Here is a 64950-nt window from a genome sequence, read left to right as displayed (position 1 = left end):
AAATCCACCCAACTAGGTTAACAAAATTCAGTCCATGTCCCTCAGTCCTTTCGAGTCCTGCATCAAAAGAATTCGAAAGCTTTACTATCACGAATCTTTACTTGTTAATCAAACGCCACCAAGGTACGCTTGCGAAATTTCACCCAATGTTCCACATTCCTTCCGAGTCATTCCTCAGAGGTTGCTTCAAGAAGCTACGACAGTTTGCTATTGACCTCGCTTGCGAACCTAACCGCTGTTTTGCAGTAAAGGTAACCTGTCAAATATCTACAGGTAAGTGACTGAGCAAAGCTACCAATTATCGGTTCATTTGTCAAAAGAGAGAAGTCTAATGATACGACATACACACAGGTCGGCCTGAGGCACATTCCTCTAGCCAGCTACTCTGCGTTGGGGAAGTGGAAGAGGGAAAGAAAGAGGGAAGAGACAGGTGCATGATGGGTGACGATGACGAGAGAAGGATGTTAAACATAAAATATCTAAGCCCCTTTCTTAAAGAAAAGTGCTTGAACGCGAAGCTTTCTCCCATGCAAACTGAATCAAAGCCCAAAGCCAACGACCACTGTGATGGAAACAAACTCGCTGTTTCCGTTGGGCCCAGGATCCTCTACTATTGACACGGCAGACGGGAGCTTGTTACACGAAACACAGACTTCATCCAGACATGCTAAGACGATACAACGATTTACATGTACGCAGGCTAGACTTCGGAAGTTGTCTTTCTACAGAAAAATGTGCCTAGCACCCATGCGTCACCCGTGTACGTTGTCGTTGCGGTGCCCGTGACGGTGGTTGTTGTGGCTACGTCGCTGCGCTGTCGGGCTCCAGCTCGACTGGTGTGGTGTTGCTACGGCCACGTCCTACGCCGTCACCACCACGCCGCGCACCTTGTCGCGACCCGGAAGCAGGAGAAAAACAGCAGGCCGTTAGAACACCAGGCCACTGCTGTAGCTGGCCCGTAACGCCTCGGCCGCTATAACATCGGGCTCGGTCAGCACACAGGCAGCTCGGGCACCCCAGTTCCCAACAAGAAGCACTGCACCAGGCCGCTAGAACAGCAGGCCGCTGGTGCGCAGGAGAGCCTAGCCACGAGCGGGATCTCCGACCAGGTCCGCACGGTAGCAGGACACCCGGTCGCCGGTACCCGAGCCTTGAAACGCCGTTCTGCGAGCTGACGTTCGAGGCTGCCGCTCCCTCTCCCGCTCTGCGCGCTCTCACGCCACTTCCTTGCTTGCTTGCTTGCTTGTCTTCGAGAGTGGCTCGTACCTACTATGGGGGATTGACGAAGAATCGGGTGATTGAAGGAAAACAATTATCGCAGTCTAATAAGGATCACGTTTGAAAAATTTTGAATGACTAAGCGAATCTATTATAAAATTTAAGAATTTAGCAAGGAAATCGTCCTGATTCAATTATAAACCTCACAACAGCTATACCAACATCCCTATGATAATGTCCGAGAGAAGAGGCACCAAAAGATAGAATATTGGGTATCGTAATATTCAATCCAGCACTGTGAATTTTTTCTTCTAAAGCGTGCTTTCTTAATGGCCGCTTCCTTGTCAGTGGGATGTCGTCTTCCTTCGCAATTAACATCACCACTTTTCTTCTTGTCACCGCCACACGCCACTATCCACATCATCATTACCACCCAACGAACCCAAGAAATGCTGAGCGACCCTATGCGTAGAATAAGTGATTTCATTGCTTGTTTAGGATTCTATTTGTTAACGTTGAAGTTGAGTGACGATACATTCCATAAAGTTGCATAGCCTTTATTTCAGATCGTGTAGACGTTCATTACACGCACACACACTTTCACGGACTGCATGCCGTTGCCGATACACGGGATCGGCCTTACGGGCACGATCGCGCTCGCGCTTACGTTCGCGTAGGCAGCCTGTTCTTCTGCCGTGCGCGGCACCCGCGGCCTGCCCATGGTGACGGCCGGGAATGCACTGCGTGACGCGCGTAATGCAATGCAGATATATACAGTTCGTCTGGGTAGCGTGGAGTTTCAGTTGCCATTCTTCTTATTGGTACAACTGCGAATGTAAACTGAAGTGTTCTACGATTGTGTGTGAAGATGCGCAGATCATTCCATTGTGTGCGCAGATGCGCATATAATTCCATTGTATAGGTTCGTTTCCCTGCAAAGCGTTTTCGGCACTCACGGACGAACCAGTGAGACATAGAAAGGTTAGATTAAATAGCACGTAATTTGTGATACTCAAAGCCTATAGTCCAGGCCCGTGCTTTTTAAAAAGTCCAGTAACGCCTGGATGGCCTCAAAACTCGATTGAGCGTCTGACCAAGGGCTTAAAATAACGTCCTCCGACAACGGTGGGCTGTCGAGGCGCGTAAGGTCCGTGCTCAACTTTGAACACTCTTTCCACGTACTAAGGGCCGTCGCAAAGCACGTGACCTATAGTCTCATTCACATTGTACAGCTCACAGTCTGCCGGCTTTGTGCGTCGCATGAGGTGCACGTACCCGCGCGTTAGCGCTACCCCCAGCCTTAGTCTATGCAGTAGACTGGCACAGCTGCGTTGAATTTTTGGTGGTAGCCTAAATTTCATGTCCAATCTCTGGAGTAGGCTGTGGTGATTACCCGGATTGTCCCAGTGCTTTTCTGTCGCTTTTCGGATGACACTTGAGAGAGGGCAGTTGGCGTCCGCTCTTGAAAAAGGAATTGCAAGCAGTGACTCTGGTTCTTCGAGCGCTTTCTTCGCTTCGGTATCGGTCAGTTCGTTGCCTTGTATACCACAGTAACTGGGAATCCAATGAAATGTAATTTGGTGGCCGTTTTCTTCCGCTAGAGTGGATAGCTCGGCAGTTTTTTTATAGCCAACACTCTGTAAGAGCTTGAGCTTTCTTTCAATACAACTCGAAGTAGTTGCAGAGCCAATTTTGCGTCACTGAATACTGCCCATACATTAGGAGGCTTTCGCCAAATATAGTGAACTGCCTCTCTGATCAAGGCGGTGGTCTGAACGCACTAAGACTAAATGTAGAGCCACTTGAGTATGTTGTTGATAATGGCAATGGCAACATTGCTAAACTCACTTTTGTACGCAAACCAATCAAACGTAGCGCAGTGTCGGACCACCACCCTGCGTTGACACATTTAATGCGATTAGCATTGTTAGTCAACTTCAGCCGTTTGGAGCATATCTATATATCTATCTAGCTATCCATCTATCTATCAAACGTGTCTATTACGCAGAGCCCATGGTCCAAGTTATCTTCCAGCTTGGGCCATTGGTTATGTGATAAATATTAAGGAAGTTATGTTTGAAAAACTAAGCAAAGTGAAAAAAACTTGCTTTTTGCTCAGCGTCCGTACGTGTCTAACGCCCTTTCCTTGTGCACACGCCCTTATGTATTCGCTGGTACCGCTTTTTCAAGTTAATCATGCACTAAATGGGCCAAGAGCTTGTGCTTATGCCCATTTGTACCACATTTATTTGCATTAGCCATAAATTAAAAACATATTGCATAAATTTATTTTGTCCTAGTTGTTTGCACACATCTCTATGTGAGAAATGAGTGTGCAAATTTTCATTTCAAAATATCAATTCAGAAAAACGTTTCAAAGGTTTCGTGACATCAGGAGGGGCAAAATAATCTTTTGGGAAAAGCATTAACAAGTGTTTCGAACCATGTGAAAGATGTCAAAAACAACACACACGGACCGTAGAGGTCTTGTGTCCGTTTTTACAGATTTTAAAAGAATAACAAATGCACAAATAAGTACAAAAATGCACGTTAACGTTACAGACAACATAAAACAAAAATGAATTTCAATATTAAAGAAATCGTACTGCTTATTGGAACGAATTCGTGCGGTTTCGGTTTCGAGGGTATGGGTTGGAAAACTCGCTGTAATCCCAAACTAACGATGGTAAGAAGATAATTTATTTTACATGTTTCTGAGTGATGGGGCATACATAAAATTAAAAAAAAACAAGAAATCAATCTTCTGCAAGGAAACTGACTTTGAAATGTGGCCTTTCACGAGTCTGCCTTTAGGCACGTCTCCTGCTCTTGAAAATTGCAACCAGTTCTACTGCAGCTTTTGTTTGTTTGTTTTTCGTTGATTCTTCTTATAGCTGCTTTACGCAGGATACCTTGGACATTTCAAAGCAGTCTAGGAAACTTTTTGCAGTGAATCATCCGCAATGCAAACTGCTTCCCATCTCTTCAACGCCATCGCAATGCAAATGCCTAACTGTAATCATCATTTTCATTAAAATCGGTGAGGTCTTGCCACTCTTGAGATTCGTCTTTCGACGCTGCTCCCAACCCCAATATTTTCCGTCCCTTTGTTGACAGGAGAGGCCGCTGCCAAACACACTGCTCCACTTCCATTCGAACGTCTCATTTATCCGTGTCTCGCATAGGCATGATCACCTCTAGGAGTCCAAAGTTTTAATAACCTGGGAGCAATGTTGATCAGAGCTCTCCAGTGCCACGAAGGCGACAGGATTCAGCTTTAGCCCATCTCACGATGACCGTCGCAGTTAATTTATTTATTATTATTGCAATGTAGCGACGCACCGCATTGCCGAGGATGAGGAGGAACAAACTTTTATTGAAATTAGCAGTTTAGTTGGCTGGGTCTAGCTAGGCCTCCCACGTGGGGACGTCGACGTCTTGCCGAAACACACCTTTATTTATAATCTGTAGTGGTCCTTTTTGAGAGTTCGATTGCTTCTGCTATATGCGAAATACACCTGTCCGCGTAATCTGCCCACTTTGCTATGCCACTCACTTGCCATGGTCGGCTGTGGCCATAACGACATGATGACGACGCGGTCATGAGGATCGAATGACGAAGAAAAAAAATGAACACAATGGAACGACGAATGTCGTATGACGACAACGGCATGGCGACCTACTATATGACGAGAATGGGATGACGACGCTGGAATGACGGCAACGGAACGACCCCGGCGACTTCACGTCGATGGTACGGTGACGAAAGTATGACGTCGGTTGTAGGAAGATGATGCAATGACAGCAATGGCATCACAATGGCAGCTTAGTTGCGATCGAAAGACGACGGCATGGTTACAACGGAATAACAAGAAAAGATGACGTCGACGGAAAGGCAAGCGCAGTATGACGGCGACGGCAATACAATTTGATGGCGTTTCTGGAAGGATGGTGATGCTACAACTGCCTGATGACGACGGTATGAACACGATGCGATAATGACGACTTCATGACGACGATGGCGTGAAGACGACACCATGAAGATAATCGGATGAACAAGCTGGAATGAAAAACGACTAAATGACCACGATGGTGCCACAACCACATTATGACAACAAATGCATGGCGTCGTCTGTATGACGGCGATGCGATTGCGATGATGGCATGAAAACGACAACAGAATCACGATTGAACGAAGACAGCGTGTTTACAATGGAATGAAAAGCAAGCAAGTCACTTCGATGGAACGGCGAAGGCGGTCAGACGACGACGGCATGGCGATAATTGCATTACGTGTCTGAAATGATGGCCTTGCTTTAATGATGACGATGGAAAAACCCCGACGGTATCATCACGACCACAAGATCATACCTAGTTGTACAAGTTAGTGGACAATTTAGGTCACTTGGTCGGCGTAAGCTGATAGATAGATAGATAGATAGATAGATAGATAGATAGATAGATAGATAAGATAGATAGATAGATAGATAGATAGATAGATAGATAGATAGATAGATAGATAGATAGATAGATTAGATAGATAGATAGATAGATAGATAGATAGATAGATAGATAGATAGATAGATAGATAGATAGATAGATAGATAGATTAGATAGATAGATGGCTTGAAGTAGGCAAGAATGTTAATCGCTTTAAAAAGCTGGGCCAATAGTGAGCGCGTGTTATCACTGGCAGGATATATACCGCCCACTTCGTGGGTATACGCCATTGTGGAAATCATCGTCCTCAACGCTGGCGGGCCGTGGTTCGGACGCCGCTTCCGGACGAGCTTCATCTTTTTTTAAGAGTAGGATTGGATCTACTCGGCAAGAACCCGACCACCAACCATCCGACCAAGCCAGGCGACTCCATGGGATGTGTTTCACAGAATAACAGAAAAACGTGTGGTATTCCGTTTGAAAAATTGGCGCGTGAATGCAAGCTGAATAGTAATATCGCAAGAGACCACTACCAAGATAAATATACCTGGTAGCGCACTCTTCGTACAATAAAGTTTATTCTCTCTCTCTCTCTCTCTCTCTCTGGTAGCGAAGCTTCCATAGAAGCCCATAAGTTCAAAACATGGCGGTTCATCGGCGGTTAATTCGGCTTAGCGCCATCTGTGTGAGGAGGGAACACTTCCGGCGGAAGAAAAAATAATGTGACGTCATATCCGTTGAAAACAGAAGTGATGTCATTTTGTTCTCTAAGGCGCGAAATTTATTTTCGGAGGCCTGCCATTAGAGCTGTATATTCAATCGCCCCGCCATTTGACTTGATGCACGCTTCGAGCTTTCACCGCGGAAATCGACGCAGGAAAAGGTCAGCCATACGGGTTTCGAAATCGCATCCCTGCACAGAACATACTCTCTTTGGAGGCCGACGAACGCTTTGGGCGTAGAGTGCTCCTCCTTCTTTGGACGCCAAGCCCGTCGGCCAGCGCTGTCGTACGAAAACAACTCAGGTAAACTGTTATCTGACGGTCGCAACTCACTACTTTTGACTGAAGAGGTTAAGAAACAATGAAACTACCCGCGTCATTAAATTCAGACAAACCGCGACAAGCAAAACAATACACATGTGAGGGGGGGGGGGGGGGGGGGCGTATTGTAACAGGTGAACTTTTGCGAGCGCGCCTTTCTACACACTTCAAGAGCTGCATTGCATTGCAAGCGATAGCTGCGTCAACGCCCGCCACTATGGGTGGGCGCTCTGACGGTGGGCGTTAAAAAAGCTATTTATGGATAATGATCAGGAAAATTGAGTTGTCTCTTCTTTTCTCGCCATGCGTAAATAAAATTCATTAGGAATTTTATTTTCGTTGAATGAATCTATGTTCCGCTTTCATTAAAATACGCTTTTTTCTTTCCCAATGTTTTTACCCTCCAAACATAGTCGCGCTTTAATCGCTGCTCCCTTAACCACCCTTGCCGATGTCGGCGAGAATTCTTTCTGAACCGGTTTTCGCCCGAAGCTTCGCGACATATTTGGATCGACCTTGCAACTACTTCAAAGAAGTGAATGATAGATGGATAACAAATCCTAAACTTTTTGGAAGTACCTCAAGGGATGTGGTTCGAAAGATCTAGCAATAAGGAAATCGTATGTAATGATCAAGTTGTTACACATGACGAAGTTAAAGGGACCCTAAAGGCAAATATATTTGTGAACGTGTACTGTTAAAATACTATTCCGGAAACCCCGCAGCACATGTTTTGTGCTAGAGACAATGCTTAGTTTAAGGAATAATTGCGGCTAAAGGGCCTCTATTCCTCTAGCGCGATTGAAATCACCCACCACGAGCGAGGAGGTGTGACACTGTATACACCATTACCACTCTTTACAGTCGTCGGTGAGTAAAACGTCGCCCGATGGCCAGCGCTACGATTTTTCGTACAAAATGGGGCCGCACTGCCAGAAACTGAGAGAAGACACGGTTGACAGCATGGCAAGACATCGCCTGGACGCGGCATTTTCAGTTGCTTGCAGAAATCTTGGGAGTCCCCTGGACGTTTGCGTGGCGGCCCGCCCGTTACCACATGACTGCGTAACAACATGAGAGGAACCAGTTCGCCCACTTCGATCTAAATTTGCTCATGGTACTTGCTCTCCTCCTTGACATCATGAAATGAATGCTAAAATGAGCCTTCGTTTCTTACGCGTCGAGGTGGCGTTGTGGCTTTGGTGTTGCGCTACGAAGGCCGAGGTTGTGGGATTGAATCCCGGCCGCGACGGCCGCATTTCGTTGGGGGCGAAGCGAGAACACAGATGTACCATGCGTTGGGTGCCCGGTAAAAACCCCAGCTGGTCAAAATTAACCCGGAGCCCCCCCACTACGGCCTGCCTGATAATCATATTGATACATGTATATTGTGTGTTTCTTCTGGACGATGCGCGCGGGCGCCCAGACGAAGAAGACGAACTGCGCTTTGCTCTCGAGCTGTCGGCTGAACTGGCCAGCGCTGCAGCTATGCTTTGTAAATATATTTTGTAAATAGTCTCCAGTACTTAATCCTTCGTTCGCGTAACAATATAGTGGTATTGGCGCGTGAAACCGCAGAATTTAATTTTAATTTTTAGCCTTCGTTTGGTCTCATCTGACACCGAGTTCAAGGTATTCGAGATCACTCGCGCGCGCACAGTCCCGGAGGACATGGAGTCACGAAAGTGCTTCGATTTCTGGCCATCACATGGCGCCACAGCATTTACCGCTGGCAGCATGGACTACATAGTTACTGACGATGATGACCTAATAAAACTACATCTAGTACCATCTGCTCAAACCGTCGTCCTCACCAGTACGCAAACCAATCAAACGTAGCGCAGTGTCGGACCACCACCCTGCGTTGACACATTTAATGCGATTAGCATTGTTAGTCAACTTCAGCCGTTTGGAGCATATCTATATATCTATCTAGCTATCCATCTATCTATCAAACGTGTCTATTACGCAGAGCCCATGGTCCAAGTTATCTTCCAGCTTGGGCCATTGGTTATGTGATAAATATTAAGGAAGTTATGTTTGAAAAACTAAGCAAAGTGAAAAAAACTTGCTTTTTTGCTCAGCGTCCGTACGTGTCTAACGCCCCTTCCTTGTGCACACGCCCTTATGTATTCGCTGGTACCGCTTTTTCAAGTTAATCATGCACTAAATGGGCCAAGAGCTTGTGCTTATGCCCATTTGTACCACATTTATTTGCATTAGCCATAAATTAAAAACATATTGCATAAATTTATTTTGTCCTAGTTGTTTGCACACATCTCTATGTGAGAAATGAGTGTGCAAATTTTCATTTCAAAATATCAATTCAGAAAAACGTTTCAAAGGTTTCGTGACATCAGGAGGGGCAAATAATCTTTTGGGAAAAGCATTAACAAGTGTTTCGAACCATGTGAAAGATGTCAAAAACAACACACACGGACCGTAGAGGTCTTGTGTCCGTTTTTACAGATTTTAAAAGAATAACAAATGCACAAATAAGTACAAAAATGCACGTTAACGTTACAGACAACATAAAACAAAAATGAATTTCAATATTAAAGAAATCGTACTGCTTATTGGAACGAATTCGTGCGGTTTCGGTTTCGAGGGTATGGGTTGGAAAACTCGCTGTAATCCCAAACTAACGATAATAAGAAGACAATTTATTTTACATGTTTCTGAGTGATGGGGCATACATAAAATTAAAAAAAACAAGAAATCAATCTTCTGCAAGGAAACTGACTTTGAAATGTGGCCATTCACGAGTCTCCCTTTAGGCACGTCTCCTGCTCTTGAAAATTGCAACCAGTTCTACTGCAGCTTTTGTTTGTTTGTTTTTCGTTGATTCTTCTTATAGCTGCTTTACGCAGGATACCTTGGACATTTCAAAGCAGTCTAGGAAACTTTTTGCAGTGAATCATCCGCAATGCAAACTGCTTCCCATCTCTTCAACGCCATCGCAATGCAAATGCCTAACTGTAATCATCATTTTCATTAAAATCGGTGAGGTCTTGCCACTCTTGAGATTCGTCTTTCGACGCTGCTCCCAACCCCAATATTTTCCGTCCCTTTGTTGACAGGAGAGGCCGCTGCCAAACACAATGCTCCACTTCCATTCGAACGTCTCATTAATCCGTGTCTCGCATAGGCATGCTCACATCTAGGAGTCCAAAGTTTTAATAACCTGGGAGCAATGTTGATCAGAGCTCTCCAGTGCCCCGAAGGCGACAGGATTCAACTTTAGCCCATCTCACAATGACCGTCGCAGTTAACTAATTTATTATTATTGCAATGTAGCGACGCACCGCATTGCCGAGGATGAGGAGGAACAAACTTTTATTGAAATTAGCAGTTTAGTTGGCTGGGTCTAGCTAGGCCTCCCACGTGGGGACGTCGACGTCTTGCCGAAACACACCTTTATTTATAATCTGTAGTAGTCCTTTTTGAGAGTTCGATTGCTTCTGCTATATGCGAAATACACCTGTCCGCGTAATCTGCCCACTTTGCTATGCCACTCACTTGCCATGGTCGGCTGTGGCCATAACGACATGATGACGACGCGGTCATGAGGATCGAATGACGAAGAAAAAAAATGAACACAATGGAACGACGAATGTCGTATGACGACAACGGCATGGCGACCTACTATATGACGAGAATGGGATGACGACGCTGGAATGACGGCAACGGAACGACCCCGGCGACTTCACGTCGATGGTACGGTGACGAAAGTATGACGTCGGTTGTAGGAAGATGATGCAATGACAGCAATGGCATCACAATGGCAGCTTAGTTGCGATCGAAAGACGACGGCATGGTTACAACGGAATAACAAGAAAAGATGACGTCGACGGAAAGGCAAGCGCAGTATGACGGCGACGGCAATACAATTTGATGGCGTTTCTGGAAGGATGGTGATGCTACAACTGCCTGATGACGACGGTATGAACACGATGCGATAATGACGACTTCATGACGACGATGGCGTGAAGACGACACCATGAAGATAATCGGATGAACAAGCTGGAATGAAAAACGACTAAATGACCACGATGGTGCCACAACCACATTATGACAACAAATGCATGGCGTCGTCTGTATGACGGCGATGCGATTGCGATGATGGCATGAAAACGACAACAGAATCACGATTGAACGAAGACAGCGTGTTTACAATGGAATGAAAAGCAAGCAAGTCACTTCGATGGAACGGCGAAGGCGGTCAGACGACGACGGCATGGCGATAATTGCATTACGTGTCTGAAATGATGGCCTTGCTTTAATGATGACGATGGAAAAACCCCGACGGTATCATCACGACCACAAGATCATACCTAGTTGTACAAGTTAGTGGACAATTTAGGTCACTTGGTCGGCGTAAGCTGATAGATAGATAGATAGATAGATAGATAGATAGATAGATAGATAGATAGATAGATAGATAGATAGATAGATAGATAGATAGATAGATAGATAGATAGATAGATAGATAGATAGATAGATAGATAGATAGATAGATAGATAGATAGATAGATAGATAGATAGATAGATAGATAGATAGATAGATAGATGGCTTGAAGTAGGCAAAGAATGTTAATCGCTTTAAAAAGCTGGGCCAATAGTGAGCGCGTGTTATCACTGGCAGGATATATACCGCCCACTTCGTGGGTATACGCCATTGTGGAAATCATCGTCCTCAACGCTGGCGGGCCGTGGTTCGGACGCCGCTTCCGGACGAGCTTCATCTTTTTTTAAGAGTAGGATTGGATCTACTCGGCAAGAACCCGACCACCAACCATCCGACCAAGCCAGGCGACTCCATGGGATGTGTTTCACAGAATAACAGAAAAACGTGTGGTATTCCGTTTGAAAAATTGGCGCGTGAATGCAAGCTGAATAGTAATATCGCAAGAGACCACTACCAAGATAAATATACCTGGTAGCGCACTCTTCGTACAATAAAGTTTATTCTCTCTCTCTCTCTCTCTCTCTCTGGTAGCGAAGCTTCCATAGAAGCCCATAAGTTCAAAACATGGCGGTTCATCGGCGGTTAATTCGGCTTAGCGCCATCTGTGTGAGGAGGGAACACTTCCGGCGGAAGAAAAAATAATGTGACGTCATATCCGTTGAAAACAGAAGTGATGTCATTTTGTTCTCTAAGGCGCGAAATTTATTTTCGGAGGCCTGCCATTAGAGCTGTATATTCAATCGCCCCGCCATTTGACTTGATGCACGCTTCGAGCTTTCACCGCGGAAATCGACGCAGGAAAAGGTCAGCCATACGGGTTTCGAAATCGCATCCCTGCACAGAACATACTCTCTTTGGAGGCCGACGAACGCTTTGGGCGTAGAGTGCTCCTCTTTCTTTGGACGCCAAGCCCGTCGGCCAACGCTGTCGTACGAAAACAACTCAGGTAAACTGTTATCTGACGGTCGCAACTCACTACTTTTGACTGAAGAGGTTAAGAAACAATGAAACTACCCGCGTCATTAAATTCAGACAAACCGCGACAAGCAAAACAATACACATGTGAGGGGGGCGTATTGTAACAGGTGAACTTTTGCGAGCGCGCCTTTCTACACACTTCAAGAGCTGCATTGCATTGCAAGCGATAGCTGCGTCAACGCCCGCCACTATGGGTGGGCGCTCTGACGGTGGGCGTTAAAAAAGCTATTTATGGATAATGATCAGGAAAATTGAGTTGTCTCTTCTTTTCTCGCCATGCGTAAATAAAATTCATTAGGAATTTTATTTTCGTTGAATGAATCTATGTTCCGCTTTCATTAAAATACGCTTTTTTCTTTCCCAATGTTTTTACCCTCCAAACATAGTCGCGCTTTAATCGGTGCTCCCTTAACCACCCTTGCCAATGTCGGCGATAATTCTTTCTGAACCGGTTTTCGCCCGAAGCTTCGCGACATATTTGGATCGACCTTGCAACTACTTCAAAGAAGTGAATGATAGATGGATAACAAATCCTAAACTTTTTGGAAGTACCTCAAGGGATGTGGTTCGAAAGATCTAGCAATAAGGAAATCGTATGTAATGATCAAGTTGTTACACATGACGAAGTTAAAGGGACCCTAAAGGCAAATATATTTGTGAACGTGTACTGTTAAAATACTATTCCGGAAACCCCGCAGCACATGTTTTGTGCTAGAGACAATGCTTAGTTTAAGGAATAATTGCGGCTAAAGGGCCTCTATTCCTCTAGCGCGATTGAAATCACCCACCACGAGCGAGGAGGTGTGACACTGTATACACCATTACCACTCTTTACAGTCGTCGGTGAGTAAAACGTCGCCCGATGGCCAGCGCTACGATTTTTCGTACAAAATGGGGCCGCACTGCCAGAAACTGAGAGAAGACACGGTTGACAGCATGGCAAGACATCGCCTGGACGCGGCATTTTCAGTTGCTTGCAGAAATCTTGGGAGTCCCCTGGACGTTTGCGTGGCGGCCCGCCCGTTACCACATGACTGCGTAACAACATGAGAGGAACCAGTTCGCCCACTTCGATCTAAATTTGCTCATGGTACTTGCTCTCCTCCTTGACATCATGAAATGAATGCTAAAATGAGCCTTCGTTTCTTACGCGTCGAGGTGGCGTTGTGGCTTTGGTGTTGCGCTACGAAGGCCGAGGTTGTGGGATTGAATCCCGGCCGCGACGGCCGCATTTCGTTGGGGGCGAAGCGAGAACACAGATGTACCATGCGTTGGGTGCCCGGTAAAAACCCCAGCTGGTCAAAATTAACCCGGAGCCCCCCCACTACGGCCTGCCTGATAATCATATTGATACATGTATATTGTGTGTTTCTTCTGGACGATGCGCGCGGGCGCCCAGACGAAGAAGACGAACTGCGCTTTGCTCTCGAGCTGTCGGCTGAACTGGCCAGCGCTGCAGCTATGCTTTGTAAATATATTTTGTAAATAGTCTCCAGTACTTAATCCTTCGTTCGCGTAACAATATAGTGGTATTGGCGCGTGAAACCGCAGAATTTAATTTTAATTTTTAGCCTTCGTTTGGTCTCATCTGACACCGAGTTCAAGGTATTCGAGATCACTCGCGCGCGCACAGTCCCGGAGGACATGGAGTCACGAAAGTGCTTCGATTTCTGGCCATCACATGGCGCCACAGCATTTACCGCTGGCAGCATGGACTACATAGTTACTGACGATGATGACCTAATAAAACTACATCTAGTACCATCTGCTCAAACCGTCGTCCTCACGGCTCGTTTGATGATTATTTACGAACGCGCTATTGTGTTTATTGAGACAGCAATGAACATTTGTCACAAAATTTTCTCTCGGTGTCGTGTCAAGCGGCTGTGCCGCATAGTGCGTCTGTCGAGTAGCTATCGCTTGAATATCGCGTGTTTGTTGTCGACTCTTTAGTGAGAGCTTTGCGAGGCAGCAAAACAAGCAGAGAAATACGCGATACAGAGGCTACCGAAATATGAGAGCGCTGGCAGCGCGGGGTCACGCGATAACGGAACCGTTTGACCATCTGCCGCGTTGTCGACAAGCGCAACTTCTTTTTGATCACGATCGATAATAGCTGGACAAGTAACATTTTCTCCCTTCTTATAATGCAGTGCAATGGGCTTTTTACACTAGAATATATTAGAATATTTGTTCTAATATATTCTACTATAGAATGGTGTGGGATCCATCGGAAACCCCTATTTATCATATAGAAAGTATTGAAAGCAGGGTGACTAGGTTTGCCGTGGATCGGTTTAGAACAACGGAGAGCGTAATAATGATAAAGCAAGATTTGTGTTGGGAACCAGTCTTTACGACGAAGCAAACTAAGGTTATAAGCTGCTTTGTTCCAGATATTCAACAATAAAGTTGGATTTACGAAAGAAACACACATAAAAAAACATTTTACTCTCTCAAACGAAATCATCATGTCCTAAAAGATGCAGAAATACCGGCCCAACTCGGGCCTCTCTATTTACTTTTTTTTTCGTTGAGCATCGTGGAATGGAACAGGCTGCTTCAAGTGCAAAAGTGTTGTGAACATGTAGACTTGCTTACCTAGACGTAACCCTCCTGTTGCAACACCTACAGGAAAATGTCAGAGAATTCTGAAATAAAGAATAAGTAAACAAATATCTCATGCCGTATTGACCTGGTTTTGAGCTTCACAATAGAGGAACGCATTGATCGCACCTTTAATACTCTCATACATCGACTCACTACGACTGGAGGCTGCCAGCTAGCTTACTTCCTACACAGGATCAAGAGATGCCGTCCGCTGTTTTCACTGACGGTAACGCCCTGGATGCGTCTGTCGAGAATCTGCTAATTGAGTGTTCGCAATACGAGCATAATTGAGTGTTCGCATACTTCGGTAGCAAAACTCGAAAAAGAATGGCACGTTAAGGCGGGCCCCCACGTCTCGCGTTCTCGACAGTGGTTTCAAAAGTGGTTTTGAAGAATCAACATTGTTCAATGGCTGGCTTAGTTACGGCGACAAAATGACAAGTAGACGGCGTAACTGTTGGCTGCTGCTACACGCAATGAGCGGTGTCACGCTGTTTGCTAGAGCGCTACACACCGGCTCAGGGTGGCGACAAGAAATACGACTAAAGCGGGGGAAAAAAAGAACATTTTGCGGTTACTACAGTCACGCCATCGCCTTGTCACATTGCCGAGGTTAATGGGTCAGCCATTGAGTAGCGCTGATTTTTCTAAACCCCTTGTAACAGCGCTGCTGTCACGCGCGCGAAATGCGAGGGGGCATCTTCACTTCCCGTTCTTCGGGTTATGATGTACAATTTTGAAACGCGGAATAAAATACCTGGCAAAAGTGCTGCGAGTTGGAAAGCGCTTAATATGTTGTTTTCGAATACGACGCATAATTTGATATCCGAGCTTAGCCAATTATGCAATTATAAATTTCACCAAGAAATTTCAATAATTAGCTAATCAAGGATGACAGAAGCATTCATAAGCTGCGCAATGTGACTGCTAACGAAACACCATTGGTCTCATCGTCCTATATCGTAGCCCTTCTTGTTAAACAGCTTGGACCGCGTTATCGGGGACACATTTTATATAGCTGCTTCTGTGCAATAACAAATTCAAATGGTTGACGCCACCGTGCCATTCTGTATTATTTCGCCCTTGTTTTGTTTTCGCGCTGAATTTTCGAGCCTAGCTTGTGCGCTGCACAACGGTTGTAATCTACCTGCGTGGCTTACTTTGAACCCACATTGGCGTCTGTGTAGGCCACTCAAATCAGAAAGCAGCATTTTCTGCTGACAATGAACACCTGACTTCACGCTGATTAGCAGGAGACCGTGACCCCTGAGCCATTGCACTCGACGAAGGAGTACATAAATTGTGTACGTGGCGTATCATTGGGAAGATAAGACTTTAAAACGAGAGGATAACGATAAGGACAGGCTCTATTGTCCAGCCATATTCTTTGCACAGAAACAATCTGCTCCGAGCTATGCTCTAACATACTCCAAGCATGGCCGCTAAGTTGTCGCTACTTAGTTACGAAGCGATCAGCTGGACCACGATTGCGATTATCGTCACTTACGCACTCTTCAGGCTGGTCAGGTAGGTGTTCTCCAAAAAGCTTCCTTTTTGCGAAAGCAAATCGATTGTCAACGGGACAGGAAAGGCACGAAGGATGTTGTTATGACAATGCCACGCAGTTAACCTTTGTTCACAATCCGAAAATTGCACTCGATTTAACATAAACAGACATATTGTGGTGGGGAGCCATGTCGGCGATCTCCGACTTTGTTTACACCAATTGGTTGGGAAGCAAGAGGCTAACTTCAACTCCATTACTTGCTGTCAAGAACGGAGGCATGTCGCCCCCGTATATAGCTGATCAGTGCAATCACATTTATGCGCCTGCTACAGTTTTGTAAGCATGCAAATTAAACTTATAGCAAGCTTCACTACGTTTGATGCTAAAATAGTTCACTATGAATAAAGGTATGCAGCAGTGTAGTTGGTAAGTGAGACTTGTAAACGTTTCTTAGTTTTTCACGCACTGCAGTAAGCCGGCTACTTTTAAACTGCAAGGAGCGTACAAAGCTAAAGGTACTGAGGCAAGAAAAGGCAAATGTCGTTTTTGTCTCATGTCATATATCTCATAATTTTTTCAACTCTCTGTCAACTAAACCAACTAGCAGCACGTCGAACCCTTTGCATGGCACGTGTAGCACATAAATTAGTCACCCGTACCTTTCTAGATTCCTGAAAGAATTCAACTTTCAAGCTTTCTTATAAAACGTACTATGCAGCTGGTGGATACCCAGTCCAAAAATCTGTCATAGCGCTCTTGTTGGACCAATAGGATTCTTTGATGTCAACCATGAGTCTCAAAAGGCAGCGTTCTAATACAAATAGTATTACTGACAGTCAGTCAAGAGCTTCTAAGAGAAGCAGTGAAATGCAAACATGACTCACGTCATTCATTTACGACGTCTAACGGGCAACCTTAAGATACAATAAAGATCATTTATCAAGCATATCTTGCACCTAACGATGTAGCTCACTAGTTCATGTACCTAAATGTATACAAGGAATGCTGAGGTCGAACTCTGCGCGAACAAACAGATCGACGAAAGTACGTGCCTTTCAGCGGCATCATGTAGTTTCTTGTGCAGATAATGCGCCTTTGACCTAAATATTAGTTCCCAGCAACCTGGTGTTTCTTTTTAAAATATCAAAACAATCATTGAAGAAACCTTTGCCTATGCTTTCCTTTACGTGGCAACTCTTCTCGCGTGCTTGAAGTCCTCTCCCTCGCTTTTCCTAGCGGATTTAAATTAGCATATATGTACATTACACTACATTACATATACACTACATTAGCATATACATTTCAAATAGGATTGACATTAGCACAGGTGAATAGCCCTTGCACCTCCATATTCATGCACAATTGCTGTCAAATGTATAAATCAATGCACGTACGCATAGCAAATTAAGAACCCCCCCCCCCCCCCCCCATAAGTAAGACCACACTCAAATGTCAACACAATCCAGGTCAAAAAATTCCTGCGCTCGTGTACCACAGCAATATATCACAGATATGTCACTGAGATGACGTGGAATTGACGGTACCAGATCTTGCGGCACAGTTTCTACCCTAGAGCTGTGGCGATATTAAAATCCTACAGAGGTCACCGGAATACATAGGCCACAAATCACGCAGCTCCTCGGTTGCTTTCTGCTTGGCCATTTCAACTTCTATTTAATTTTCTAAAACACACAGGTCCCAACGAGATGCTTTATTTCTTTGTGTTTTGTGTTCTGTGTCGGTCTTATGTCGTGTGCGTATCATTTCATTTTTAACCACATTCACTTCGAGGCAACCGCTTCAGCCTTCATTCAAGAGCCTCTCACTCTTTCTGTTTTTGACCACTCAACAATACGCACTCGCTGAGCCACTAAGATTTCCTGCTGGGGCAATAGCTGCGTTCCTGAAAATGACATAACAGCATACGAGCCCATCACCTAATGTTGCGAGAGCACGACCTTTTCTCCTGCAGGTCCCGCCAAAAAACATTCAGCTACTTCAATGAGATAGGAATTCCGGGTCCGGAGCCAAGCCTTTTATGGGGAAATCTTGCCGAATACCACAAGAAGGTACGAAAAAGCGTTTTTTGCTAAAACTATCCGCCAAATTTTTATCTACCAACTCTCTGAAATGTCACAGAATCCTTTAAGAGAGAGCGAATTTTTACAGCGCAACGGGCCAGCCTTGCCGAAAGTCATTGAAATCGTGCGCTGGTCTGAATGCAGTAAAACTGAAGGCTCAAATATTATTTATGGCAGAAACCAACGAATATCATTATCGAAGTCAGCGATAGCTTTGTTGAGTAACCTGCAGCATATCCCCATGCCATCCGGGAATCAAGCAACCTTATGAGCACATCAGCAGACAAAGTGTCAATCTCACTACCAACCATAATGCCGAATGATATCACGACATAATATATGTTGTTGAAATCACTGCACCGCAGTTGGAACTCCGTAGCTACCACCCCTATCCCTAGTATCTTGGCTGTCACTCCGTTGTCATGGCTATCCATCTAGCAGCCATGCTCAACCAGGAGCTGTCTTTTGCGGATGTATCTCTTCAGTGTAATAGGGCTACATGGCCCTTGTGTCAGCTTGGCACACCAATTCTGGTGGATTGGCCAACAGTAAACACATATACCATTATCAAATACGCAGCGCCGAAGTTCTCCCTTCGGGAAACATACCCAATATTCCGTGACCCAAGTTGTATTCTAGGCCAGACAGAAGCCAGCAGCACGTTGTGCTTTTGGGCATACACTCAATGGAGCACGTCGTCTGCACGGCAAGACATCAGCCAGCTAGTGATCAACTTGGGTCACTAGTTATGTTACCCAATTTGGGTCACTGAAATTGTTTATTGTACGAGATCATCCAACGATACAAAGTGGCCGACGTTGCTAAAGAAAGCTGTCGCTTTAACCCCGACGACTGTATATCTTACAATATTTAAATTATGAGGATTTAGGTGTCAGAACCACGATATGAGTCTGAGGCATGCCGTAGCGGATGAATTTAGGCTATCTGGCGTTCTGTAACGTCCACCCAATGCGCGGCACAATGGTGTGTTTTTGCATTTCATCACCATCTGAAAGTAGCCACCATGCCATGATTTGATCCCGTGACCTCGTGCCTAGCAGCGCAGCATCAGCCACTAAACCACCACGGCGGGTCCTCCTGGAAAATAAAGGCTTGCAATGAACCTCCCTCCCCCCTTCTCACCCCATTCCCATCTCCATTTGCTTTGATAAGCCCGAAAGCAGCTTGCTCATGCACACATGTTTGTTCGTTCACTCAATGCCGAAGAAGTATGAGACTTACTGCGTATAATGCTACGCCAGCCCTTGCGTCACCGCTTAGTTTTATGGGCTCGTGTGCTCGTGTGCTCGTGTACACCCCACTGCAAACGTTTTTAGAACACGGAAACCATGAAATAATATTTAAATTTCGTTTAGACGTTTCCGCTAAGCGCAGAATTCAAACGCCATGTCTCGTGGTCGCACCGGGAACAGTACGCCGCGTTAGCTGCAGCGAAATTATTTACGTGCCCATGATCTTCTTCTGCAGCGACCAGTACAACCCAAAGCTGGTTATGAATTTCCTACGGTAATGTTTACTACCCCTACGCGAGGCATTCAGTCGTCTCACTGCATTCATGAAGCTACGGTGACGTGGGATTCAATGACGCTCTGTACGAAAACAACTTAATGATTCATTTTGATCAACACTAAATCGTATATATTTTCATTGTAGCAGTTACCACTACGCTATTTTTTAACTCCAAATAATAGGCATTAGCGAAGGGCACTCAAAAATCAGATTGAACGCTGCTTATAAGCAATTTATTGAACAACCTTTGAAATATATGAGAAAAAAAGCACAAAACTAATGCACAAAGATTTCAGAAAGTGCCTATATGTCGGAACTCCACCTTAGTGCACAGGCTCACCTGGCAAACGTAATAGCAGATACTGTACCATGCAGAATGAATGTCTGTAGGGATGAAAAATTCCAGGCTCTCCCGTAATCGAGAGTAGATGTAAGCATGAAATGGATACCGACAAAGCAGACTGCTTGGAGATGATACTAGCCATAATCTTAAAATGGGGGTCGTGTACTTTCGCAAGGGCACACCCCACCGCACCACACCGCAGCACGCCATATTTTGCACTGTTCCATAAGGACGCTGCCCAGCTAGAAGAAGCAAATCGGCTGGAGGTGGCACGACAGGCAGCGAAATACGCCAGGGAGACGGAGCACACTGCCCATCTAGAAGATGAAGGAGATGCCACGCAGCATGGCGCCATCTCTCGAGGCGAAGCAAAACCTGCGCCGAGGAACTCCCGGACCGCTGGTGTTCAAAAGAGCACAGGCAACCCTGTCTCAGTGCCAAAAGATGACAATCAAGTGCATGGGGCCCTGTATCTGCCTTTTTTGAACATCGCTATTGAAAATGACAAATAAAACTTCAGCGTACTAGAAGTTACAGCTTGAGGGACATTGTGAACAAACATTAGGAAGAACTCAGAAGCAATATTTTTTAAACTTGTTTGGGCAGTAACTAACGTCTGTAATACTATCCTGTACAAAGGGTTGGGGGTCAGATACCGCGTTTTCGTAACTTCTGACTGGTTGCCCAGATGATCTCGTTTTGTTATCGCTATGATGCCCGAAAAACGGCTCTGGTTTTTGGCTCAAGGTCACTTGAAGGTCTCCGACGACGGGAGCTAAAAGCATTTCATGCTTAACAGCGGCAGGGTGAAGTGAAGAATAGTTTACAATTACCAGATAATGCATCGTGGCTAAAGGAAATCTATCTTTGTGGTATAACGGACTTTCTGCCCTTCCGCTCCCAGCTACGGCAGTCACGTTCGAATAGGAGTCGAATAAAATACACTGTTATTTATAATTAGTTGCCCGCGAAAGAATCCCATGGGGCTCTAAATTATTCCTTGAGCCCACCCACTTCTTCCTCCCCCCCCCAAAAAAAAATAAAAGTATGGCCCATCTCAAAGCGCATGAGTTGCTTCCCATTGCTTGATTTAAATTTGACTTTCCATGGAACGCCTGAAACGAAGCTGTATGTGCATCTGTTCAGACTTCAAGCACATTTTTTCTAACCTTCTTCTCCCACATACTGCAGAGCTTCGTGCACGCCCTTACAGACTGGTGCGCCAAATATGGGGACGTATTCGGGTAAGTGCGCCACGGTTTCTCGCAACTTCAACGCGCATTTGTCATTTCCTATTTTAGCGCAAAAGCTTTGGCTCGGGGTGAACTACAAGTTCACTATTCAAACATATGTGGAACACAAAGCTGCTCTCATTTAAAGATCGCAGAAAAGATTTCGGTGAAATTTGTTGCATCTCAGGCAACAAACAAAATTTTACATATCGCAGGAAGCAGAAGCTCGATCTAGGGCATCATATATGGCAGATAACTTGTAACCTACAAAAGCTGAGAGGGAACGTTGACAACTTTCTGCCTGCACCAAAAGCACACATCGCAATTCTGTAAATTGCATCTGTTAGAGCCTCTGACTTAGCCTTTTTGATGCATTCGCCTATAGCTTTCGGCGTTCTCTGTGGGAGCATTGAGAAAGTCCTGTTCACAAATTATGGTAAATTGGAGAGCACTGCCTAAAATGTAAATTATTTCCCCGACTAAGGCGGTTAAATATTCTCGGCTTACAGAAATCTAATGTAGGTCATGTACTGCTGAGTTAAGGGTTGTACACTTCACTGGCCTCAGTTAACCTTTTTTCGGCTGTTTTTTCAGGAAGAAAGTGGGCAGGTAAAATAAGATATGCCCTCCCTCCAATCAGTACATTTAATTTTCTTTCTTTAATATGCAAAAAATCTACGCTGTTGATGCCAAGCAAAACGATCTCTCCTTGTCCATGTCATGTAATTAAAAGGACCTTCTAGAGTTGCTAAAATATACTCAACTGTATTGTTTCATGACATAGGAAACTATATTGTAATACAGATGCCCCTGGCTAAACTTCCAAATATTTCGTAAGATTTGGTGATAGTTGGCTCTTATGTAAGTGTACTTTCGCGCTCAATATAAGTTGCCACACGAGTATCCATTTTTTGTGCGTGTGTAGGTGCTGCCATACTGCCATACAATTCCCGTATGGCGGCATGACAGCGCCTGCACAAAACGAAATTGCTGAACGCCACTCCGAAAGGTATCACTCTGTTTACAAGAAAAATTGCACTTGACATTTTTATTATTGAGAGAACTGACGTGTGTATGCCCGTGTTACAACTTATATCAAGCGCGATAGATACTCGTTTTTGACACACATTAGGCATGTCTTTCGCACAAAATGTGCGTTCCTCTGTGGGCATAGCAGAGAGTCTGTACTTGACTTTCTTGTGTTTTAATTTTTTTATTAGTGTACCAATCTTCCCTGTACATAGCATCCTAACATACCTGTTTTGATTCGTGGTTTTATTTGCCCTACCTGCCCGAAGTGCAGCACTAAAGGTAGGTCGAGTAATGAAACAGGTGGTCTCTTTTTGCCTCTCTTCATGAGCATCTTTTTTTTAAATGCTCAAATAAAATAATACCAATAAATGAAGGAGCGAAAGCTAGTTAACGGTATTCCAATGCACGCTGTTTCCTTGCTGCAGGTTTTTCTGTTGTTGTTTCAAGCTCACGGCAAAATGCAAACTGGATCAGGCGCAAAACGTGTAATACCCACCGCAATAAGTTGGAATGAAATCATATGACGCCATTTGCCGAGTGCTAACGTGCGATATTAAAGAAAGCAGAATGACCATGACCTGACCATCATTAATAATTTCGTAAATGAAAAGCAAAAAGAAAACTTTTTACATTGGAGGTACGCGGAGAAAGGGTCGAGATATTTTAGGTATTCTATTTAAAGAACAACGAACCTGATATTCATCAGGGCGTTTCTGAAATGATCGTTTCATTCTTTGGCTATACGTTGATCAGTTCACATTAACACAAAGCTATCTGCGCAAAGCCATACTTAATGACAGCTTACAAAACAGCAAAGGTTAGCGTTTTCTGACCTTCTTTGTCATAACAAAAGAGTGGGTGTTCATGCCCTATGCATGATTGCCGCTAAGTTTATTGCCTTTGTTTTGTTCCTCCAATGTTATTCTGTGTTTTCTTTTTCAGGTTTTACAATGGTGATTTGCCAATGTTGGTTGTCAAGGACTTGGACTTTGTAACCTACATTTTCGTAGAAAACTTCCAGAACTTCACCGATAGAGGTGTAAGTCTCCCCATTGTGGTATAAGGAACAAATTTGTAAACAAGACTCTGCAGCTTGCTTCGCGGTGTCATAACTGATGTCGTCAGCGTCAGCCGAGGAGACCGGATACTTCTACCTACAGCGACCACACGAATTAGAATAAATTTCCAAGTTGCCAGCGAAAACTTGAACGAAGAAATTTACGTTTATGGTTGCACGCCGTGGGTCATTCATTGTTTCCTGACGCACAAGATTCCCCAGCCTGCCCAAGAGAAAGTTCAAGTCTCAAAGTCATTGCATTCAGCTCTCTTTCTTTTTTTTTTGACGAGTTATCTTTCAATTTGGTGATATTTTTGCCGCGTTTCATTACTTTCATTTCATCATAGCGGTCTCTAACAATTGGTGCTATAGAATAACTTACTTTTAACCTGAATGTCCCATTGCACTACACTAAACTTATCTATTCGCAAGTTGCCATCGAAGAAAGAAAGTGAATGCTAGAAAAATCAGTTTGGCAGGTGACACACTCTTCACTATACAGGTTAGCATAACCGATGTAGGCTTGTACATTTTAGGATGGTGAAGAACTTCCTAAAAGAAATGTACGCCTGTTTTATTATTGCTCGTGCTCAGAACAATACACGCCACAAATATGGAAAACGGTGAGCCTAGCCAGGAAGCACGCCTGTGTAAGATGCCTGCGTGCAAACTATGGTCCTCTCACGTAAAATCTGACGGGTCTGCCCACAGCCTGTACCTCCATTTTATTGCCGCGAAGCAATTATACAGAAACTACAGACACGCTCGCGCCGTCTGCGCAGGTGTCATTGGCATCGCCGTCGCCGTCGTCCTGTTGTCGCTATATCATCGGCGCATTCACGGCCGACGTGTGGGGGGTTAGAAAGCCTCCCGAAATGCGCAGTGCGTTTAGCTGCAAAAGCAGCAAATTAGGGTCGTCGCACCGTCCCACTATGGTCAATCCACTCGTCAACAAGGAACACGTCCTGCTGGGCATGAGCGTTGTGCCACGGGCGCTGCTGTGCACAAGCACATTAGCATTCTTTCTGAGTTTGCTCAGTGCAATCAACGAATAGTCAGACGGCAAATAAACCTAATAACGCTGACGAATGCCGATGGTTTTCCGTCTGTCTCATCTCATGCACCGTGGATCCGCTACGCCTGCAACGGCGCAGGCAGCACTACACATCATGCGAATGTTGATAGACGCCTGGTCACTGCCACTACGTTATTTCTGCTTCGCAGGAGCAGTTACCTCGCGTGCTTCGTCAAGCCAGCATGGCGCACCCGCGTGTTGTTAGACCACCATCTGAGAAGCTTGCGCAATGCTGAACGTTGCTACCTGTTTCAATGCCTCGCACTTTCGGTGAAACTGCCACGCTTTTTTGTAAATCATCATCGTCATCGTCATAAGCCTATATTTATGTCCACTGCAGGACGAAGGCCTCTCCCTGTGATCTCCAATTACCCCTGCCTTGCGCTAGTTGATTCCAACTTGCGCCTGCGAATTTCCTAACTTCATCACCCCACCTATTTTTCTGCCGTCCTCGACTGCGCTTTCCTTCTCTTGGTATCCATTCTGTAACTCTAATGGTCCACCAGTTATCCATCCTACGCATTACATGGCCTGCCCAGCTCCACTTTTACCGCCTAATGTCAACTAGGATATCGGCTATACCCGTTTGTTCTCTGATCCACGCCGCTCTCGTCCTGTCTCTTAACGTTAGGCCTAGCATTTTTCATTCCGTCGCTTTCTGTGGTCCTTAACTTGTTCTCGAGCTTCCTTGTTAACCTCCAAGTTTCTGCCCCATATGTTAGCACCGGTAGAATGCAATGATTGTGCATTTTTCTTTTCAACGACATTGGCAATCTCCCAGTCAGGATTTGGTAATGCCTGCCGTATGCACTCCAGCCCAATTTTATTCTTCTATAAATTTCATTCTCATGATCGGGTGCCCCTGTGAGTATTTGACCTAGATAAACGTACTGCTTTACATACTCTGGAGGCTGACTGGCGATCCTGAATTCTTGTCGCCTTGCCAGGCTATTGAACATTATATTTGTCTTCTGCATATTAGTTCTTCAACCCCACTCTTACACTTTCTCGGTTAAGCTCCTCCATAATTTGCTGTAATTCGTCCCCCTTGTTCCTGAATAGGACAATGTCATCTGCAAACCGAAGGTTGTTGCGATTTTCGACGTTGATCCTCACTCCTAAGCCTTCCCAGTTTAAGAGATTGAATACTTCAAAGCATGCAGTGAATAACATTGGAGAGATTCTGTCTCCTTGCCTGACCGCTTTCCTGATAGGTATCTTTGTACTTTGCTTGTGGAGTACCAAGTTTGCTGTGCAATCCTTGTAGATATTTGCCAAGGTATATTCATGCATGCCTTCTGTACTCCTTGATTTCGCAGTGCCTCTATAATTGCTGGTATCTCTACTGAATCAAATGCTTTTTCATAATCTATGAAAGCCATATAGAGATGTTGATTGTACTCTGCAAATTTCTCTATTACCTGATTGATGACATGGGTATGATTCATCGTAGAATATCCCTTCCTGAAGCCAGCCTGTTCTCTTGGTTGGCTGAAGAGAAGTGTTGCCCTGATTATATTAGAAATTGCCTTGGTGAATATTTTATGCAATACTCAGAGCAAGCTAATGGGTCTATAATTCTTCAATTATTTAACGTTTCCCTTCTTATGGATGAGTATAATGTTGGCGTTCTTCAAGCTTTCTGGTACACTTGAAGTCGTGAGGCATTGCGTATAAAGAAAGGGCCGCAAGCTTTTCAAGTATGATTATCTCCTCCATCCTTGAATAAATCGACTGTTATTCCATCTTCTCCAGCAGCTTTTACCCTGGTCATATCTTGCAAGGCCCTTCTAACTTCATCGCTAGTTATAGAAGGAGCCTCTGTATCGTGTTCATGACTACCTCGATTGAAGGTAGCTTTGCTGCTCTGGGACTGTACAGGTCAGTAGAGAATTCTTCCGATGCTTTTACAATGTCATCTAAATTGCTGATGATATTACCCTACTTATCTTTCAGTGCATACATTTTTCCTTGTCGTATCCCTTGTTTTCTTCTCACTGATTTCATGCTGCGTCCATATTTTACTGCTTCCTAAGTCTTTTCCACGTTATAATTTCGGATATCCCTTACTTTATTCTTGTTGATCAGTTTCGACAGTTCAGCGAATTTTATCTGATCTCTCGAGTTTGACACTTTCATGTTTTGCTGTTTCTTTATTAGGTCCTTTGTTCCTTGGGAGAGCTTACCAACTGGTTGCCTTGGTGCCCTACCTCCCACTTCAATTGCTGCTTCTGAGATCAACCTAGTTAAGGTTTTATTCATTATCTCTATGTTGTCTTTATCATTCTGTTCTAAAGCTGCATATTTGTTTGCGAGCACCCACCTGAATTGGTCTGCTTTTACCCTTACTGCGTCTAGGTTGGCCTGTTTCTTCATGACTAACTTTATTCTTCTCTCTTCAAATTGAGAGAAATCCTAGACCTCAGTAACCTATGGTCACTGCACTTTACCCTACCTAACACTTCTACATCCTGCACTATGCTGGGATCAGCGGAGAGTATGAAATCTATTTCATTCATTGTTTTTCCATTAGGGCTTTTCCTGAAGAAGGTATTCATTATTTGGGCCTATTCTTTTCCGCGAATTCTACCAACATCTCTTCTCTAGTGTTCCTAGAAACGATGCCGTAGTTGCCAATTGCTGGCTCGCCAGCCTGTTTTTTCCCCTCTTTTGCATTGAAGTCGCCCATGACTACAGTATACTGAGTTTGCACCTTTCTCATTGCTAATTCAGCATCTCCATAGAACTGTTCTATTTCTTCATCATTGTGACTGGAGGTTGGGGCGTAGGCTTGTACTACCTTCATTCTATACCTCCTATTAAGCTTTATTACGACTGCTACTCTCTAAATAATGCTGTAGAAGTCATCAATGTTGCCCGCTATGTCCTTATGGACTAGGAATCCTACCCTGATTTCTCTTTTATCTGGAAGACCTCTGTAAAAGAGGACGTGGCCGTTATTCAGTACTGTATAAGCCTCACCAGTTCTTCTAAGCTCACTAAGGCCAGTAATATCCCAGGCAATACCTAATAATTCTTCAAATAGCCCTGCTAAACTACCCTCGATCGATAGGGTGCAATTGTTGAACGTTGCGAGGTTCTGTTTCCGGTGGTGGCCTGTCCGGCCCCAGAGATTCTTAGCACCCTCTGCCGCGTCGCAGGTTTGACCGCCGCCTTGGTCAGGTGCTCCGCAGCCGCTGGGGATTGAGGGCCAAGGGTAAATTGTAGGAGTCATGAGGGAGGTAGTGGCCGAATACTGCACCAGGGAGGCCAATTCCCTGTTCTGGTGAGGGAGTGACTTTGTTGAAGCTTAGTGGGCCTTCCTAATTTGCTTGCACCTCGACTAGTATAGCCCCACTAGCTCTCGGCGATATTCTTCTTGCCAGTTAAGGCGCCACTCCATGACTGAAAATGTAGTGGACTGGGAAAACAATCGAACAGAACACTACACGTCTTTGCATACAACACCAAAATCATCCAAATTAACTGCAGAATGACCCTAAATCATTGAGAATTGAAATGTCATATGTTCGTACTCTACATTCAGTTATTAACGCATGCAATAGTTCCACTGAGAGCCTCGTTGACTTCACGGATGCATTTTCACACTCGCTCTCATTTTGCGGTCAGACCTCTTGCGTTCGACTCACGCATTAAAGAAACAAAAACAAAAAATACGCAAATTACGCGTTCAAGACTACAAGAAGATTCGCGCTTATTTATAAGTACTTCCACGCACTAAATTAAACTCAAATGCTGCCGTCTTCTAGATACACGTGTGAGATACCCACAGCCTTACATATATAATACGCCGATACTACGCCCTTGCATAATACGCCGAAGAGAAAAGTATTCTGTAGAGTATACCATTACTAAAAGCGATCCGCGCAGTCCGTTTCTAAGGCGCGGTACTCTCTACGTACGTGCGGGAACAACCATACGGCGATTTCTAAAATCAGCTGAAGTAGACTGCAGAATAACCAGTATCTACCCTGATAAAGCTTTATTTTCAGAACTCGCGAAATCTGAAAAGAAAGTCTTAGTTTAACGGAGACTCACGCGAACTTTCTACATATCTCTGCGAAAAAAAAAACACTGACGCTATCCTTTCTCGAGCATTCAGCTGTCACGTTTTCCTGAAAGCAAACATCAAATTAACTCGAGCATTTATCTGCCTCTACCACGATCAGAAGAGACCAACACTGCCCTCTGCCTAACAGAACGTTCCTAAAACTCAAAGGTGTTTCAAGTATCCTCAAAGAAATCAATTATAATGAATGCAACTTACCAAACGTGCCTTAAAAAAATAACTGCTGTCAAACAAAACACGACTTGTCACGTACTCGCCCAGAAGCGTCGCTCATTACTTGGCGCAACTTGCGCGTGACCTTCCACACTATATGCCGTTGATCAGCACAGAAGCAACAGCGGCCGCCGGCCATACGGCTCCCGTTAATCGGCGTGTCGCTGTCTTGAAACTATGCCGTACCGTGAGAGCACCACGTTTTTGGCACCCATTAATCGGCGTGTTGCTATCTCGAAACTATATAGCTTGTATTCGTATTTCTAGTAAGAATAGTCCACCGTACAAAAACAGTGGTCGTCATTCAGCGCAGATACAAGAGCCGAGTAGGCGTACCTAGACACCATAACATTACGCATAGCCCTCAGCTACCCTTTCCGTATATGTATGTTTGCTTACACCACACACACACACACACACACACACACACACACACACACACACACACACACGCGCGCGCGCGCGCGCACGCGCACGCACACGCACACGCACACACACACACACGCACGCACGCGCACGCGCACGCACACGCACACACACACGCACACACACACACACGGGCACAAACATGGCAAACCCTAATTTCAATGCGATTTTTGTGGAGCAGTCTAAAGTTCATGTTCACATCTCTTTCAGGCGAGCGCGTAGACGAGCATGAACTACTTTCCGAAACATTATAGATGACGAATTGAACGCGTTTTGTTTTCTTGTGTCAGAACACAAGTGTGAAGCGCTGCCGAAGAAATGTGTTGAAATTCTTTTTTTTCCCCTGTTTTTAGATTGTCATGCGAGCGGAACAAGAGCATGCCTCCCTAGGCAAAAGCGTCACACATTCCAAAGGAGCCAATTGGAGAAGGATGAGGGGCTGCATCTCACAAGCGTTCACTTCTAACAAGCTGAAGCACGTGAGTAAATTTAAATCTATGGTCAATGCTGCAGTGCATATACGTTGGCAGCAGTGTTTCCACTAGCAAGATAATAAACATAAGGTCGAAATAATTTTTTAATGTATTTACGTTCTCAATGACAGTCTCAAAACTTGGTTATATGACTGCTTCGAAGTCTATCGGTGCGATGTCGCAAATAAACGCGGAAGTTAGGGCTCTCCCTATGGTATTAACGGAATTAGTATACATGGTGGTAGTAATAGAAAGAGGGCAGCAAAACCACCGTAACATGCAGGTCCCTAATTTAAACAGGAAACAGTATAATGTCGAGGCTGTAATGCCACATATCTGTCAGACATTCGTGTCGTTTAGCTTGAATCATTTCAGAAAAAGTCGCAGTTTGGCCCTAAAGGCGAATCATTGATTGCAATAGCAAATAATTAGACAGCTATACAAAGTAAGGTTCATAGCTTTAATTGCTGTATGAGCAACTGTAAACATTCGGTTACTAACTAAATAAACAAGCATGATGTCACGCGCTCACAAGCAAACATGAACATATCTCAACCGATGACTGCGAACGTTCGCTGATCAAGAGCGGCAACAGCGGTGAGCGAACTGGGTTTCGTGCCGACTCTCGTTTCAACGCGAACTGACTCAGACATAACAAATTATGTAGAGCCGCAGCGTTTTATTGCCAACATCTTTCCATCTTCTTCAATGTCTTCATCAAGCAGTAAAGCAGTAAGCTTTACACTTTGCTCGTAACAATATTTTAACAGCGGAGCTGTTTAAGGTATTGGTTAGGCCACGTAGTGCAAACAAATAAGTGGGCCTGACGATGAAGTCACCGCGCGTTGCCTAGCAACGCCTCGCACAGCTGGTGCGAGCTGTTGCGAGGCGTTGCTAAGCGACGCACGTGACGTCATTGCTCGGCGAGGTTACCAACTTCTCCCAGGTTACCCTCGCCACAGAGCAAGGCGCGGCCGACGTATCTGGCGTTCGTCAGCCTGCCCCGGCTGCATGCCGGCGTCGAGATGCGACATGCTGCATTTCGCGCCAGCCTCAGCCACCCAGAGGGGACCGCATCCGCGCCTCGTCGAACAAGATGGGCTGGTGGATAGCCGCTATTATGGAAGGCGCGAAAACAGACCCCTCTATAGTCCAATGTGTGCGCCGCGCCGCCTAGACACATGTCATTTTATACGAAACTGCGAATTCGCTGCACCGTGCTGCCACCAGTATCCATCAGCCCATCTTGTTCGAAGAGACGTGGATGCGGTCCATTCTGGGTGACGAGGAACAGGAACGAAATGCAGCATGTCACATCTCGACGCCGGCTGCAGCCGGCGCACGCCAATGAACGGTGGATAGGTCGCCCACGCCTCGCGTCGAGTGCTGCGCTTTCGCTGGCGTGGTGTGCCCGTGCCATGCGCGCTCGCGCGTCAACGCTACGTCGGACTGTAAAGCGGCCTTTAGAAGACTGCGCGCGGTCAGCTAAGTTTGGCTAAGAACCAGTCAATCCATACCAAGTTAAGCAAAGGAAAGCAAAGACAAAGCTAAGAACCAGCCAAGCCAAACCAAGGTTAGCAAAGTTAAAGCTAAGAACCATCCAAGCCAAACCAAGTTAAGGAAGGAAAGCAAAGTTAAAGGTAGGGAAGGGCCACCAGCTTCGCTGTTTGTCCAGTCTTCGCACCACTTAGTATGAAGCTGCCCCGAATTTTTTTGGCTTCTAACCAGCACCAAACGAGCGGCGCCTTGGCTCTCAAACCCACAGGCTATGCGTTAGTCTCTCTCATTGAGCATGTGCAGTTAGGAGTTGTGACCTAGTACCTCGTTCGACGGCACAAGAATTCCCTTGGGTACTTCTCTCTAGCTGCCCACTTTTACCCTGTTCGCTCACGATTTTTTCAGACCACACGACACAACGCTCGTGACTAGTGGTCACCCCTTTGTCCGTGTTCACGTTTTCTCCTTGCAAGTGCAATACTAATATGTACCAACTCCCTCCGTTTACCCTGTTGTAAATCTTTACAGCCTCAGTTCATAGACCTTGACTCATTTGAATTATCGTGCGTAGTCGAATCTGCGCTTGCAGGAGGCTCAATCGAAGACACATTCGGGCCTAGCATGTTATAATCTTAACAACAGCACGTAAGATATTGTGAACCCAAACAATGTTATCACGCGGACATTGGTTTGCTATTTCACGGTGACCGCTTTTCCCGGGACCGTCACATATATATTTATCGCTGCGCGCAGAATGCGCCAGCACTGTATCCGAAAATTCAAGGTCGTCTAGAGCTTGAGGTCGCGGAAGATTTTTGTGCAAATGTTGCTGGCGACTTCGTTCTGCTGGTTGACTCCTCGCTACATGACGTTCCCGTCGCCAGACATCAAAGCATGGAAGTGTCTTTCTCTATGGAAAAACTGCAAGCGGCCTTGGCTGCGTGCAGGCGGTCGTCAGCACCCGGTCCTGATGGAGTGACGTACGCTGCCTTAAGGCACCTAGGTTCAACAGCACAATGCTATCTTCTGGATATCTTTAATCAATCTTGGCATGACGGCATAGTCCCCGACGATTGGAAGTGTAGCTGACTGGTGCTTCTACTGAAACCTGGGAAGTCTCCGCTGAACATTACATCGTACCGCCCGATTGCACTTGCGAGTTGCATCGGTAAGGTCATGGCGATGATGTTACTAACACGCATGGTAATGGTACCACGAATACTATGACATCTACGCTGAGGCTATGGCTGGCTTTCGACGTGGACGGTCTTCAATTGACAGCGTCATCGATCTTGTGACATCCGTGCAACAACAAAAAGCTCTGAAGCGCCTCTCTGTGGCACTCTTCTTAGATGTAAAAGGTGCCTACGACAATCTAACCCACGAAGCCATCCTCCAAGCCCTTGAGGCTGCAGAACTTGGAGGCCACGTCTTTAGGTGGATTAGGAGTTATCTGTCACGGAGATCTGTGTTTGCCCTAACTGAAGATGGGCCGACAAATAGACATATCTCCAGTCCTGGTGTCCCACAAGGCGGAGTGTTGAGCCCTACTCTTTTCAATCTTGTTCTAGTGGGGCTCGCCGAAACGCTACCACAGACGGCTAATGTCTCGCTCTACGCAGACGATATTTGCATCTGGGCGTCCGGCGTGACAAGGCCACAAGTGCGCGCAAGAGTACAGAAAGAGGCAACCCTGACAGCGGCATACCTTCGCCGACAAGGCCTGACGATATCCGCAGAAAAATGTGCACTAGTGGCATTTACTCGACGGCCGATGTATTTTTACCCGGTGTGTATCGGGCGCCAGTCAATTGAGTAGAAGAAAACTCACAGGTTCTTAGGCGTTATTGTGGATGGCGACCTCACTTGGAGTCACAATGTCTCCTACATGAAAAAAAACTCATTTGTATTGAGAATATGTTTGAATTCGTAGCTGGAAAATCGTGGGGACCATCCGTGCACTCCATGTTACAGCTATACACGGCACTTTTTCTCGGATTCCTGCGATACAGTCTTCCTGTCTTGTCCAACACATGCAAGACTAATATCCTTGCACTACAGAGCGTACAAGCCCAAGCACTTCGGACATGTCTTGGCCTCCCGAGATGTTCATCGACAGCTGCAACAATTGTCATTGCACAGGAGCACCCGATCACCACTCATATCGTCGGTGAGACGCTAAGAGCGCACATTCGACACATTTCACGGCTACCATCCCATCATTTAGCCGATTTGCCATTGCGAAGACCACAAGCTACATTCTGTAGTATTGTGACAAGACATCATGCCTCCATACCATCTGGCTTCAAGCCTGCGAAACGCCCAACATCGGCATTGTGGTGCCTCCGGCAAGTTCACGTGTGCCTCTCAGTTCCTGGGATTAGCAAAAAGGCAGACTTCTCAACACTAGCCCTGAAGCAATTGTCTCTGCTTGTCATCAACGAGTATTATTTTGACCGTATACACATTTACACGGACGGTTCCACCATTTCCAACAGCTCTACCGGAGCAGTAGTTATTCCATCGGACGCCGTCACTTTGCAATTTAAATACTCGCACAACACCACGTCTACAACAGCAGAACTTGCGGCTCTTCAAGGTGCACTCAATTACGTGCTCCAGCAGCCTCCAAATCGTTGGGCCATTTTCAGTGATTCTAAAGCAGCTCTACAAACTCTGCAATTTTCCCTACGACAAGCGTTACACGAGCAGCTAGTGCACGAAATTAGGCACGCTCATCATCATGCTCTCGAAAAAGGACACGATATTGTATTTCAGTGGTTGCCGAGCCATTGTGGAATTGTCGGCAACGACAGCGCAGATGAAGCAGCACGCTCGGCTCATCACAAACATCAGCTGGTTCCTATATTACTCTCAATAACGGATGCTGCGCGGCAACTTCAATCGATTGCTCGCCATATGACACTTCTGCGATGGAATTCACCGGGTTTCGCCAACTCACGTTTGCTCTCTCTTGACCCTAACTTGCGACTTCGCCTACAACCTGGACTCTCCCGTCGTGAAACAACTTTACTGTGCCGTATGTGGTTGGGTGTTGCATTTACCAACACCTATCCGTTCCTAATAGGGATGGCCAACAGTGCGGCGTGCAATTTGTGCGGGTGCGACGAGACTCTCGAGCACCTTCTGTGTCACTGTCCATCTTTTGACACTCAACGACGTATTCTCCAAGCTAAACTCAACCTGTTAGATGACACAACGCTCTCGGAAGAAAAGATTCTTGGGCCATGGCCTATGCATTCTTGCATGCAAAAGGCCACAAAAGCCCTTCTGCAGTTCGTGAATAGTACTGGATTGTACGAACGCTTGTGACAGCGGAGATTCTTCTTTGACTGTCTCTGCGAATGACTGACTCCAATTTTTTCCCCTTTTCTCTCCTTATCTATTCTTGCCCTTTCCCACTCCCCAAGTGTAGGGTTGCCAACCGGGCACGTCCTTGGTTAACCTCCCTACCTTTCTCTCTTCGTTTATCTCTCTCTCTCTGGAGTGTTGTAGCAGGTTCGGTACATAGCACAGCAATGGCGGGTAATCAGATTGCGCGCGCAACGCGAATGCTTTTGTACGGTGCTATTCATTGTTAATGGAAACACATACGCTGAAGCTGCCAAGCGCCTGCTGAAGCTAGATCAAAGCACTCGACAGGTATGCAGAACGGTGCCAGTGCCATCAGCCAAAAGTTGTCTGCTGCTAAAGCCCTGGAATTGTGCATTAACTAGAGGGAAAGATTACCATTCTAGAATGTAAGCGACCTCGAGTGAATATTCTGTAATGTGGAATATTCCGGGATATTCTGCAAGATGGTGGGAACTTGACATGTTTAGAGGCAGTTCATTATAATTGTTCACAGAAGGGAAAATAGTACATTCAAATATGTAGTTTAGATTATAAGCTATTCTACAAGGTCGAGAAAAAAAGGCCTATGTGTGATCAGTTTACCGTCCCGTTTAGTCGCCTATTTTGTCAGCGAAAAATTTAGCGTAGATTGCACTGGAGGCGCAATGCTAAAGAGACAGCGGAGCTGATGGGCATCTAGCAAGTTCTGGCTTTTGGGATAGGCTAAGCACTACCAACTCATCCCCAGGATTTTCCGGAATTTATTGATTATTGATCGATTACTGATTAGGTATTGATTAGCTATTGATTGGCTAACACAAGGTATCGGCCACGTATTTGGGCTATGCTAAGCGCTACGAAGTCATCCCTAGTATTTTGCAGAATTAATTGAATTGTCGATTATTGATTAGCTATTGATTGGCAATTGCAAGGTATTGACCACGTGGTTGGGATAGGCTAAGCACTACCAAGTCATCACCAGCATTTTCTGGAATTTATTGATTATTGATCGATTATCGATTAGCTATTGATTTGCTATTGATTCGCTATCGCAAGGCATTGGCCACGTATTTGAGCTAGGCTAAGCACTAACAATTCAATCCCAGCATTTTCCGGAATTTATTGATTGTTGATCGATTATCGATTAGCTATTGATTGGCCATTGATTGGCTATCGACTGACTAAGCTTAAGTAGTCCCAACCATGCTTAGCTAGACTTAGCCAGACTCAGCTTGGCTAGTTCACAGGGGTAGTGCGCTTGCACACTTTCTGCACTACCGCCAGGATCGGCCCACATTTTTTCGCCAATCACGGACGAACGGGCGGCTTAACAGCTCAGCTGTTAAATGTTCTTGGCGCTCATGTTTAGGGAACTCGACAGTACCTTGTCAACCGTTAGTGACTCCTGACACCTTGGTTGTCAACATATAAAATTACCACCGCGTACTTGCAGATGATGCAGGAACTCAAAGAGCCGGCCAACTTGTTTTTAGAACTTATGGGCAATATGGCAGACACTGGACGCGAGTGTGCGATTTTCGAACGATTACAAGGACTTGCCATGGACTACACCGCCCGAGCAGCTTTCGGATTCGACTGCTGCTTTCAGCGGGACCTCTCGCACCCATTCATGATCACCACACGCAAAGTACTGCATGGCGTCATGACTGGACCATTCCACGTGTTTGCCCGTGAGTACATATAATGCAAGCAGAGATCTGACATTCCATGTAGCGAAAAGCTTCAGGGTAAAAAGCGCAGCGTTCTTGACCATTAATTGTCATCCCCATATACGCTGTTAGCAGCTTCGTGCACTCTAGCAGTCGGGCCTCATTTGACTTAAATGCTTTACAGTGAATTGCCCGCTCAACCTACACTGTCACTGTCACTACGCTACACTGTCATTCATCAAGCTCATTTACCTTCACCCATTCACTCTTATTTTAAAATGCTTTAATTCTGGGCCTCAAGGGTTAAGGGAAGCGCTTTTAGTAACTCTGAGCTCTTTGATGCGCCCAAAAAAACACGGTTTCCGATTGAAGACACTGCTATTCACTAAGAATGCCAACTTCCTCACTCTTTTTTTGTCCTCACAGATTCCACAACTACATTGGTCAATTTAGTGGCTCCGATACTATGGCTGAAAGAAAAGCTCGGCTCCTCCAGTTCTGGTGTCTTCAACAAGGAAACCACTAAGGTTGTTGAACTGAGGCTCCGAAACCCGGAGGTAAATAATTTTTCTTTGCATCTTATGCTTGAGAGATCGGTGGCACCAAATCAGTGCTTAGATGACAAGGCTGCTTAACTTCGTCTGCTGCGTTGATGAGCGAAAGTTTCGTCTACCAAAGACAAGCATATACGTGTGAATGCTTTATGCAGTTGGTCTCATGAGATGAGAGTGCTCAATGAATGCCACGTGTGTTGAAAGGCTGCCGTAGAAAAAAATCACACCTCCTCATGTTTTACTCGACTGACAGTGGTGCGATATCATTATGAGATCTTATCATTGTATCAGTATGTAATACCTGCGACTGGACTTCGTTTCCTACGCTGACTCTTCTGTAAGCTGTTCTGACACTGATTTGTTGCAGCTTGCTGCTCCTTGTTCCTGCTGCTGGTGCTACTTGATGATGATGATGATGATCCTTCACCATGGCTCGCACCCACTGAGGGGGATAGGCCAAGAATCGGGCGGCAGTAGGTAGCTAAAAAAAATTCTTTTTGACAATGAGATACGCAAAGTAAAGAAGGCACAATCAAAAACAAAGAAAATTTTGTATACCTAGAGTATTGTGCCAACGAGCAGTCAGACTAACCGAAAGGTGAAAAATATAGTTATTATCAAGGTCAGACAAAATACAATGTTACTAACAAATTTGGAGAAACAAATTTCAGTGAAATGAATACTGATCTGATAGGTAGAATAAGGTTACTATAATTAACAGGGAAATCGTCTTGTTTCTGTTAAAAATTGAAAGACTGCGCAACAAACGTCTCTGTGACAATAGCCGAGGGAGGAGGCCCCAAATGATAATAATACTGGTGTACTTAATCTTAATCCAATTTTGCAGAGTGGAGCTTCGAGTAATTTCGTTCGCTGGTTTGAATAACGTCGGCATGATAAAAAGTAGTGGTCTATTGTTTCAATTTCCTTACAATTTTGGCACAGAGGGGACATCGTCAGACCAGCTCTGTGTAAATAGAAATTCAATTCCGGGATGCGACAACGTAATTTGGAGAATGTAACTTCTAACTGCCGAGAAGGACACCACTGATTATTCCAGCCAAAACCGAGATGCTGAAAGTCTGTAGATGGGATCAGCGATAATTTCATTAAGTCATTTCGTAGGCTAAACGTTCTGAATCTCGATGCAGTGACGTAAGCTGTATCCGGTAAAATATGAAGCACAGGTCCATTTAAAGATGTTCTGGCTAATAAATATGCCATTTCGTTTATGTATAAACCGCAGTGTCCAGGAACCCAGAGTAAATTAATTTTTTGTAACGTTGTAGGGATTAAATTTTGAAACACATTTAAGATAGTTGAATTCGTTGCCGAGGAAAGCGACACACATACCGACCGAGAGTCTGTTACTACGACAGCTGATAATTGATTCGGGGGTAGTTTGCGCAGTGCTAAAACAATCGCCAATAATTCTGCTATGAAAATAGTCGTGTAATCCGGAAGGCGAATAGAAAAGGACCAACTAAGAGAAGGAGAAAAGATGCCTACGCCAGCCTTTTCGTTTAACATTGAAGCGTCCGTGGCTATTATATTGTTTGTTTCCTGGTGAGAGAGGTAATCTTGTAATTGGTCATTTAAATATTGGAATGGCATTAGTTTAGCATTCGAGGGGAAGATATTGTCAAATTCAATTTGGAGGATTTTCTTGGATTGACTTATTGGGTGAATACATTGAATTTGTACATTCAGTGGTGATAGCTGTGCCTGTACGAATACGATCTGAGGGGTGTGCAGTCGCGACCAATGAGTATTAAAAAACGTACTTGGTTCATTAATGAAAATATACATTGATCTTCTTTGGGGAGAATCGTAAAACTTTAGGTACGTTTGGACAGTAAGGATTTGGAATCTACTAATTAAACATGGTAGTCGCGCTTCCATGTACAGAACGTTGTTTGCAACAAACTTAGGGAGTCCAAGGCACAAACGCAGAGCTTCCTTTTCTAATAGTACCAAAGGTTTAATTTTATAAGCTGGACACCCAGAAAATAAGACACAGCCAAATTCCATGATTGGTCGGACATACATTTTATATATCATAATTAATGTGTTTCTTCGCAGCCCGTATCGTCGGTTACTGATTTTACGCAACCATCCTACAGCCCGAGTTGCCTTAAACGCGACGTTATCAATGTGGCTTTTCCAGTTTAGTGTTCCGTCATATGTAATTCCCAGATATTTAAGAGAATCCACCTGAGGAATGAACTCTTGACGATACATCAGTGAAATGTGAACGGGAACATCTAAAGGAAAGAGAAGGAGTGCACTTTTACTAACGTTCAGAGACATATGTATGGTTTCAATCCAAGTTTCAAGCATAGATAAGTAATTTTGTAACATTTGATAAAGTGAATGTAGATCAGCATTCGATGCAAAAAAAGCGATGTCATCAGCATAAACGTACACATGAATGTCCTGGAGCAGCGGGATGGAGCTTAAAAATATATTAAATAAAACAGGAGATAATACTGATCCTTGTGGTACTCCCCTCTGTTGCTTATACCTAGACGATGAACATCCGTTTTGAAAACAGTAGAACTCTCTTTCCCTTAAAAATTCTGACAACCACGCCGTGATGTATTTCGGAAACCTGTAATTCTCTAATTGCTTTATCAGTATGCTATGTTCCACGGAATCATAAGCTTTTGCTAGATCCAGGGTCACTAATGCTGAATATTCTCTTCGGCGACGAGCAAGTTTTATGCGACTCTCTAAATCTACGTGCGCACACCAAATCGAGCACCCTGATCTAAAACCAATTTGACAGGGGCTAAGTATTAAGTTTTCAGAAATGTAGGTCGTAATTCGACAATTTAAAATTCGTTCAATTAGTTTAACTAAGTTTGATGTTAGGGAAATTGGTCTAATATTATCTAAATCATATCGACCTCCCTGTTTTTTAAGTATCGGAATTACCTTAGCAAGTTTCCATTCTGAAGGTACCCACGCATTTTTTAAAGAGTAATTTACCATATTCAAAATTTCTTCTGGGGACAATTCATACAGAATTTTTATCACGGCTGTGGTAACTCCATCTGGTCCTGGCGCTGAAGAAGGCAGATAGCGAACAACATCCGCCAGTTCTTGTGTTGTGACTTCCCTAAATTCCTCTAGTGGTAACGGTTTCACTATGTACGGTGGAATGATTGAAGTGAACCTATCTTTCAGTCCTTTTCCAATATTTTCTAATAATTCGGATAATTCACGTGGCGAAAGCACGGAAGAGTCAATATTTGCTGGAACTGGAATCATTTTTCGAGAGCGTAAAAACCTAAAAAGGGCTTTTTTGTTTTTTGATTTAGACAGATGATTGTATTTATTCATATCATACTCCTCTTTGGCTTTACCTATCGTACGCTTGAATGTTGCAGCAACAAATTGGTAATCACTCCAATTCTTTGGACATTGATTACAAAGAAGTTGCTTCCAGGCAGCTTTTCGTTTTCGGTGGGCCCTCGCGCAATCTGAATTCCACCACGGACTTAATGGTTTACCTGTGTTGCAGGTTAAATTAACTGTTGCATTCTTCGCGGAACGCTTTAAAACTGCACAGAGGCTCAGAGCCCTAATATCCTCTTGCATAGCCGTACGTGAAAGCATCGTAGACTTCAAGTCTTTTTGAAGTTTGTTATAGTTTATAAATGAGTTATTTTTCCTTTTAAGATAAATCACAGGGAAATCAATTTGAAAAATAATTGGGAGGTGGTCGCTGTTCGTAGCACAGTCTATAGTATTCCACGATGATATAGCTAAAGATGAGCTGGAGAAAGTGAGATCTATAGCCGATTGAGACTGTCCGCGAAGAAACGTAATAACTTTTGAATTTAGACAAGATAGATTATTATCAAGAGTCCATTCCCACAGGCGTTTTCCTTCTGAATCAGTTTTAAAACCCCAAGATACATGGTGTGAATTAAAGTCACCAGCGAGGTGCTACTTGCTGCTGCTGCTTGCTTCTGCTGTTTCTTCTTTTTTTATTTTTTACGTGCGTATAACGCCACCTATGGTCCACCGAAGCGCAACAGCACAAGGACGGTTTTTGTTCGTTGCTATAAAACATTATACATATGCGCCACAGTTGTGACTTATCTTATAGTACGCAGCTTTGCCTACAGAAATCAAAAGGTACTGACCGTACTTATTCCTATAAAACCATTGGTCATTGCAAATAGCTGTGTGAACGATCCCTCCTACCTTATTAGAGCCCCCTTCATACCAGAATTGCCACATTTACTTGGTTTATCAGTAGGCCTACTTGTTCTTTTCATATGTTATCTAATTTAGTGATAAAGCATCCAAATCTACTGATCTTGTCTTCTAGAAAAACCGTAGTTATATTTACAAACTTTTCAATTTCTTTGGCCCTTTTTAATGCTTTCTGTAATATCTACTCCTTTTTCAACAGACAACTGCTAAATCGCAATCAACTTTTATTGCACACAAAAATTACGCACCTTTTTTTCATTTCTAGACCTAAGCATTGTCTTAAGGTATGTCACCACCTTTGAAAAGGCACTTTTTAAGAAAAATATACATTTTCTCTTTATTAGATTTCGAGAATTCCCAAACATTCAAAAATGTTCTGCAGAAAGAATTATGTTCTTATCTTATTTAGTTCAAAAGTTATAGCCAACTTACTAACAGCTGGCGAACGGTTCTGAAACCGAAACGAATGTGGTGTGGTAACAGAAACTGATAACTCAGCGAAAATCAACAGCGTATATTGAGATTTTTCTGCCATGTTTTAGATTATTATTATTATTATTCAAAGACAATTTGTAAGGCTTCCTTTTTTTTAAACATTGCCCAAATTTCCGTAAGGGGGATGCCTGACGCTACAAGCGTTAAAATTGCGTCTCTGTTGTTCACGTTGCGCGCGCTTTATGCTGCCGCTGTGAATGCTACCGGGATTGTCGTTTTTATAGCTATTATTTTTAGTAGCAACAGTAATAACATAGGCTGAACGTTTTTATAGGAGGGCCTGGCCAAGTTCAAGGTAAAAAGGCGATTGAAACAAAAGCTTCAATCAAAACTTTCGAAAAAATAGAAAACATTCGAACAAAGATTCAAACGAAAGTGAAGCCGGTTTATGCTAACCTTTGTACGGATTTAAAGAAGTGTCTGCACGGAAAATCCCAAAATGTAACGAGAGTTTCAACGGTATGATATGGCAACGGGTGCCAAAGACGTCCGCGTGAGCCTGCCCTTTATTATGTGGCCTGCCCATCCTCCTTTTTGGTTTATATGATGATGTGTGCCACTTCAAAGATAGCAACAGAAGTACAACAGATATTTTGAGGCAAGCAGGCATTGAACCTGGCCATCACACGCTCGTAGCATGTTGCACCAGTGACCAGTACCGTGTGAAGAAGGCCCAGTGTCAATCAACGGGTGAGGCAAAATATCTCCGCAAGAAAATGTGGGCTGCAACAAAAGCCAAAACAGAGCTCGTGGCAGCTAAGAAGGGCCCTAGCTATGAACCTAGTGGATTTTAACTTATTATGGCGTGATGATCTTGTTTGTGCAAGGATTGGAAAACTTTAATCTTGTTTTTCTCAAAACTTGATTTCTTGCACTGTCCTGTTGCGCAAACAGTTGCAACTTCAAAATCAATGAATAGTTTTCAACGAAACTTTGCATGCTCGTTCCTTCATTACTAGACTATGCAATGAAATAGGATTAATTTTGATCTAGGATTAAGTTGAATGTTGGATTAAGATGAATGAACTAGGATTAAGTTTTGATGTTCTCAAGTTTTATTCCAAGCAACGCAGACAAAAATGACACATTTTTTGTTTTCTTTGGCATTATTACTATATCTTGATTCCCAATCATCGGATGGCAAAGATCCTAGTTCGTTGCACAGTCTGATTAGTTGGCTACCTCTATGCCGAAAAGTTTACGATTCCTGCACTCCATTCGCTAGTTATGAATGTTCACGTAACAGCCAAGTTTGGGCAATGTTTTGTCAATAACAAATGCCAGTATAAGTTTTTTCACTCTTTCTTGCTTTTGAATATCATTTAAAATGGTCCTTTATAAGGTCAATGTGAAATAAAAATTTAATGGCCAAAACTAAAACTTTTTTGAAAAAGGTGGTGACATACCTTAAGCGAACTGAGCACATCAGACTTCACTTACCAGATGTCATCTGAGGGTCTTCTGAAACTGGTTTAACGTTTGTGACAAAGCAACGTTTTATTAGTAGTCGCAATCAATATTTCCTGTGCGTCTTGTGGATACTCAAACACGTACCCCGCCAAAACTTTCGGAGGTCATTGCACTGTCAAAGTGGTTCGCAGATGGTACATCGTAAAACTAACTAGAACTGTATTCGTGCCGGCAAGAACCTCGTTTAAAATATCTCTTCTGTCAGCATAAAGATTCTACGGCATTCTAGAGCAAGAATCTACTACAATGTCTTATCACTTGTGGCAATCACTGTTTCACACAGATCATTGCTCAATATATCGTACTCTCCGCGCACACGTCCAACCGCCGCCGTTTCTCCGGTCACGTGCTCCTATCCTGCTATCGCTCTCTACGTCCTACCGCACCGCCACTCCTGCTTTCCAGAGCCGTCGCTCAAACCCCGCCACTTGCTTCGTCGAGTATATGTCTCTCTACATCACATCACACAAAATATAAACTGTTCTAACGTTTGCGAAGACACATTTCATCCTATGGGATGGGAACGGGCCAACCACGCTTTGTGCAACTCTGCGATCGGCCCATGTTGCCAGCCCAGGTTCCCTGCAGATGACACATCTTTTATCTCGCTAATGACAGCTATAACGTTGGTAAAGTACCTTCAAACAGGGCAATGTGGTGGAGAGCATTGCTTAGTCCAGCATGCCCACTCCGCATCCGGGAAACTACCGGCGTTCCTCTCCCCACATTCCTCTGTATGTCAGCCTCGGGCTGTTTTTTTTTCCTTTTTTTTTTGTTCCGTCGCTCTCACGTCAGGGTTGCTCCACAGAGAACATCTCTTAGAGAAATCTGCGATGGTTAAAACATGGACACACATCGTACACCTATATGAGGACAACGTTTTACAGTCCTTTCGGGGTCGGCCGGCTTAATAACCGCAGACCGACGGCCTAGATATGACATTCAACGTTATGACGTTGGAAAAAAATACTAAACGCATTCCCTCTCAAATTTGTGTCTTCAAGAAAGCACATTACAAGATATATTGTTAATTTTGAGTGCAATTAGTGAAAGCGCTCACGAACAAATACATGTAACAGAACGCGGCAGTAACTTTCGTGGGATATTTTACGGAGACATTGCACTATAGATCAAAATAAGAGCTCTGTTTTCAACTACAGAAAGCACAGAACCGCACTTCGAAGCCGGCAATGTGGTGCGTGCATTGCGCGCGACACCTCAAAAATTCTTCCCAACATGATTTCAAGTTATAATCATGGCAGAAATTTGACAGTTCCAGGGTCCCTATAGATTCATCTAATGACTGGCCTTACGTTTTGATACATATAATAAATCTGGAATTCACAGACCACAATGTACTTCTTGCGTGATCATCAGCACTTTACAGATTCCGTGCTATTGCCGGCCGCTTAGCAAAAATATAAAGAAGCGTTTTTGTTATAACCGCAGTTCGAAATGTTTCTACTATACTTTTGAAGCCTTTATGTTTCAGAACTCTAACTCCTGCTTTTCCAGGCAAGAAAACCAGACCTGCTGCAGATCATGCTAGACGCAAGCATACAAAAGAAGCACTCAAGTGATGGTATGCACCGGTTGCCATGCTCAATAACTTTGTGCTTACATTGAAGACAGCCAACCTAGCTGTGTTTTTGTAAATGTAACCAAATCCCATTAGGCCTCTTGAGCTTGTAAAATTTAATACTTTCAACAGAGGCAGAACATTTTCACCTAAATATTCGAGATTATTACTTATCATCTGAGCCTTAAACGGCCACACCTTTATCACCTCAGCCAAAAAGCTCACGAAGGTAGGCTATATATCTTAAACAAATGATGTGTTACCCAAATAAGATGAGTTCTAACACATGGAAACATATAACGCATATATTTCGTTTGGACGTTTTACCACGTGAATGCTTCCACATTGGTTAAAATTTAACGAAATGTCTGCAAAACCCAAATAAACTTATAACTTTGCATTTTGCAGAGGTGTGCTTTACGAGTACGTCTTTGCTAGCAGTCGGAGAATAAAGCACTACAGTACAACGTACTACTATATAGTAAGAAGAACAGTATACTAATTTAGCTTATTGCCGAACGACAAATACCATGTTCCCTTTACTTCTCTACCCGTAGCATTGCAGTATCTCGTTAATTTGTCTATATACTACGCATCCTTCACATAATAGCTCAATTTCAATCAATGAAATTATAACTTGAACCGTTTGTGTTCCTTCTCTAAACAGCATTGCTCTGTATACCTTCTCTTGGCTCGATATGTCTATTCTAATTCTACTGCACGAGGTCTGTTAGAAAAGTATCCGACGTTATTTTTTTGCCAACACCTGATGGATATGAAACAAGCGCTCCTGCATCAGCGGACCTTGAACCTCCGTGCGCATGCACGAATTTTTTACCGCCTGCCTATAGCGTCAATCGCTAGGACGCAGCGTTTGAGTGGGGTAGTGCGCAGTTCTCTCGTCGTGGTTTTTTATTGCGATAGCAATTATATGGACACTCAAAAGCAGATTTCTGCCGTCGGCGTCGCCGTCGCCGTCGGCGTCGCCGTCGCCGTCGCCGTGAGGTTCCGTATGACGTCATTTGGAGATGAAATCGTCGCCGCGCGCCGAACGCTGTATGTGCGAGTGAAAGGGCGCGAGGGGCGCGTCTTTCACGGGGAGTGAACGCACGGCGGAGAACAAACGCGCGTTCTGCGCCGTGCTCGCTTAAGGGCTGCAGAAGTAGGCGTCTCTTTTCTCCTTTACAATCACCATATATGTAGAGCAAACGCGCCTTCTTCGGACGCGCGAGAGGCCGTGGGGGAGGGGGAGGGAAGGGAGGCGACGTTTAGCTGCGGCACCAAGTGCCTATTTATATCAGAGGCTCCAGCAACAGTCACCAACGCCGCACGCATTTTGAGCTAACGCGGGCAAAACGCCGATGGCGTCGACAACAGTTCTGCGTGTTGTTGCTACCAAAGCCGCTCACCTTACTTCGTATGACATTGCTGTGTTGCTATCGCATTCATTGCTTCGCCCTTAGGGCGAAACTGTGACATTTTTTTTTATAGCAAGAAAAATGACGGAGTGACTGGAGCAGCGCTACGGCATCAAATTTTGCCAGAAACTGGGCGACAGACAAGTGAAAACCATTCGGTAGATTCAGACGGCTTTCAGTGACGATACTATTAGGAGTCATACAACCGGTTTAAAGACGGCCGCACATCAGTGGAGAGCAAGCCACGCTCCGGTCGGCCATCAACACGCCGAAATGACCAGGTCATTGAACGCTGTGGTGAGGCGGAACCGTCGTGTGACTATCCGAGAAATTGCGGAGGAGGTGGGCATCAGCACTTTTTCTGCACATTCTATTATGACTGAAGAACTGGTCATGAAGAGAGTTGCGGTGAAATTCGTGCCAAAGCTGCTCACGGTGGAGCAAAAGCGACTTCGTGTTGAAGTCTCACAGGACATGCTGGATTCCACATACAGTAGAATCCCGACTTCATGAACACCATAATCACTGGTCACGAGTCTTGGGTGTACGGGTGCGACCCGGAAGCCAAATCCCAGTCGTCACAGTGGAAGCATTGCACGTCACGAAGACCAAAGAAGGCCCGCCAATTGCGCAGCAACGTCAAAGTGATACTGACTGCTTTCTTTAACTTCCGCGGTGTGGTACACCACGAGTACGTACCACAGGGACCGGAGTTGTGGTCAACAGGAAATTGGTGCATCCATCACGACAACGTTCCTGCACATTCCTCGCACTTGATTCAGACTTTTTGGCGAAAAACCAGACTCCTGTAGTTCAACAGGCTCCTCACTCTCCTGATATGGCCCCTGCGACTTCAGGCTGTTTCCCGAAATCAAGAGGCCATTCAAAGGAGCGCAATTTCAAACAAGAGAGGACATTATGGCTGCGACGACAGCTGATCGAGCTGAACTCCATTCCGAAAGAGGCCTTCACGGAATGCTTCCAGCAATGGCAGCACCGCTGGGAGAAGTGTGTGCGGTCCCAAGGAGACTACTTTTAGGCTGATTAGGTTTCCAACGCTCCAGTTATGTCAGTTTTATTGCGATAGCAATTATATGGACACTCAAAAGCAGATTTCTGCCGTCGGCGTCGCCGTCGCCGTCGCCGTGAGGTTCCGTATGACGTCATTTGGAGATGAAATCGTCGCCGCGCGCCGAACGCTGTATGTGCGAGTGAAAGGGCGCGAGGGGCGCGTCTTTCACGGGGAGTGAACGCACGGCGGAGAACAAACGCGCGTTCTGCGCCGTGCTCGCTTAAGGGCTGCAGAAGTAGGCGTCTCTTTTCTCCTTTACAATCACCATATATGTAGAGCAAACGCGCCTTCTTCGGACGCGCGAGAGGCCGTGGGGGAGGGGGAGGGAAGGGAGGCGACGTTTAGCTGCGGCACCAAGTGCCTATTTATATCAGAGGCTCCAGCAACAGTCACCAACGCCGCACGCATTTTGAGCTAACGCGGGCAAAACGCCGATGGCGTCGACAACAGTTCTGCGTGTTGTTGCTACCAAAGCCGCTCACCTTACTTCGTATGACATTGCTGTGTTGCTATCGCATTCATTGCTTCGCCCTTAGGGCGAAACTGTGACATTTTTTGTCTTCAGCCAAAGGTCGGATACTGTTCTAAGAGACCTTATATATATATATATATATATATATATATATATATATATATATGTGTGTGTGTGTGTGTGTGTGTGTGTGCGTGTGCGTGCGTGTTGTAGCGCAACCAGAAAGAAATAGTGCTTTTGGATTATGCTCTGCGCCAATGTTTGAAACACGTCCAGAATTTATTCTGCTCCATCATTTGCGCAGACTGTTCCTAGATCGTTACTTAGGCTCACTGGTGCAAATGCATATTTGAACGGCAATGCAAGACACACACGTAACAATAAGGATAAGCATGAAAGACGCTGCTGAAATCGCAACTAATTTTTACCGGAAGCACATGGAAAATAAATATTTAATTAATTATGTGGTTTTTACGTGCCAAAGCCAGTTCTGATTATGAGGCACGCCGTAGTGGGGGACTCCGGAAATTTGGACCACCTGGGGTTCTTTAACGTGCACCTAAATTTAAGTACACGGGTGTTTTCACATTTCACATACGGCAAGGGACCGTATAAGTCAATTCCAACGCACTCAAAAGGTTCGGTCAGACAAAGCAGAGGCTGAAGAAAACCGGCAGGCGGGGATGTGGAGCGTTTGCGGTGCTTACACAACGCACATGAGGCAACGTATTTGGCTACCGTTGTGGACAATCCAGGCCAGAAGCAGCGGGTCTTGATGCGGTCATAGGTCTTGTGGAAGCCTAAGTGGCCGGCGGCAACGTCATCATGAAATGCTTCTAAAACTCGAACACGAAGGCAACGAGGTATGACTGGGACCCACTTGTTACCCGTAGGATGATAAATATAACGATGAAGCACCCCATCTTGAAGGCGAAATTGCTGAAGCTGGCGTCGCAAACGGCTGTTGGGTGGTTTAGTTAGGCCGCGAAGGCGATCAATGAGAGTTCGACAGTAGGAGTCTGCGTGCTGAAGGGAAGCTAAATCGGAGCGTGAAGAAAGCTGAGCTTGATCCAGTGACATTAGCGTGAGCTGGTAGGCGGCAGGCGTAGCGTCAGAGCGACGTGGTAGACACGGGGAGTGCGCACGATCGATAGAAGGCGAAAGCGGGCATCGAGACAGTGCGTCTGCATCATGATGACATTTGCCAGACCGGTACGTTATCGTGTAATCATATTCTTGTAAGCGCAGTATCCAGCGTCCCAGGCGTCCTGACATGTTCTTCATAAATGACAGCCAACACAGAGCATGATGGTCGGTGACGATGGTGAAGTGGCGACCATAGAGATACGGGCGAAACTTCTGAATGGACCATACAATAGCCAGGCATTCCTGCTCTGTGATCGTGTAGTTCCGTTCAGATGGCGAGAGGGTCCGGCTCGCATACGCCACAACCTGCTCTTTAGACGCGGGACCCCGTTGCAGGAGCACTGCTCCGATGCCTTGCGCACTTGCGTCAGTGTGGCGTATAGTGGGTGCCCTCTCATCAAAATGGCGAAGCACCGGTCCGGAAGTGAGATGTTTCTTAAGGGCTTGAAATGCCGACTCACAGTCTTCGGACCATGTGAAAGAGGCGCCGGTGACCAGGAGCTTATGTAGAGGAGCTGCTATTGTAGCAAAATTGCGTATAAAACGGCGAAAGTAAGACGCCAGGCCGAGAAAGCTGCGCAATGTTTTTTGATTTGATGGGCAAGGGAATTGAAGCACAGCAGCAATCTTCTCAGGGTCAGGTTGGACGCCGTCTTTTGAAACGACGTGACCCAGCACTTTGATGCTTCTGCTGGCGAATGTGCACTTTTTAGTATTAATCTGGAGGCCAGCATCTGAAAGGCATTGAAGGACTTCGTCTAATCTCTGTAGGTGTTGGCTGAAGCTGGAAGAAGAAACAACGATGTCATCCAGATAACAGAGGCAGGTCTTCCACTTAAGGCCACGAAGAACAGTGTCGATCATACGCTCAAACGTAGCTGGAGATGGGGCGAAGCGGTGATGCAGAGCGGCGGTAGGGAGAAGGAGAACGTCGTCTAGCCGAACGGGAGCCCTGAGGCAGACGTGGAGACGCTGGAGGAGATGGAGAACGACGCTGCGTGAAAGCGGACGGGCCTGGGTAGTAAGCGTCGTGTCTTCGGATCTCGTCTCGCTCGAAATCGGCGTAGCCTCGGCTTACATCCAGCTGGCGGCGACGGCAGTAACGCGATATGTGGCCCCGTATACCGCAGTAAAAGCAGACCGGACGAGGTGGCCGCCACGGAGTATACGAAGGTGCAGCAGGTGCTCGGGCGCCAATAGAGGCCAAATGGCCGCAGGTGAGGTCAGGAGGCCCAGAAGCGACAGTAGCAGGTGGCATTGCAGCGACTTCCGCGTATGTGGGCATCGGGAACGCTGCTGGGGCAACAGACGTTGTCGGTGGCGTCATGGCTGCCAACTCCTCCTTCACAAGGTTGCGCAATTCGAACGTTGGCGATGGGGCGGGAACAACAGTGGATCGCCGCTGTTGCTGCTCCTGAAGTTCTTCGCGAATAATAGAGCGGATAAGAGCACGTAAATGAGAATGAGGTGGCATTGGAAGGTCGCTGTCACGGTGAAGACGTAGGGCCTGAAGCTCGTCCAAGCGCTGGCACGTCGATGTAATATCTTGAACCGAGGTAGGATTTTGAACAGCTAAGGCGTTGAATGCGATGGAACCAATGCCTTTAAGAATATGGCGAATGCGTTCGGCTTCCGTCATTCCAACGTTGGCGCGGCGGCATAGAGCCAGGACATCTTCGATGTACGATGTATATGACTCTTGTGGAAGTTGAACACGCGCAGCGAGCTTCTGTTTGGCGACTTCTGAACGGCCAGATGAAGACGCGAAAATTTGCCGCAAGCTGGTAGTAAACGCTGACCAGTCGGCGAAGTCAGTTTCGTGGTTAAAATACCACGTCTTCGCAACGTGGGTCAGATAGAACGCGACGTTAGTCAACTTCTGTCTATCGGTCCACCCATTGGCCGAACTCACGCGGTTGTAATTGTCGAGCCAGTCGTCGACGTCATCCCCGCGGAGACCCGCAAAGACTGGTGGATCACGATGAGGGGTGGTAACGGTGCACGATGTCAGTGCAGCTGATGTCGTAGGAGCAGGAGCGTTAGGGGTAGCGATAGTGCCGGCGGCCGACGCAGGGGTGGTCATAGCTGTGGGGGTGGCCGGGCGCAGGCGGCGACCGGAACGTAGCTCCAGGCAGGGCAGGAACGCAGGAGGACGTCGGGATCTTGACGCACCTCCACCACTTTGAAAGACGGAAGACGACCAGGACAGGCAGCAGTGGCAGACCCGTTTATTCCACCGGCACGGCCGAGGCTCAAACACGAAGAAGAAGAGAAACAGGGATGATGATGGCTATATACAAGTGAAAACGATGAAGTATGTGAAATGTGCTCACAATATATATAATATGTGCGTCCACTAAATATTACTTGAGCGTTCAGCACCGGGATTCGTGCACATCCTGCTCTGCATCGTGTGCCTTTGGCGCTGCACTCAACAAGCAGACTATTTGGGCAAAACTAACAAGCGTGCCATTCTGTTGTCACGAATCTCATAGTAAAAATATTGAGTTGTTTTTGTTTTCCTTTTTTGCACCCGCACAGCTGGTGAGAAGACCAAAGGGAGTATGACACGTCTGGAGGTTGAAGTGAACACGACTATGACGTTGCTTGCCGGGTGAGTAGCAAAATCACAGCGCCACCATCTCGCGAGCTGAATGCGAAACCGCAATTGGTTTCACGGCCATGAACACTGGATAAAATATGCTAGAGATAAAGTGTTCTAAACAAATGTGCAATGCCGCAGTCGTAAGTAGGGCAGGAATAAATTGTGGCGGAAAGCATCGAATATTACTGTCAAAATCAGTGATCGCTGTTCTTGTGTAACTTGCTGCATATCCCATGCCGTCTGTGGATCACGAAACCTCATCGGCACATCAGCAGACAGACGAAATCGCAATCTCGCTGCCAACCACAAGGCGAACTGATACTACGACGCAATATATATTCTGTTGTAAGTATAACATCCTGGTATAACTCCGTTGCAACTCCCACTATTTCTAGCATCCCGGCTGTAACCTAGTTGCATTGGCTATCTATCAGGTGGCAACACTCGATGCGGAGGTAGCTGTTGCATATGGGGCGCTCGCAGCTTCCGCGCGCTCTTCTCACTTTCTCCTCTCTTACGGCGTGACGTCACCCGCCCCCGCGCCAACCAATCTGGTGTCTTGTGCTACTCCGCCTGCACACCTGCGTTTTCTCTGGTGGCTCCTAGCTCTCCTCTCAGTTTTCATTGCGACATCCATCTAAAACAGGTGAAGTAACTAAAGAAAGCTATCGCTTTAATGGCTACATACCCCAGGTGTGACCTTCTGACGCTCATTCTGGGAGATTGGCCAAGAAAGGGCACATACGTAGTGCCGCAGTCGACTGTTCAGACTCATAACCTGTTGTACATACCCAGTTGCCCATATTTGCTGCTTGCTGTAGACAGCACTTACTTAGTGGCCCACGTCGACTCTGCTGTTTTTATCGTGCGGTATGCGTCAATGTCCATCCAAAGAGGGCGTGGTAGCCAAAGAATCACCTTAAATATTCAAAATCATATTACTATTACTCAAATGTATTGAAGCAAAACGTGCCTTCTTTGCGTGTTCGCCTCACTGCCAATATTTTGGTTGTGTATTGCGCGAGTAGTCATTCGGGATAGTTTCTCTCCGACGAGCCAATTGTCTTAATGCGTTCACATTCTTCACGCACTTGCGTGAGTACGCGCTTGCATGGGTTGGCCATGGTCGAATGGTAAGCGCATCGGGTTGCTGTCTGACGGAACAGGGTTCCAAATCAACCTGGGAGGATTCAACTTGGGTGGCTATGTGGCAACGTGTAGATACGCGCCACTCTTCAAAGAACCTCTTTCATACTGACTTGGATGCCGTCTGGGTAGATCTCGGTGTTCAATGAGCCTCTTTGGCGCCGACTTGCAGCGCTGGATATGTGCCAGTTTGTCTGTGCTGGTCTTTATTGAACCTCTTTCGAGCCAACTTGGGTCACTGCGCATACACCATTGGGAATGTGCCGCTCTACACTGGCGAAAAATATCCCTTAACTATCTCCAATGCTCAGTAGAATCGAACCTACCTCATAAGGGCTCCAAAGGACAAAAACGCGACGCTTTAGCAGGCGGCGTCACAAGTGCACGGGGTGTATGCACTTGTGATGCGGTATGAGCAATGCTCCAGGAGAAGGTAGATCTAGACGGCCAAGTCGACTCAGGCAGTGCACGCGAACTATGGCGTATCGCATCGAGTGGGAGAGGAAAAGTGACGCGGTTTCCGACGTCTGCTCTACCTCGAATCACCGGAAAAACGCACTCGTCAGACACAGGTTCCGGCTTGCTTCGGACGATAGCGACGCGCCACAACTAAAGGTTATCGTGCAGTGTTACCGTGACGTGCTATGAAAATTCGATACGCTACTGTCGCATTCATATAAGCTTGCGGGCAAATTATCTCCTCACCCTGTTGCTCTCACTCGTTTTTTTTTTAACATTCTAAGAGAAAAACCATGAAAGGAGACGCCATTCATTGCACGTAATAAATTTGGAAGTTAAGCAAGTGCGTTCGCGTTCCCGTTATCAATTTTCCATTCTAGTAGACAACAACATATGCCTCATAACTTTATCCCTATTATGCGTGAACTCTCGTCCCACGACCCTTCCTTTAAAAAGCCCGTATCTTTATGAACTCCTGACTTTCACTGCCCCTGCACCCATTTTTGTCTAAGTCACTGTGGTCACGAATGAGAGTATACTTAAAAGGACGTAAACATTTTACGTTGTATTTTCTTTTTATAAAACAGAAATCACCTGAAGGAATAAGTTATATTGGTTCTTTCTTCTACTGCTTCTAATAGCTTTGAGACAACGTCTACGGCATTGACTTACGTGTCCTATGTTTTGGCCAAGTACCAAGATATCCAGGAAAAGGTCAGAGCTGAAGTTGCCTCAGCAGTTGAAGAATACGTGAGTATCCAAGCCCGCTTAGTTGGAGCCTTAGTAAAATTGAAGCGGCACATCGCTCTCTGCGGCAGAATAACATTCCTCTATTTATAAATTGGATTCTTAAAATAAAGGAATAAGCATAGCAGTTACCCCCTTATACAGAAATCAATGTGAACTTGAAGCCCATGTTTGACTTGATCAAAATGATGCCTGCCGAGAACGCGCCGTAATAATTACACAATGAGTGTCTTGGGCCCGTTTACCCCAGGCGGCACATAGATCAAGTCAAGCACGAACTACAAGTTAGATACATTTCTGAATACGGGGTTTATTGTCACCTTTACAATTTGACATCAATACGTACTATGTTCTTAAATCTAGCAATAATACTGATGCAACGAAATTTGTTTCGATGTGTTGTTCTCTTGAGCTCATCCACGCCAACAACAATAGGTGCATGTTTCAACCTATGTGCATAAAAAAAATTCTTAACAGCTACGCAGTTTAAGCTATTCGTAACTTCATTAGTAGTCCGCGAAAAACTGTGCTGAGCTATGACGTCACATCGCGTTGTCTAGCAACTAGGGGCAGCTGGGTATAACCAGACAGAGCCGCGCTCCACTCCGCCAAGCTCTGCCAATTTCACTGCGCGCAACCTGGTTAAGGAGAGGGAAGGAGAGTATGCGCGTGGCTCGCGCAATGCTCGTGAGGAGAAAAAGAAAATGAGTGAGAGAGAAAGAAAGAAATTGTAGCAGCACCAACGAGTCACCGCGCAGAGCTGCTGCCGACGCCATCCGCGTTTCCCCGTTTCCCCGCATTCGCGCCGAACGCGCGTGTTGTCCATGACTGCACCAGGCACCTCTGGCGGCGGCTTGGCCGCCGCAAGAGGCGCGTTTAACCAGCCACGCCTAAAGTCCCTAGCCACGCCCCGGCAACTGTGGAGGCGCAGCTTAGCCGTGACGTCACCGGGGAGATAAAGCTCGGAGCTGCCGCGACGGCGACAGAACTATCGGTGACTCTGTGGCGAGCACACATACCCTTGACATTTGACGACCAAAGAAGATCCGGACACCCGAAGAAGAAGCCACTCACGTTGAAGCACGTCGCACGGCCAAGCGAGAATCTGTGCTTCGGCGGCGAGTCGATTCGGAATACCGTGCATAGCAGCACTTAGCATTTCCTAGCAAAATTTAGTCAAGCTTTGTAAACGTAGAAGAAGTGAGGTCGATCACCAGCTCCACTGTTTACTCCAGCCTTGTACCACTAGTGCAAGCTGCCCACGGTCTTTTCTTTTTCTTTGAGAACACGTTTGCATAAAAATCATTTCTATCGACTATAGCTACAGCCATTTAGGTCTCAAACAGGATTCAGTTTGTTAATATATTTATACTGGCTGTTTCAAGTAAGCAAAACACAATTGTAAAAACATAGTGGTATACCTTACACCAGTGCGACCCCCAGCATTAATTGAGTTTTAGTTATTACAAAATGTAAAGATTTGTTTTAGTTCATAAGTTGCTTGTGAGATGTAGAGGATGTATAGAAATAGTTAATGAAGTTGTTTTGTGTCGTTTTCTTTTGCATGAGTCTTTTTTCCTAGCTTCGAATAAAGTGCAAGAAATATTTAAGAATTTCGTCACTGCACACTTGCCATTCTGCATTGAACCTATCTCAACCGGGCTTATGAAGAACGAAGCCCTCCCACCCATCCAAAAAGAAGAAGGCGATCAGTTGAGGCATCCAGCTTAGGTCAGCATATTCGTTGTGAAAATCTAAATTGGTCGCAGTCCTTAATGATGAGAGATAGCCCGGCGCTAAATGAAGGATACGAACACATTGGTCAGCTTTCAGCGACCATGTGGGCTTCGTTCTTAAGAAGCACTATTCAGGTTGAGGCAATACGGACGCGTGAGCGTGCTGTGCCACCTTTTTTTCTTTTCATTTTTTTTTTGTCTCCTATTTCGCGAACGGTCGACAGAGCTGAGAAAAAAAGACTTGCAAGTTCGGATATGAAAACGATTTCATCGGGTGTTTCAAGGCATGCTCTACAGATTTTCAAATGCGCCTGAATTATAAACCTAATTAACTGAACTTCAAAGAATAATCTAAGTAACGAAAGACGACTGGAAACAATATACCCTTGGTCTCGTTCCTCTATGCTGTAGGATTCGATTTCTAATGTTTCGTTCTAGTTAAGCGAAACATCCAATATAAAAAAGTATGCAAACCTTGAAGCAGACCACTATTCTCTTTTTTATCCTATTTCATCATATAGTATAACTTCTCATTCTAGGGAGAGCTGAATTACGATTCCGTCATGCTCCGGATGAAGTACTTAAGAAGGGTTGTGGACGAAACATTGAGGATCTATCCACCAGGCACTGTGTGAGTACCTGAACCAAATGTATTGCTCCAAAAATGATATAGAAAGGTGGGAAAATTGTCATCAATATGCCATCAATACATTGACCTATCAACCAATTCACTTGAGCTCGGATTGTGTTCCGACACTGAAATATCCCAGAGCGAATAATAAAACCGAAACCAAAAAAGAATGCCACATGAGGTCAAAACCCCTTTGACGCCCTCACCATTTTTAGCGCAGAAAGGAAACAAGGCTGCGGCACTTCAAGCTTAACAAGACAATTGCTCAACCATAAGCATTGTGTATATACAATAGATCTCTGCACAACCAACGCTCAAGAAGAATGCTCAAAAAAAAAGATGTTCAGCTAAATGATTATGTACACGCTCCATTAAGTAGAATGTAAGTGATTCTCTAAATCTTGTAGCGATTTTAATTTTGTGATATAGCATATGCAAAAAAACAATTCGCAATGCTCTGGGGCCTACGTGGGTGGTTATATACTTTAGGCTGCTGTAATTTTAGGGGTAATATGTTCTTCATATCTTATTATAAGGACTATGTCTCTCAATGTCAATATGAGGAGTGTCTACTTCCGAAAGTGTTGTTTTGTGAACTAAGGCTGATATCCTTCATCTGATCAATTATTCTAAGCAAAGTATATTCGCCTAAGTGAAATACGGTAATCTATGGTCATACTTAGGTGAACAAAATGACGTACGGATAGTCCGCTCTGATAATATTGATGAAACATCACTGTTATGTTATAAGCACGCAACCACTGGGTAAGAAAATACTGGAGTTTTGACACTTTAGGACTGTGGTGGAGCAACACTTTAGGTCACAAAAGAAAAAAAAAATATTTATATGTTATCTTTCGATTTCTAGTCATTTATATGAAGCCACTCCAAAGTAGCTACCAATTCATTACACCGAAAGATTTAATCAAGTATGGTGCCAAGAAAACGTGGTACTTTCATGCGTATTTATGCGCCCTTTCCAAACTCCAGACTAAATTACGTGGTAATCTGTTGGTTAAGCGGCGTGAATGTGATACAGATACACTTTGTTTTCAATACATTAGGTTCAAGTTGCCTGGAAGTAATGCAGTTACTAAGGACCCATAGGCCAGTGGTTCACTTCCCTTCGAGATTATATCTGTTTCCACTTAAAAATAACACCTAGTTGTGTCACCAGAATGTGTATCACTTCATATGTGTGTGAGGAATGCCATGTCGATCGTCAGTGTACAGTACTGATAACATTGGCCCCAAAATACCGCCCTCAGGCACTTGTCAAAACATTTAACTACACCTAGATTTTAACATTGACTCCGCATTTCAAGGATATGTTTTTGATCACACAACATTCAATAAGCCATTGTGTTACAACATTTGTACCTTACTTTTTTGGCTTTCTGTTTAGTACAATATTATTTTTGGGTTTAAGCATTTAGTTTGAAAGCTTACAAATATGCCAGCGATCACAATCTGTCTTTGTTTGCTATTGTATCTTAGGCGTACAAAATAGCACGTTTGATTCATTTATATGTAAAGAACACACTAGTTATCAGTAATTTCTTTATCTTCAATAGAAAACGCAATATCTTCATGATAATACCGTGTTCAAAATTTACTTGCAGTCCTCCATTTTTTTGTTTCTGCACAGTATAATACTAGTTTTTTTCAATAGCAACATCGCATAATAAATTAGTGAAAGAAACATGTTGGAAGACATTGTTAAACTGCTGAACGTTTATTGTCATTCGACAGCTCGCTCTTTGTCATGCTAACAGGGCCTAAGCCTGACACCACCTTGACGAAGCCAAACAGTTCTCCATTTCTCGCCGGTAGGGAAGACTCTCATCACTCTAAACACTGCACATGAAAGCAATCAGTTGCTCGTTCTTGTTCACCTAAACACTTTGCCTCGAGAGGTACACTGCAAAATGTGAGAGGACCACTCTTCCGTGGGATATTCAAAAACATATACTGTCGCAGCAAAAAAAAAATATAAGCCTAATCAAGCATGATAATATTTTGACTCAAACAACGCGGAATGAATTCAACCTCATGTGAAGACATCACAGCAATATGTTCATTCGTCATACGAAGTGCCTGAAATTGCATTGAACAGTGACCGAGGTACGTCACTGTTCAATGCAATAAATGTAAGAAACCAACGAAACGTGATACTCCGATAGGCAAAAGTGCTGGGCGTTTCGATTGAACTTTAATAAGAAAAGCCCAATAAGCAATGGGCAAAACGCGAACGATGTTGTATGTATCTTTCATTACTTGCTTTCTTTCAGTACGTGGGTATCCTATGCTATTGTTCCACTCTATTGTCAGTACAACATTAATCTGCACATGTTCTGGCAATCTAACATTCTTACTGCGCAGGTTTACCACGAGGCGTGCTTTGAACGACTTCGACTACAATGGCATTAAGTTCAAAGCTGGCACGTCATTCATGGCTCCGACGCTTCAAATACATATGGACCTTCGCTACTGGCCTGAACCACACAGGTTTGACCCGGACAGGTACCAGCATCGAATGGCAACATTCGATTACTTTTAAGCACTTTATTCACAGCGTTAGCCCAGTGGCTATATCATTGCACTGCTGAGCTTTAGGTCGCAGATTTGAGCTCTGCCACAGCGGCCATTTTGCCGATAGGGGCAATGCAGAAACTCCTGAATACTTAGATTTAGGTGCACGTTAAAAAACCGCAATCTTTAAAAGCGAGAGATAAAATTTATTTACAGAAAGGCAGAGAGGTCGGCTTGAGCTGTAACTTGCTCAGGCCTGCCACTGTACACTGGCGAAAATGTACGTGGAGGAAACGGGCTAATTAATGATGACGATGATGATGATATGTGGAGGATGTGTGTATATACAAGTTTACAACGTTGTGGCATCTCTAAAGCCGTGCGTCCAGCCCAGCGGCTTTTAGAAAGGCCATAGTGGCACTGGTTAACAGGGCTGCGCTGTTTGCATCGGGCCAAGGACCTAAAGAAAACTCCTTTGATAGCGGCCTCTCATCGACTTTTGCAATGGCAAAGACCAGTTTTTGTCGTTCTTGCGCGTACGTGTTACAAACGCAAAATATATGATCAAGTGTTTCTGGTACCTGGCAGTATTCACAATTTCGGCTAGTGTCACTGCAACCAATCGCATGTCTATAACGCTTCGTGAATCAGACACCAAGGTGAATCCGGTGCAACATGCTTGTTTGGCTTCTATTGAGCTTGTGAGGCATGCGGAATTTTATTTCTGGGCCCCATTTATGCACTCGCTTGTGTTGACGATCTGGGTGGGTCCCTGTTCCAACGTACAATTGCGTATTACTCAAAAAGGTAGGGCATTTGTGTCTGTTTCGTGTGAATGGGATGCGTACTTCAGTCGCATTATTTAAAGCAGCTTTCGCTTCAGCGTCTGCCTGCTCGTTCCCTATCACGCCGCAGTGTGAAGGTATCCACTGAAAGGTGATAATATGGCCATTTCTATTTGCATGATCGAGAAGCTCTGCGATTTTTATAGCCATTGCATAATACGGGCCCCGCCTGAGGACACAGTCAATGGTTTGAAGAGCTGGCTTGGAATCGCAGAATGTATCTTGGTACATGCCTCAGTACCATGCGCGAGAAGGCTCCTCGGAAGGAAATTGAAGTGCCTCCCGGATAGCAGCAAGTTCTGCGGCAGTTCATGTTGACCTATGGTCTAGTTTAAACTGCCGTGCGACGATCATATCTGGGCTGACGAAGGCTGCAGTGGAGGCATATGGTGTGACAGAGCCATCGATATACATGTGTGCAGTATCTCCGCACTCGGCATAAATGTGACACAGAGTAATCTGCTTGAGGCCAATGGATGCAATGGATGACTTTTTTTTTAATTCCGGGAATTTGCAGCGCAACAAACGGTTTAGGCAGAACCCACGGGGGTATTATCGGTATACAGACGGGATAAAATCTTGGCGGTAGAATGTTTCGTTGACGCGATAGCGTCCTTGAAAAGCTGCAACCTGGCTGTGTGGCAGGGAGCGATGATAAAGGATGGTATTTGTGTCAGGTCAACAAGCAGAGGTGCAGTCGAAGAGGCTCGCCGAGCAAGTATACAGCAACAGGACGAGCAAGGGCTTCCGCTATAGTTCCATTGGTTGACGTGCATCGTGCGGGGCCCTAACACGTGCACAATCCTTGAGCTTGAATGCTGTCCAGCCTGCGCACACAACTATAAGTCCCATGCTTGAGAGCGCCGGCATGCTGTACCATATATACCCAATGAATATCGCTTGGTACAGTCGGAGTAATGATGACTCCAAGGGGCCCCATCTTGTTCCTGCAACGACGGGACGGAATTATTCCTGAGTCGCCCACAATGGCGTGCCTCATAATCATAATGTGTTTTATTGTGATAGCAATTATACGGACCCTCCAAGTGGATTTATAGCATCGTCATCGCCGTCGCCGTGAGGTTTCGTATAAAGTCAAAAGGCGATAACATCGTCGCCACGCGCCGTATGCTGTATGTGGGAGTGAAAGCGCCCGAGGGACGCGCGCTTTCATGGAGAGCGAACGCACGGCTAAGAGCAAACGCGACGTCGTCCGTCGCGCGAAAGGCCGTGGGTAGATGGGAGGGAGGTAGGGGGGGGCGACGTTGGCCTTCGGCACCAACTGCGTATCTTGCGACCGGGCGCAAGGAGAACTGGCGACTCAATCTCGCACACGAAAGCAAGAAAGTGGGAAGGCAGCGCGGGAGTGAGGTGGTGCGGTTTCTACTCTGCCAAACACTGTCTCTTGTACTTTGCGCGGCTGCGGGCGGTCGCGTGCACAGTATCTTGAAAGCGATCTGCACATATGACTCCTACTCTTGTATGCGCTGTGCTTTCGCCGCTCAGCTTCCGGTGAAACAATACACCGCACGAACCTTCGCTCGCTGCTGCTAGCGCACTTGCTCACGCCAGCGTTTTCACAGTGGGTGTCGGCGGTCATCGAGTGTCTTCTATTCGTGTTTGCTTGTGCGTGCTGACATCATGCTTGTTAATTCAGTTAGTAAGTGAATGCGTCCAAATTTATTCAGCCGATGAGACTACTATTCTTACTCCGTATAGATTCTACTAATTTCCTATCGCAAGAGATGCTTCGCTTTTCGGGCGAAACTGAGACTTTTACAGCGAAGTTGTATACCTCTACCAGCCAAGGAAATTTTCGTGTCGTTGACGTAAGCGAAAAACGCCAGGCTAAAAATTGAATGCAAGCAGCATATCTCCTTTGAAATCAGGCGTACAGCATACATGCAGTTGAGCACTTGTTTTCAATAGAAAAACCACAAAACAAGCATCAAAACCACATAATGGACGATTAGGCACGTGTGAACAATGGGAACACCCTCCGACGCGTTCTGGTAAAGATTAGGGTTGCAGCTGCTTCAAAAGGGCTTGACGTCATTCAAAACCCTCGTGTGTAGTGCAAACAGTATCATCATCATCAGCCTATATTTATGTCCACTGCAGGACGACGGCTGAAGGCTGGAGTGGGTAATCTCCAATTACCCCTGTCTTGCGCTAGCTGATTCCAACTTGTGTCTGAAAATTTCCAAACTTCATCACCCCACCTAGTTTTCTGCCGTCCTCGACTGCACTTCTCTTGGTATCCATTCTGTAACTCTAATAGTCCCCCGGTTATCCATCCTATGCATTACATGGCCTGCCCAACTTCATTTTTATCGCTTAATGTCAACTAGAATATCGGCTATCCCCGTTGGCTCTCTGTTCCATACCGCTCTCTTCCTATCTCTTAGCGTTAGGCCTAACATCTTTCGTTCCATCGCTCTTTGTGCAGTCTTTAAGTTGCTCTCGAGATTCTTTGTTAACCTCCAAGTTTCTGCCCCATATGTTGGCACCGGTAGAGTGCAATAATTGTACAATTTTCTTTTCAACGACAGTATACCGTATAACGTATGCTCATGGTATAATACTAAACCGTATAATGTACGCTAATGACGTCTGCGAATAATGCGAAGCACGTTCCTTCTCCCGCATGTGTTTCCCGATAAAGATTACGGTTGCGTAAGCTACGCCGAGTTCAAAAGTACCCAACAGCATAGAAATCACGTAGTGACTTCACCACGGTCTAGCTATTCATTCAGTTCATTCCAGGCTACCATGGGTAGACCACGGAAAGTAAAGACGCCAGAAGAACAGCCTGAATATAATGTTGTGAAATAATAAAGATGCGATTAAGTACATTTCTTTTGTCTCTGGTTTCACTCTTTGTAGGGCCACGTGTGTGAATTCAAGTGACGTCACAGTGGGTAATCGTTGCGGGTGTCGTTTGCAGCTTCGCTGTCCAACCACCTTCACAGCGTGGATTGGAGCCACAGTTTCTTTTTACGGAAACTTCCTTAACATATTTAACTTTTTCATTCACCACTTTTTAAGTGTACAAAATACTTTCGCACACCCTGTACAATATTCGCCGTTTAAAGAAACAGAAAAAGTACTACTTTATCCACATGCCTCTGGCGTTTTCTTCTGTTTTGTTTCCTATTTTTGCAGGTTCATCAGTGTTCTCTGTTTTTTTTTGTTAGTTTTCACAAACATTTAGTACCCCGGTAAGAAATATTACCACAAGCACACATCCTCCGCAGTCCAGCGTACTTCTCCGTCATCTTCCTCAGGCTGCGTGCTTTACAGGTCATGATGAGTAACTTACCTATCCTTAAGTATAATGCTCGCCGTTGGCTCACTACAATCACCAACAACGATACACTTTGTAAGGATTAAATCATGAGAAAGCATGCTGTTTTTCACAGTCATCGGTCAAGCAGCTTGCAATCGATAGCAAAGAGTTCCTCCGCGCCTATGATCTCACACTCACTTGTTTATTCAGGTTCCTTCCTGAAAACGCCTCATCCAGGCCATCCGTCGCCTACCAACCTTTTGGCGTTGGACCGAGAAACTGCTTCGGCGAGCGCCTCGCAATCTTAGAAATCATGTACACGATGGCAAGAATGGTTGAGAAGTACAGGTTGACCCTCGGAGAGTCCCAGAAGGTAATAAAACTTGTTTTTCAAGCTTTGACAGAAGACTGCCTGAGCAAGAATACACATCTGGGGCCAAATTCACGAAACTCTTCGATCCTATAGTGCTTTATGCGATTGGCTGACAGCCTTCGCTAACATTTCGTCCAGTCTCAGGATTATCTGCAATTCACTCGTGCAGAAATTGTGACGCAGGAACCTTTTTGTAATTGGGAGCTCATATGGTTGCACCCTATACGACAGTCTCTCTGCACGGAGGCACAAACACTGGCGTGCATAGTGTTTGTGTTACCCTAAGCAGCAGCAAGTTGTGGCTACTCGACCTTCCCCCTTGAGATTTGTTAGTATCATGATGTCATAAAAGAAGGCTGTTTTGGTGCAACTCTTTTCGTGTACTTCTGCGTGAAGGCCACACAAAGCATGGATAAAGTCGGTCAATTTAATGCATACTTGGCATGACGCATGCGTTTACGATACTTGCACAGCATTAGACTGGGTCATTTCATAAGCCGTCGCCTTCACTAGCAAGTCGAGCAACAAGCACATGTCAAAGCGAGATATTAACGTGTCTAAAAAGTAAAAGGACAGTGATGAAGTACTTAGTAAAAGACTACAGTGACACTTCTGTTCTTAAAGATGTGCCAGTGTGCATCCTACATCACTATACAAGTGCATGTGCGCTTATGAGTGTGCATTATGACCCACAGATGAATAAGCAGGGTCATTCGTGAACTTCTCACACGTTTTCACCACGAAAAAGCAGTCCACCGGATACCCATGCTTGCCAAAATTGTTCAAATGTTTGCCTTCATTTTTTCTGTAACACTGAATTTGCCAAAATTGTATTCTTTTAATATTACCTTATTTTCAAATAGCCGTCCAAAGCGGCTTTTTATTACATAAAATTTAAAGGTGTGCTATCAGCCGCCATTAGCACAATTTTCTGTTTTAGAAGAGAAAGACTCATTCCAGGAGCCGTTTTTTTGTTAATTACACGATGTGTTTGTCCTAAATAAACGTAGAGACAGTAATACACATTTTCGTATGGCCACCTAATTTATCTGAGAGCTGTTTACATCCGTGCGACCTTAAGCAGAAGAAAATGTCCCGTAAAGTGATTCTATGATTCGGTTAATATCAACCATCGATTTCTCTAAAATGCGCCGTGTTTGTGCATTCCAGAATGACCTCGAGCTATGTTTTCGTGCGACGGTATCTGCACCAAGAGAGGGTCCGTACATCAAGTTCCAAAGGATCTGATGATTACGGTCCTTTAAAACAATGAAGGTCCACTACCTTCCTGTTGTTCATCGCACCTACGCTTACAAGAATAAATGCCCACAAAATGGCACCACGGGGTCTTATCCCCTTTTGGTCCTTCGTGCTATTTAAGAACGCATCATGCCGAACACTATGCGTCGTCTGACAGAATGGGAACACGCAACTGCTTACATCCTTCCGTTTCTGCATTTTTAACAACACAAAAAAGCATTAACACATAAACACACACGAAGTCATTCTTCGCCTGAGTGGCTCTTAGCATCACTTTCAAACAAAACACAAACCCGGCTGACAAAAGGTAGACGTAACACTTAAACGAGTGTGTTTGTACAGCAGCATAACTTACACTAATTAAACAAACTCCACCCAGCTAGGTTTACAGAACCCAACCCAGTCCTTTTGACTCCTTCATCGGACGCGACTTCAGGAAGCTACAACAGCATGCCATTGACCTCGCTTGCGACCTCAACGGTGGTTTCTACAGCTCAAAATACCTTAGCCTGAATTTACTACAAGTAGAGGTAGATCCACTTCGGTAGGCTGTTGGT

General features: G+C 45.1%; 1 protein-coding gene across 3 annotated transcripts; it reads left to right on the top strand.

Moving 5' to 3' along the window:
* Positions 1-16144: 16144 nt before the first annotated feature.
* LOC119454220 (lithocholate 6-beta-hydroxylase) lies at positions 16145-64482 on the top strand. Of its 3 annotated transcripts, XM_037716202.2 has the most exons (14): positions 16145-16284; positions 18237-18333; positions 21410-21462; positions 23425-23521; positions 29697-29822; positions 36121-36358; positions 36764-36894; positions 44599-44665; positions 51312-51384; positions 53622-53730; positions 56003-56094; positions 58477-58617; positions 62971-63133; positions 64304-64482. In XM_037716202.2, exons 1-14 carry the CDS (start codon positions 16193-16195, stop codon positions 64379-64381), a joined length of 1557 nt encoding a protein of 518 aa, XP_037572130.1. In that variant the 5' UTR covers positions 16145-16192; the 3' UTR covers positions 64382-64482. The 3 variants fall into 3 exon arrangements, with proteins under 3 accessions (XP_037572130.1, XP_049524215.1, XP_049524214.1); XM_049668257.1 differs by lacking the exon at positions 18237-18333 and having other exon boundaries at positions 16180-16284; XM_049668258.1 differs by lacking the exons at positions 36121-36358; positions 36764-36894.
* The last annotated feature ends 468 nt before the right edge of the window (positions 64483-64950 follow it).

This window comes from Dermacentor silvarum, chromosome 5 (genome assembly GCF_013339745.2).
Source record: "Dermacentor silvarum isolate Dsil-2018 chromosome 5, BIME_Dsil_1.4, whole genome shotgun sequence".
In the NCBI taxonomy this organism is placed as follows: domain Eukaryota; kingdom Metazoa; phylum Arthropoda; class Arachnida; order Ixodida; family Ixodidae; genus Dermacentor; species Dermacentor silvarum.
The sequence above is the reverse complement of the archived record's forward strand: the minus strand, read 5'-3'. Positions and strand labels throughout refer to the sequence as shown.

Bases quoted from the DNA above. Each gene is read 5' to 3' on its own strand.
- LOC119454220 (XM_037716202.2), top strand. From the start codon at position 16,193: ATGGCCGCTAAGTTGTCGCTACTTAGTTACGAAGCGATCAGCTGGACC. The intron at 18,334-21,409 runs GTACGAAAAAGC...CACATACTGCAG, and splicing joins TTGCCGAATACCACAAGAAG to AGCTTCGTGCACGCCCTTAC. The intron at 51,385-53,621 runs GTGAGTAGCAAA...TGCTTCTAATAG, and splicing joins ACTATGACGTTGCTTGCCGG to CTTTGAGACAACGTCTACGG.